The sequence below is a fragment of the Pelobates fuscus genome, chromosome 9 (genome assembly GCF_036172605.1).
Source record: "Pelobates fuscus isolate aPelFus1 chromosome 9, aPelFus1.pri, whole genome shotgun sequence".
Taxonomy (NCBI): domain Eukaryota; kingdom Metazoa; phylum Chordata; class Amphibia; order Anura; family Pelobatidae; genus Pelobates; species Pelobates fuscus.
The window spans coordinates 34,588,388-34,660,476 of record NC_086325.1 but is presented as its reverse complement, the minus strand read 5'-3'; positions in this window follow the sequence as shown (position 1 = coordinate 34,660,476).

Genomic DNA, 72,089 nt, shown 5'->3' with positions numbered 1-72,089 from the left:
AATTCACTAATTCCATCAGAAGAATTTTCCCTCCAATATACTACCATAGATAATGCTGTCACTGCCATCCTCTCGGCCGGGGTAGGGGCATGGCTGAGTAAAACGGATATTGTAAACACGTTCAAGTTACTCCCTATCCATCCATCCCTTTGGCATTTACATGGTGTTAAGTGGCATGATTCATATTATTTTTTCACACGTCTCACGTTGGGTTCTAAAAGCAGCCCCAGGATTTTTGATATATTTGCTGAGACGTTGTGCTGGATGCTGCTTAACATCTGTAAATGCCCCACCGTTATCCATTAACTGGACGATTTCCTGACCATAGAAATGAACCCGGTACTTCCTAGTAGTCTCCTGTCAATAACGTGACTGTTTACACAATTAAGAGTACCTATTTCACCGACAAAGACTGAAGGTCCAGATACGATCATCAACTTCTTGGGGGTGGTTCTGGACTCTGTGCATATGCAGGCTAGCCTCCCCGGGGAGAAGATTGAACGTATCCTGGCGGCCATCGACCTTTACCTAGTAGGTGGCTCATGTAATAGGAAAGAGTTACAATCCCTGTTGGGTTCGCTAAATTTCACCATGAAAGTTATTCCACAGGGGGGAGCATTCATTTCCCAATTGCTTAGCCTTTTTCCACTGTTGCAAACTGATACGTCCCGCATTACGTTAGATGTACATGCCACAGCTGACTTACGTATGTGGAGGGAATTTTTGCTCAATTGGAATGGGAGAAGCATTTTTATCCTGGTATGGTCAGAGAAATCGGTGTCAGTCTGGATGGACGCCGCTGCCACTTGAGGTTTTGCCGCTATTTGTGGCAATGAATGGATGTGGGTAAATGGCCGGGGGAAATTACTGAGATCCCCAAGTTCAAGTACACATCAGCCTTGTTTGAGTTCTATCCAATTGTAGCAGCAGCAGTTAGGTGGGGATCTTGCTGGTCTGGGAATACGGTGCATGGCTTCTCGGACAACATGGCAACATGCCATATTGTAAACAAGGGACGTTCCTCTTCCCTGGCCATCATGCGGTTTATGAGGACTCTCACATGGTTAGCTGCAAAACACAGTTTTCTTTTAACTTGCATTCATGTGCCAGGGGTTCTCAATATTGCGGCTGACCACTTATCACGGTTTCGGTTTCAGGAGTTCCGGGCAGCACTACCAACAGCTACCCTGATACCAACTCCGGTACCGCAGTGGCAGGAGATGGTTTGGGACTAAAAGAACTGCTCTATCATGGGAGACAACTCTCGCAACTTGGTCTTTCCGATAACACCAGGAATATGGCAGGGCTTTTCATGTTTTCAATAAATTCTTGCTGGACTTTCATATCACTGACCAGTTTTCCATGGAAACTATTGTTGCGTTCATTTCTTTTTGCCACCTTCATCAAACACTATCATTCAATACCATTAAGTTGTATGTCACGGGTATTCAACATCACATCCTCACCACTTGGCCTAACAGACAACGCTTTCTGTCATCCTACCAAGTCAAAGCCATACTTAAAGGTATTAAAGACTCCACTCCTATACCCTCACCATCCAGACTACCCATCCACGATCTTTTGTTTCAGTCACTGTCAAATCTACTAGACACCTCACCTTTCGAAGCCCATACTAATTGTATAATAAAAAACAGCCATCTATTTAGCCTTTTACGGTTTTCTTCAGCCCAAAGAGTTCACCACTACTAACTATAACTCACCCAACTTCATCGCTAGGTCGAATCTGGTGAAGGTACAAGATCACTATCTGCTATCCCTACACCACACCAAAACTAACGCCAAAGGACAGACGGTCACTATCACCTATTACCCCACTTGTAATAAATGGTGTCCGGTGGAAGTTTTCGACAATTTTCTTGCCTTCTGTACATCCTAACATACACAACCACTCCTGTCCTTACACGGTAATAAGCTCACTACGAGTAAGTTCATGGTGTATGTTAGGATGTTGTTTGTCCGGTTGAACCCGGCCAACTACTCTGGTCACTCATTCAGAATAGGAGCCGCCACTACCGCTTCTAAAAAGAATATCCCCGCTCACATCATTAAAATATACAGCCGATGGAAATCCAGGGCATACACGAGATACATACCTCAGCCAATACAAGAAGTGTGCCTAGCATTCAAGGCTATGAATATGTAATATGCTATGTTGGGTTTTGTAGGATGAATAAACTGGTTTATATATTTTTGCCCTCTTTTATTTCAGGCCTACTTCCTCGTCAGTTCCGGCACACCACAACTGACTTTTCCATTCCCTGTTTGTCTTATGTTACTAATACTACGGCTTTATGCCGTGACCACAAATATATATATAGATATACTTCCGTGACCACAAATATACATATAGATATACTGATCTCCCTTCTCCTTCTTCTTACCTTTTTATATATATATATATATATATATATATATATATATATATATATATATAAAAAAAGATCCAACCTCTGGCACTCAACCTCCAATGTAGTAATCCACAGACACATACCCGGGTGCATCCCAGCAGACATATAAAAGAATTGAAGACAGGAGCACTCTCTGGGATTTTTCAAATTTGTATTAATAAGAAATCACCACCTCTACATCAACGTTTCGACCCTTCTGGGCCTTTATCAAGACAATGACAGTGTCAAAAAAATGCCTATATATACAGTGAAACTAAATGTATAACTTACCCCATCTGTGCGAAAAGTTTTCTATCCACTTCCGTGTTTTGTGATTGTGCGCATGCGTATGAACGTGTATCCGTGCGTACTGACGTGATCAAAGTGCGACCCGGTGCGTCTGCGTGTGAACGTGCAATCGTGCGTGCTGACGTCATAATAACGTGCACCGGACACCTTCTGTGTCTAAACAACCGTTCCCATGGATACACCTCCGTGACATGTATGTTGCAAGGAGGAAAAAACTACTATGTCCAGAATAGACCAGCCAAGGATTATGTAAAACATTACATCAAGGACTATATACCATGCAATAAGTTACTCATGCTCAGATCATGACTAAACAACTAACCTCGGTCCTAAAATTAAACCTAGATAGTGTGACATACGTACCACCATACTATAGATCAAAATGTATAATGGCAAAAAAATGTGTGTATATATAACCATGCTAAATCCTGAATGTAAGCCAGTGTCCATGTAAATCAGTGTACAGTGTATATACAAAAACCAATAATGTATATACGAAGTGTTGCAAAAGTGTGTGTATATGTAACTAAACCCACATTAAATCCTAAATATGAGCCTGTGTGTCCCATGTGAATGTATGTACAGTGTATGTACAAAAACTAATAGTGTTTGTAAAAATGTGGTACACCCAATAAAGTCAGTGACAATCAAAATAAGTGCCCCACACCCCCAGTGACCATCCAGTGTGCCCCTCTAGAACCCATCCCCATCCAACCCTGGTGAGTGGCGGTGTCCAGGTCTAATAGAATAACAAAAGCTAGATGTAACAGTCATACAGCCAATCATAAATGTATAAGCACTCACCCTACAAAATCCAACATATACAGACTAAGTCTATCCTGCATCCTACTGACTGATGTTAAATCACTAACAGAAGGTAATATATTAAATCATACGCTGTCCTACATCTAGGACAGCGCTACATAAGAATGCAGTAACTGTGCATATTGATGAGTGTCTGCCATTAAACAACCACTTTATCAACGAGTATCCAAAAATGAACTAAACGATATATACTCATTGAGCCCTCTGGGCTGAACAGTGTCCAATTGTCTGATCCAAAATGTCTCTCTCTGTAATAACAATCTGGAACGATCTCCACCTCTGGGTAAAACCGGTATTCTGTCTATTGCCATAAATTTGAGTGTAGGCAACCTATGATTATATTGCAGGAAATGTTTCGCCACCGGTTTTTCGGTCTTTCCATCTCGAAATGCCGTTGTAATGGCCGATCTATGCCCTCTGATCCTATCCCTTAGAGTCAAATCCGTTTTGCCAACGTAAAACAAACCACAAGGACACGAAATTAAATATACCACATGATCTGTCAAACATGTTATATAATGCGATATTTTGTAGCGCCTGCCAGAATGCGGATGACCAAAGGACGAGCCAGTAAGCATGTGTCCACATGTAACACAGCCTGGACAGCGAAAACATCCCTTTCTCTCTGATATGGTAGGAACCAATTTGTCTCGTGGTAGATCCGTTCTCATCAACAAATCCTTAAGGTTCCTATTTCTGACGTGCGATACTCTGGGGGTATTGGAAAAAATCGTGCTAAGGGTTGTGTCCGTGGACAGAACATTCCAATGTTTTCTAATGCTTCTAGTGATGTCATCACTGGCCGAGTGGAATCTCATAGGTATAGTGATCTGGGTCTTTACCGTGCGAGAAGTGCCTTGTCCAAAAATTTCATAGGCACGATCCAAAGCCTTCCTCAAAACCTGCTTCCGATACCCTCTCTCCAAGAAGGCTTGGTGCATGTTCTCAATTTGTAGATCTCGCGTAGAGTCGTCCGAGTTGTTTCTCATCACCCTGAGAAATTGAGAAATTGGTAAGGACTTTTTTAATGCCGGAGGATGACAACTAGTGAAATGCAGCAAGGTATTCCGGTCAGCCGGTTTTTTGTATAGGCGATGGCCAATCTGTTTGTTGACCGTATATACCTCCACATCCAAAAATTGTATTTTGTCTGCGTCAAAGTTTAGGGTCAGATTAATTGGAGATTCCTCATGATTCAATGCATTAATCATAGATATAAGTTCACCCTCTGAGCCAGACCATATCATGAAGATGTCATCCACAAACCTGTAATAAGCCACAATTTGTGAACCAAATGTATGTAGAATGTTACTTCTTTCATATATGTGCATGAAACAATTGGCGTACGATGGTGCGATGGCTGATCCCATCGCCGTTCCCCTGAGTTGCATATAGAAGGTTTTTTCAAACCTAAAATAATTGTGATGTAACAGAAATTCTAAACACTCCACCAAAAATTCAATTGGTGGACCCTGATATTTATTGCCTTCGCTTAGCCATATTCGTATGGCCTCAATTCCCATTTGGTGAGGTATAACTGTGAACAGACTCTTCACATCAATCGTTGCAAAGATCACAGGGGTGTCTGGTAACGTCAATCTGCAAACTCTGGAAATAAAATCCTGCGTGTCCCTCAGGCAGGTCGGAATATCCTCAATACTGGGCTTCAGGTGATGGTCCACATACTTAGCAAGGGGTTCTAATACCCCTCCGCGGGCCGAGACGATAGGCCTCCCAGGTGGTTTTCCTGGATCCTTGTGCACCTTCGGTAGGGTGTATACCACCGGTATTTTAGGATGGTCATTCACCAAAAAGGCTCCTGTGTATTCATCCAACCAACCTGCCATCATACCCCGCTCCACCAGCGCTCGTAGTTTGTTGAGTATGAGCGTGGTTGGATCATAGGTAAGTGATTTGTATGTGTTATCATCACTCAACTGGTTCAACACCTCTGCCCTATAATCTGTATAATCCTGTATAACAATAGCACCACCTTTGTCCGCTGGTCTAATAGTGATATTGGTGTCATCTCTCAAGTCCTTCAACGCAATTCTTTCTTCTTTAGTCAAATTGTCTCCATTCCTCTTATGGTGTTTAAGAGTTTGTTCCACATCATGCCGGAGTAATTGCCCAAATGTTTTAATCGAAGATTGTACGGTTTTGGGTTCCCAGGTGTTCTTGAGTTTAAACGGGTGTTTCTCTTTCTGTCCCCATAAATCCCTAGAGACATTGAGATTCAGTGTCCTGTTCATCTTAAATAGTTCTACCTCCAACTCAAATTTGTCCGGTTTAGAAGATGGTACAAAGGTAAGCCCCTTGGATAAAATCCTAATATGGTCAGCAGTTAGTTGTTTAGTGGACAAATTGAAAACTGGATTCATTTCTTCTTCATTGGGGGTTTGGATCGTAGCTTTATGGATCTTCCCTCTCTGTCCCCGTCTGATAGGTCCGGGTCTGTGTTTCCTCTTGTGTACATAGTTATTGGTATTCTGGGAGGGTCGTTGGGGTGTTGATCGCCACCTAAAAAAGTCTGCGCCGACTCCTGTCTCGCATTAACTCTAGCTAGTCTTCCCTTCTCCATGCCTTCCGTTTCAGACTGGGACTCAGCGGAACTGGTGTCGATTGACATAAACTGCGGTTTTCTAATTTTTGATTTCTGTCGCATAAAGTGTGGTCTACGTCTCTCACCACTCAACCAGTGATACACTTGATGATGTGTGTAGTCATGATTCACCCTTTCCAACTTCTGTTTTTTAAACTTGATTAAATCGTTTCTGTACCTCATGATCTCGTCCTGTAATTTAATCAATTGCTGTGCGGATGATGCCGCTGTGAGCAAAGGAGTATTAGATGACTCGACCTTGTTAATAGATTCCTTCACCACCGCCAGTTCACTCTTCACTTCTTCCACTGTGATGATCATCCAATCCAGGGCACATTTGTTGGCTATACTAGCCCACTTCCTACAGAACTCAGGATTGGACCTCCCAATCGTTGGAGCATTGCGCACCCTGAAACCTCTAGGGATCCTCTTGGATCTGTAATAGTCTGAGATGAATGTCCCATGAAGATCTAGATCCATTTCCCTCCTTTTAAGCTTGATGAGTTCATTGTAAATATCTCTAATTGAATCCACATGTTTCAGTTCGTCAGTTGATTTCGGCCACAGAATATGCTCAGCTTCTGCCTCAGAAATCTGTAGTGTCTCAGCCGTATCTAAAAGGGCTCCCGCCCTTGACAAAAAATCCTCCATGAAACAGCACCAGAACACTTGATAAAGTTCCAAGAACTAATCACAAAAATAGGTAAAATATAACCACAAATGTAATCAAAAACCTTGGCGGTGCGCAGAGAGTGTGTTGCTAGCACACTGTAATATATAAAAAAAGATCCAACCTCTGGCACTCAACCTCCAATGTAGTAATCCACAGACACATACCCGGGTGCATCCCAGCAGACATATAAAAGAATTGAAGACAGGAGCACTCTCTGGGATTTTTCAAATTTGTATTAATAAGAAATCACCACCTCTACATCAACGTTTCGACCCTTCTGGGCCTTTATCAAGACAATGACAGTGTCAAAAAAATGCCTATATATACAGTGAAACTAAATGTATAACTTACCCCATCTGTGCGAAAAGTTTTCTATCCACTTCCGTGTTTCGTGATTGTGCGCATGCGTATGAACGTGTATCCGTGCGTACTGACGTGATCAAAGTGCGACCCGGTGCGTCTGCGTGTGAACGTGCAATCGTGCGTGCTGACGTCATAATAACGTGCACCGGACACCTTCTGTGTCTAAACAACCGTTCCCATGGATACACCTCCGTGACATGTATGTTGCAAGGAGGAAAAAACTACTATGTCCAGAATAGACCAGCCAAGGATTATGTAAAACATTACATCAAGGACTATATACCATGCAATAAGTTACTCATGCTCAGATCATGACTAAACAACTAACCTCGGTCCTAAAATTAAACCTAGATAGTGTGACATACGTACCACCATACTATAGATCAAAATGTATAATGGCAAAAAAATGTGTGTATATATAACCATGCTAAATCCTGAATGTAAGCCAGTGTCCATGTAAATCAGTGTACAGTGTATATACAAAAACCAATAATGTATATACGAAGTGTTGCAAAAGTGTGTGTATATGTAACTAAACCCACATTAAATCCTAAATATGAGCCTGTGTGTCCCATGTGAATGTATGTACAGTGTATGTACAAAAACTAATAGTGTTTGTAAAAATGTGGTACACCCAATAAAGTCAGTGACAATCAAAATAAGTGCCCCACACCCCCAGTGACCATCCAGTGTGCCCCTCTAGAACCCATCCCCATCCAACCCTGGTGAGTGGCGGTGTCCAGGTCTAATAGAATAACAAAAGCTAGATGTAACAGTCATACAGCCAATCATAAATGTATAAGCACTCACCCTACAAAATCCAACATATACAGACTAAGTCTATCCTGCATCCTACTGACTGATGTTAAATCACTAACAGAAGGTAATATATTAAATCATACGCTGTCCTACATCTAGGACAGCGCTACATAAGAATGCAGTAACTGTGCATATTGATGAGTGTCTGCCATTAAACAACCACTTTATCAACGAGTATCCAAAAATGAACTAAACGATATATACTCATTGAGCCCTCTGGGCTGAACAGTGTCCAATTGTCTGATCCAAAATGTCTCTCTCTGTAATAACAATCTGGAACGATCTCCACCTCTGGGTAAAACCGGTATTCTGTCTATTGCCATAAATTTGAGTGTAGGCAACCTATGATTATATTGCAGGAAATGTTTCGCCACCGGTTTTTCGGTCTTTCCATCTCGAAATGCCGTTGTAATGGCCGATCTATGCCCTCTGATCCTATCCCTTAGAGTCAAATCCGTTTTGCCAACGTAAAACAAACCACAAGGACACGAAATTAAATATACCACATGATCTGTCAAACATGTTATATAATGCGATATTTTGTAGCGCCTGCCAGAATGCGGATGACCAAAGGACGAGCCAGTAAGCATGTGTCCACATGTAACACAGCCTGGACAGCGAAAACATCCCTTTCTCTCTGATATGGTAGGAACCAATTTGTCTCGTGGTAGATCCGTTCTCATCAACAAATCCTTAAGGTTCCTATTTCTGACGTGCGATACTCTGGGGGTATTGGAAAAAATCGTGCTAAGGGTTGTGTCCGTGGACAGAACATTCCAATGTTTTCTAATGCTTCTAGTGATGTCATCACTGGCCGAGTGGAATCTCATAGGTATAGTGATCTGGGTCTTTACCGTGCGAGAAGTGCCTTGTCCAAAAATTTCATAGGCACGATCCAAAGCCTTCCTCAAAACCTGCTTCCGATACCCTCTCTCCAAGAAGGCTTGGTGCATGTTCTCAATTTGTAGATCTCGCGTAGAGTCGTCCGAGTTGTTTCTCATCACCCTGAGAAATTGAGAAATTGGTAAGGACTTTTTTAATGCCGGAGGATGACAACTAGTGAAATGCAGCAAGGTATTCCGGTCAGCCGGTTTTTTGTATAGGCGATGGCCAATCTGTTTGTTGACCGTATATACCTCCACATCCAAAAATTGTATTTTGTCTGCGTCAAAGTTTAGGGTCAGATTAATTGGAGATTCCTCATGATTCAATGCATTAATCATAGATATAAGTTCACCCTCTGAGCCAGACCATATCATGAAGATGTCATCCACAAACCTGTAATAAGCCACAATTTGTGAACCAAATGTATGTAGAATGTTACTTCTTTCATATATGTGCATGAAACAATTGGCGTACGATGGTGCGATGGCTGATCCCATCGCCGTTCCCCTGAGTTGCATATAGAAGGTTTTTTCAAACCTAAAATAATTGTGATGTAACAGAAATTCTAAACACTCCACCAAAAATTCAATTGGTGGACCCTGATATTTATTGCCTTCGCTTAGCCATATTCGTATGGCCTCAATTCCCATTTGGTGAGGTATAACTGTGAACAGACTCTTCACATCAATCGTTGCAAAGATCACAGGGGTGTCTGGTAACGTCAATCTGCAAACTCTGGAAATAAAATCCTGCGTGTCCCTCAGGCAGGTCGGAATATCCTCAATACTGGGCTTCAGGTGATGGTCCACATACTTAGCAAGGGGTTCTAATACCCCTCCGCGGGCCGAGACGATAGGCCTCCCAGGTGGTTTTCCTGGATCCTTGTGCACCTTCGGTAGGGTGTATACCACCGGTATTTTAGGATGGTCATTCACCAAAAAGGCTCCTGTGTATTCATCCAACCAACCTGCCATCATACCCCGCTCCACCAGCGCTCGTAGTTTGTTGAGTATGAGCGTGGTTGGATCATAGGTAAGTGATTTGTATGTGTTATCATCACTCAACTGGTTCAACACCTCTGCCCTATAATCTGTATAATCCTGTATAACAATAGCACCACCTTTGTCCGCTGGTCTAATAGTGATATTGGTGTCATCTCTCAAGTCCTTCAACGCAATTCTTTCTTCTTTAGTCAAATTGTCTCCATTCCTCTTATGGTGTTTAAGAGTTTGTTCCACATCATGCCGGAGTAATTGCCCAAATGTTTTAATCGAAGATTGTACGGTTTTGGGTTCCCAGGTGTTCTTGAGTTTAAACGGGTGTTTCTCTTTCTGTCCCCATAAATCCCTAGAGACATTGAGATTCAGTGTCCTGTTCATCTTAAATAGTTCTACCTCCAACTCAAATTTGTCCGGTTTAGAAGATGGTACAAAGGTAAGCCCCTTGGATAAAATCCTAATATGGTCAGCAGTTAGTTGTTTAGTGGACAAATTGAAAACTGGATTCATTTCTTCTTCATTGGGGGTTTGGATCGTAGCTTTATGGATCTTCCCTCTCTGTCCCCGTCTGATAGGTCCGGGTCTGTGTTTCCTCTTGTGTACATAGTTATTGGTATTCTGGGAGGGTCGTTGGGGTGTTGATCGCCACCTAAAAAAGTCTGCGCCGACTCCTGTCTCGCATTAACTCTAGCTAGTCTTCCCTTCTCCATGCCTTCCGTTTCAGACTGGGACTCAGCGGAACTGGTGTCGATTGACATAAACTGCGGTTTTCTAATTTTTGATTTCTGTCGCATAAAGTGTGGTCTACGTCTCTCACCACTCAACCAGTGATACACTTGATGATGTGTGTAGTCATGATTCACCCTTTCCAACTTCTGTTTTTTAAACTTGATTAAATCGTTTCTGTACCTCATGATCTCGTCCTGTAATTTAATCAATTGCTGTGCGGATGATGCCGCTGTGAGCAAAGGAGTATTAGATGACTCGACCTTGTTAATAGATTCCTTCACCACCGCCAGTTCACTCTTCACTTCTTCCACTGTGATGATCATCCAATCCAGGGCACATTTGTTGGCTATACTAGCCCACTTCCTACAGAACTCAGGATTGGACCTCCCAATCGTTGGAGCATTGCGCACCCTGAAACCTCTAGGGATCCTCTTGGATCTGTAATAGTCTGAGATGAATGTCCCATGAAGATCTAGATCCATTTCCCTCCTTTTAAGCTTGATGAGTTCATTGTAAATATCTCTAATTGAATCCACATGTTTCAGTTCGTCAGTTGATTTCGGCCACAGAATATGCTCAGCTTCTGCCTCAGAAATCTGTAGTGTCTCAGCCGTATCTAAAAGGGCTCCCGCCCTTGACAAAAAATCCTCCATGAAACAGCACCAGAACACTTGATAAAGTTCCAAGAACTAATCACAAAAATAGGTAAAATATAACCACAAATGTAATCAAAAACCTTGGCGGTGCGCAGAGAGTGTGTTGCTAGCACACTGTAATATATAAAAAAAGATCCAACCTCTGGCACTCAACCTCCAATGTAGTAATCCACAGACACATACCCGGGTGCATCCCAGCAGACATATAAAAGAATTGAAGACAGGAGCACTCTCTGGGATTTTTCAAATTTGTATTAATAAGAAATCACCACCTCTACATCAACGTTTCGACCCTTCTGGGCCTTTATCAAGACAATGACAGTGTCAAAAAAATGCCTATATATACAGTGAAACTAAATGTATAACTTACCCCATCTGTGCGAAAAGTTTTCTATCCACTTCCGTGTTTCGTGATTGTGCGCATGCGTATGAACGTGTATCCGTGCGTACTGACGTGATCAAAGTGCGACCCGGTGCGTCTGCGTGTGAACGTGCAATCGTGCGTGCTGACGTCATAATAACGTGCACCGGACACCTTCTGTGTCTAAACAACCGTTCCCATGGATACACCTCCGTGACATGTATGTTGCAAGGAGGAAAAAACTACTATGTCCAGAATAGACCAGCCAAGGATTATGTAAAACATTACATCAAGGACTATATACCATGCAATAAGTTACTCATGCTCAGATCATGACTAAACAACTAACCTCGGTCCTAAAATTAAACCTAGATAGTGTGACATACGTACCACCATACTATAGATCAAAATGTATAATGGCAAAAAAATGTGTGTATATATAACCATGCTAAATCCTGAATGTAAGCCAGTGTCCATGTAAATCAGTGTACAGTGTATATACAAAAACCAATAATGTATATACGAAGTGTTGCAAAAGTGTGTGTATATGTAACTAAACCCACATTAAATCCTAAATATGAGCCTGTGTGTCCCATGTGAATGTATGTACAGTGTATGTACAAAAACTAATAGTGTTTGTAAAAATGTGGTACACCCAATAAAGTCAGTGACAATCAAAATAAGTGCCCCACACCCCCAGTGACCATCCAGTGTGCCCCTCTAGAACCCATCCCCATCCAACCCTGGTGAGTGGCGGTGTCCAGGTCTAATAGAATAACAAAAGCTAGATGTAACAGTCATACAGCCAATCATAAATGTATAAGCACTCACCCTACAAAATCCAACATATACAGACTAAGTCTATCCTGCATCCTACTGACTGATGTTAAATCACTAACAGAAGGTAATATATTAAATCATACGCTGTCCTACATCTAGGACAGCGCTACATAAGAATGCAGTAACTGTGCATATTGATGAGTGTCTGCCATTAAACAACCACTTTATCAACGAGTATCCAAAAATGAACTAAACGATATATACTCATTGAGCCCTCTGGGCTGAACAGTGTCCAATTGTCTGATCCAAAATGTCTCTCTCTGTAATAACAATCTGGAACGATCTCCACCTCTGGGTAAAACCGATATTCTGTCTATTGCCATAAATTTGAGTGTAGGCAACCTATGATTATATTGCAGGAAATGTTTCGCCACCGGTTTTTCGGTCTTTCCCTCTCGAAATGCCGTTGTAATGGCCGATCTATGCCCTCTGATCCTATCCCTTAGAGTCAAATCCATTTTGCCAACGTAAAACAAACCACAAGGACACGAAATTAAATATACCACATGATCTGTCAAACATGTTATATAATGCGATATTTTGTAGCGCCTGCCAGAATGCGGATGACCAAAGGACGAGCCAGTAAGCATGTGTCCACATGTAACACAGCCTGGACAGCGAAAACATCCCTTTCTCTCTGATATGGTAGGAACCAATTTGTCTCGTGGTAGATCCGTTCTCATCAACAAATCCTTAAGGTTCCTATTTCTGACGTGCGATACTCTGGGGGTATTGGAAAAAATCGTGCTAAGGGTTGTGTCCGTGGACAGAACATTCCAATGTTTTCTAATGCTTCTAGTGATGTCATCACTGGCCGAGTGGAATCTCATAGGTATAGTGATCTGGGTCTTTACCGTGCGAGAAGTGCCTTGTCCAAAAATTTCATAGGCACGATCCAAAGCCTTCCTCAAAACCTGCTTCCGATACCCTCTCTCCAAGAAGGCTTGGTGCATGTTCTCAATTTGTAGATCTCGCGTAGAGTCGTCCGAGTTGTTTCTCATCACCCTGAGAAATTGAGAAATTGGTAAGGACTTTTTTAATGCCGGAGGATGACAACTAGTGAAATGCAGCAAGGTATTCCGGTCAGCCGGTTTTTTGTATAGGCGATGGCCAATCTGTTTGTTGACCGTATATACCTCCACATCCAAAAATTGTATTTTGTCTGCGTCAAAGTTTAGGGTCAGATTAATTGGAGATTCCTCATGATTCAATGCATTAATCATAGATATAAGTTCACCCTCTGAGCCAGACCATATCATGAAGATGTCATCCACAAACCTGTAATAAGCCACAATTTGTGAACCAAATGTATGTAGAATGTTACTTCTTTCATATATGTGCATGAAACAATTGGCGTACGATGGTGCGATGGCTGATCCCATCGCCGTTCCCCTGAGTTGCATATAGAAGGTTTTTTCAAACCTAAAATAATTGTGATGTAACAGAAATTCTAAACACTCCACCAAAAATTCAATTGGTGGACCCTGATATTTATTGCCTTCGCTTAGCCATATTCGTATGGCCTCAATTCCCATTTGGTGAGGTATAACTGTGAACAGACTCTTCACATCAATCGTTGCAAAGATCACAGGGGTGTCTGGTAACGTCAATCTGCAAACTCTGGAAATAAAATCCTGCGTGTCCCTCAGGCAGGTCGGAATATCCTCAATACTGGGCTTCAGGTGATGGTCCACATACTTAGCAAGGGGTTCTAATACCCCTCCGCGGGCCGAGACGATAGGCCTCCCAGGTGGTTTTCCTGGATCCTTGTGCACCTTCGGTAGGGTGTATACCACCGGTATTTTAGGATGGTCATTCACCAAAAAGGCTCCTGTGTATTCATCCAACCAACCTGCCATCATACCCCGCTCCACCAGCGCTCGTAGTTTGTTGAGTATGAGCGTGGTTGGATCATAGGTAAGTGATTTGTATGTGTTATCATCACTCAACTGGTTCAACACCTCTGCCCTATAATCTGTATAATCCTGTATAACAATAGCACCACCTTTGTCCGCTGGTCTAATAGTGATATTGGTGTCATCTCTCAAGTCCTTCAACGCAATTCTTTCTTCTTTAGTCAAATTGTCTCCATTCCTCTTATGGTGTTTAAGAGTTTGTTCCACATCATGCCGGAGTAATTGCCCAAATGTTTTAATCGAAGATTGTACGGTTTTGGGTTCCCAGGTGTTCTTGAGTTTAAACGGGTGTTTCTCTTTCTGTCCCCATAAATCCCTAGAGACATTGAGATTCAGTGTCCTGTTCATCTTAAATAGTTCTACCTCCAACTCAAATTTGTCCGGTTTAGAAGATGGTACAAAGGTAAGCCCCTTGGATAAAATCCTAATATGGTCAGCAGTTAGTTGTTTAGTGGACAAATTGAAAACTGGATTCATTTCTTCTTCATTGGGGGTTTGGATCGTAGCTTTATGGATCTTCCCTCTCTGTCCCCGTCTGATAGGTCCGGGTCTGTGTTTCCTCTTGTGTACATAGTTATTGGTATTCTGGGAGGGTCGTTGGGGTGTTGATCGCCACCTAAAAAAGTCTGCGCCGACTCCTGTCTCGCATTAACTCTAGCTAGTCTTCCCTTCTCCATGCCTTCCGTTTCAGACTGGGACTCAGCGGAACTGGTGTCGATTGACATAAACTGCGGTTTTCTAATTTTTGATTTCTGTCGCATAAAGTGTGGTCTACGGCCCTCACCACTCAACCAGTGATACACTTGATGATGTGTGTAGTCATGATTCACCCTTTCCAACTTCTGTTTTTTAAACTTGATTAAATCGTTTCTGTACCTCATGATCTCGTCCTGTAATTTAATCAATTGCTGTGCGGATGATGCCGCTGTGAGCAAAGGAGTATTAGATGACTCGACCTTGTTAATAGATTCCTTCACCACCGCCAGTTCACTCTTCACTTCTTCCACTGTGATGATCATCCAATCCAGGGCACATTTGTTGGCTATACTAGCCCACTTCCTACAGAACTCAGGATTGGACCTCCCAATCGTTGGAGCATTGCGCACCCTGAAACCTCTAGGGATCCTCTTGGATCTGTAATAGTCTGAGATGAATGTCCCATGAAGATCTAGATCCATTTCCCTCCTTTTAAGCTTGATGAGTTCATTGTAAATATCTCTAATTGAATCCACATGTTTCAGTTCGTCAGTTGATTTCGGCCACAGAATATGCTCAGCTTCTGCCTCAGAAATCTGTAGTGTCTCAGCCGTATCTAAAAGGGCTCCCGCCCTTGACAAAAAATCCTCCATGAAACAGCACCAGAACACTTGATAAAGTTCCAAGAACTAATCACAAAAATAGGTAAAATATAACCACAAATGTAATCAAAAACCTTGGCGGTGCGCAGAGAGTGTGTTGCTAGCACACTGTAATATATAAAAAAAGATCCAACCTCTGGCACTCAACCTCCAATGTAGTAATCCACAGACACATACCCGGGTGCATCCCAGCAGACATATAAAAGAATTGAAGACAGGAGCACTCTCTGGGATTTTTCAAATTTGTATTAATAAGAAATCACCACCTCTACATCAACGTTTCGACCCTTCTGGGCCTTTATCAAGACAATGACAGTGTCAAAAAAATGCCTATATATATAGTGAAACTAAATGTATAACTTACCCCATCTGTGCGAAAAGTTTTCTATCCACTTCCGTGTTTCGTGATTGTGCGCATGCGTATGAACGTGTATCCGTGCGTACTGACGTGATCAAAGTGCGACCCGGTGCGTCTGCGTGTGAACGTGCAATCGTGCGTGCTGACGTCATAATAACGTGCACCGGACACCTTCTGTGTCTAAACAACCGTTCCCATGGATACACCTCCGTGACATGTATGTTGCAAGGAGGAAAAAACTACTATGTCCAGAATAGACCAGCCAAGGATTATGTAAAACATTACATCAAGGACTATATACCATGCAATAAGTTACTCATGCTCAGATCATGACTAAACAACTAACCTCGGTCCTAAAATTAAACCTAGATAGTGTGACATACGTACCACCATACTATAGATCAAAATGTATAATGGCAAAAAAATGTGTGTATATATAACCATGCTAAATCCTGAATGTAAGCCAGTGTCCATGTAAATCAGTGTACAGTGTATATACAAAAACCAATAATGTATATACGAAGTGTTGCAAAAGTGTGTGTATATGTAACTAAACCCACATTAAATCCTAAATATGAGCCTGTGTGTCCCATGTGAATGTATGTACAGTGTATGTACAAAAACTAATAGTGTTTGTAAAAATGTGGTACACCCAATAAAGTCAGTGACAATCAAAATAAGTGCCCCACACCCCCAGTGACCATCCAGTGTGCCCCTCTAGAACCCATCCCCATCCAACCCTGGTGAGTGGCGGTGTCCAGGTCTAATAGAATAACAAAAGCTAGATGTAACAGTCATACAGCCAATCATAAATGTATAAGCACTCACCCTACAAAATCCAACATATACAGACTAAGTCTATCCTGCATCCTACTGACTGATGTTAAATCACTAACAGAAGGTAATATATTAAATCATACGCTGTCCTACATCTAGGACAGCGCTACATAAGAATGCAGTAACTGTGCATATTGATGAGTGTCTCCCATTAAACAACCACTTTATCAACGAGTATCCAAAAATGAACTAAACGATATATACTCATTGAGCCCTCTGGGCTGAACAGTGTCCAATTGTCTGATCCAAAATGTCTCTCTCTGTAATAACAATCTGGAACGATCTCCACCTCTGGGTAAAACCGATATTCTGTCTATTGCCATAAATTTGAGTGTAGGCAACCTATGATTATATTGCAGGAAATGTTTCGCCACCGGTTTTTCGGTCTTTCCCTCTCGAAATGCCGTTGTAATGGCCGATCTATGCCCTCTGATCCTATCCCTTAGAGTCAAATCCGTTTTGCCAACGTAAAACAAACCACAAGGACACGAAATTAAATATACCACATGATCTGTCAAACATGTTATATAATGCGATATTTTGTAGCGCCTGCCAGAATGCGGATGACCAAAGGACGAGCCAGTAAGCATGTGTCCACATGTAACACAGCCTGGACAGCGAAAACATCCCTTTCTCTCTGATATGGTAGGAACCAATTTGTCTCGTGGTAGATCCGTTCTCATCAACAAATCCTTAAGGTTCCTATTTCTGACGTGCGATACTCTGGGGGTATTGGAAAAAATCGTGCTAAGGGTTGTGTCCGTGGACAGAACATTCCAATGTTTTCTAATGCTTCTAGTGATGTCATCACTGGCCGAGTGGAATCTCATAGGTATAGTGATCTGGGTCTTTACCGTGCGAGAAGTGCCTTGTCCAAAAATTTCATAGGCACGATCCAAAGCCTTCCTCAAAACCTGCTTCCGATACCCTCTCCCCAAGAAGGCTTGGTGCATGTTCTCAATTTGTAGATCTCGTGTAGAGTCGTCCGAGTTGTTTCTCATCACCCTGAGAAATTGAGAACTTGGTAAGGACTTTTTTAATGCCGGAGGATGACAACTAGTGAAATGCAGCAAGGTATTCCGGTCAGCCGGTTTTTTGTATAGGCGATGGCCAATCTGTTTGTTGACCGTATATACCTCCACATCCAAAAATTGTATTTTGTCTGCGTCAAAGTTTAGGGTCAGATTAATTGGAGATTCCTCATGATTCAATGCATTAATCATAGATATAAGTTCACCCTCTGAGCCAGACCATATCATGAAGATGTCATCCACAAACCTGTAATAAGCCACAATTTGTGAACCAAATGTATGTAGAATGTTACTTCTTTCATATATGTGCATGAAACAATTGGCGTACGATGGTGCGATGGCTGATCCCATCGCCGTTCCCCTGAGTTGCATATAGAAGGTTTTTTCAAACCTAAAATAATTGTGATGTAACAGAAATTCTAAACACTCCACCAAAAATTCAATTGGTGGACCCTGATATTTATTGCCTTCGCTTAGCCATATTCGTATGGCCTCAATTCCCATTTGGTGAGGTATAACTGTGAACAGACTCTTCACATCAATCGTTGCAAAGATCACAGGGGTGTCTGGTAACGTCAATCTGCAAACTCTGGAAATAAAATCCTGCGTGTCCCTCAGGCAGGTCGGAATATCCTCAATACTGGGCTTCAGGTGATGGTCCACATACTTAGCAAGGGGTTCTAATACCCCTCCGCGGGCCGAGACGATAGGCCTCCCAGGTGGTTTTCCTGGATCCTTGTGCACCTTCGGTAGGGTGTATACCACCGGTATTTTAGGATGGTCATTCACCAAAAAGGCTCCTGTGTATTCATCCAACCAACCTGCCATCATACCCCGCTCCACCAGCGCTCGTAGTTTGTTGAGTATGAGCGTGGTTGGATCATAGGTAAGTGATTTGTATGTGTTATCATCACTCAACTGGTTCAACACCTCTGCCCTATAATCTGTATAATCCTGTATAACAATAGCACCACCTTTGTCCGCTGGTCTAATAGTGATATTGGTGTCATCTCTCAAGTCCTTCAACGCAATTCTTTCTTCTTTAGTCAAATTGTCTCCATTCCTCTTATGGTGTTTAAGAGTTTGTTCCACATCATGCCGGAGTAATTGCCCAAATGTTTTAATCGAAGATTGTACGGTTTTGGGTTCCCAGGTGTTCTTGAGTTTAAACGGGTGTTTCTCTTTCTGTCCCCATAAATCCCTAGAGACATTGAGATTCAGTGTCCTGTTCATCTTAAATAGTTCTACCTCCAACTCAAATTTGTCCGGTTTAGAAGATGGTACAAAGGTAAGCCCCTTGGATAAAATCCTAATATGGTCAGCAGTTAGTTGTTTAGTGGACAAATTGAAAACTGGATTCATTTCTTCTTCATTGGGGGTTTGGATCGTAGCTTTATGGATCTTCCCTCTCTGTCCCCGTCTGATAGGTCCGGGTCTGTGTTTCCTCTTGTGTACATAGTTATTGGTATTCTGGGAGGGTCGTTGGGGTGTTGATCGCCACCTAAAAAAGTCTGCGCCGACTCCTGTCTCGCATTAACTCTAGCTAGTCTTCCCTTCTCCATGCTTTCCGTTTCAGACTGGGACTCAGCGGAACTGGTGTCGATTGACATAAACTGCGGTTTTCTAATTTTTGATTTCTGTCGCATAAAGTGTGGTCTACGTCTCTCACCACTCAACCAGTGATACACTTGATGATGTGTGTAGTCATGATTCACCCTTTCCAACTTCTGTTTTTTAAACTTGATTAAATCGTTTCTGTACCTCATGATCTCGTCCTGTAATTTAATCAATTGCTGTGCGGATGATGCCGCTGTGAGCAAAGGAGTATTAGATGACTCGACCTTGTTAATAGATTCCTTCACCACCGCCAGTTCACTCTTCACTTCTTCCACTGTGATGATCATCCAATCCAGGGCACATTTGTTGGCTATACTAGCCCACTTCCTACAGAACTCAGGATTGGACCTCCCAATCGTTGGAGCATTGCGCACCCTGAAACCTCTAGGGATCCTCTTGGATCTGTAATAGTCTGAGATGAATGTCCCATGAAGATCTAGATCCATTTCCCTCCTTTTAAGCTTGATGAGTTCATTGTAAATATCTCTAATTGAATCCACATGTTTCAGTTCGTCAGTTGATTTCGGCCACAGAATATGCTCAGCTTCTGCCTCAGAAATCTGTAGTGTCTCAGCCGTATCTAAAAGGGCTCCCGCCCTTGACAAAAAATCCTCCATGAAACAGCACCAGAACACTTGATAAAGTTCCAAGAACTAATCACAAAAATAGGTAAAATATAACCACAAATGTAATCAAAAACCTTGGCGGTGCGCAGAGAGTGTGTTGCTAGCACACTGTAATATATAAAAAAAGATCCAACCTCTGGCACTCAACCTCCAATGTAGTAATCCACAGACACATACCCGGGTGCATCCCAGCAGACATATAAAAGAATTGAAGACAGGAGCACTCTCTGGGATTTTTCAAATTTGTATTAATAAGAAATCACCACCTCTACATCAACGTTTCGACCCTTCTGGGCCTTTATCAAGACAATGACAGTGTCAAAAAAATGCCTATATATACAGTGAAACTAAATGTATAACTTACCCCATCTGTGCGAAAAGTTTTCTATCCACTTCCGTGTTTCGTGATTGTGCGCATGCGTATGAACGTGTATCCGTGCGTACTGACGTGATCAAAGTGCGACCCGGTGCGTCTGCGTGTGAACGTGCAATCGTGCGTGCTGACGTCATAATAACGTGCACCGGACACCTTCTGTGTCTAAACAACCGTTCCCATGGATACACCTCCGTGACATGTATGTTGCAAGGAGGAAAAAACTACTATGTCCAGAATAGACCAGCCAAGGATTATGTAAAACATTACATCAAGGACTATATACCATGCAATAAGTTACTCATGCTCAGATCATGACTAAACAACTAACCTCGGTCCTAAAATTAAACCTAGATAGTGTGACATACGTACCACCATACTATAGATCAAAATGTATAATGGCAAAAAAATGTGTGTATATATAACCATGCTAAATCCTGAATGTAAGCCAGTGTCCATGTAAATCAGTGTACAGTGTATATACAAAAACCAATAATGTATATACGAAGTGTTGCAAAAGTGTGTGTATATGTAACTAAACCCACATTAAATCCTAAATATGAGCCTGTGTGTCCCATGTGAATGTATGTACAGTGTATGTACAAAAACTAATAGTGTTTGTAAAAATGTGGTACACCCAATAAAGTCAGTGACAATCAAAATAAGTGCCCCACACCCCCAGTGACCATCCAGTGTGCCCCTCTAGAACCCATCCCCATCCAACCCTGGTGAGTGGCGGTGTCCAGGTCTAATAGAATAACAAAAGCTAGATGTAACAGTCATACAGCCAATCATAAATGTATAAGCACTCACCCTACAAAATCCAACATATACAGACTAAGTCTATCCTGCATCCTACTGACTGATGTTAAATCACTAACAGAAGGTAATATATTAAATCATACGCTGTCCTACATCTAGGACAGCGCTACATAAGAATGCAGTAACTGTGCATATTGATGAGTGTCTGCCATTAAACAACCACTTTATCAACGAGTATCCAAAAATGAACTAAACGATATATACTCATTGAGCCCTCTGGGCTGAACAGTGTCCAATTATCTGATCCAAAATGTCTCTCTCTGTAATAACAATCTGGAACGATCTCCACCTCTGGGTAAAACCGGTATTCTGTCTATTGCCATAAATTTGAGTGTAGGCAACCTATGATTATATTGCAGGAAATGTTTCGCCACCGGTTTTTCGGTCTTTCCATCTCGAAATGCCGTTGTAATGGCCGATCTATGCCCTCTGATCCTATCCCTTAGAGTCAAATCCGTTTTGCCAACGTAAAACAAACCACAAGGACACGAAATTAAATATACCACATGATCTGTCAAACATGTTATATAATGCGATATTTTGTAGCGCCTGCCAGAATGCGGATGACCAAAGGACGAGCCAGTAAGCATGTGTCCACATGTAACACAGCCTGGACAGCGAAAACATCCCTTTCTCTCTGATATGGTAGGAACCAATTTGTCTCGTGGTAGATCCGTTCTCATCAACAAATCCTTAAGGTTCCTATTTCTGACGTGCGATACTCTGGGGGTATTGAAAAAAATCGTGCTAAGGGTTGTGTCCGTGGACAGAACATTCCAATGTTTTCTAATGCTTCTAGTGATGTCATCACTGGCCGAGTGGAATCTCATAGGTATAGTGATCTGGGTCTTTACCGTGCGAGAAGTGCCTTGTCCAAAAATTTCATAGGCACGATCCAAAGCCTTCCTCAAAACCTGCTTCCGATACCCTCTCCCCAAGAAGGCTTGGTGCATGTTCTCAATTTGTAGATCTCGTGTAGAGTCGTCCGAGTTGTTTCTCATCACCCTGAGAAATTGAGAACTTGGTAAGGACTTTTTTAATGCCGGAGGATGACAACTAGTGAAATGCAGCAAGGTATTCCGGTCAGCCGGTTTTTTGTATAGGCGATGGCCAATCTGTTTGTTGACCGTATATACCTCCACATCCAAAAATTGTATTTTGTCTGCGTCAAAGTTTAGGGTCAGATTAATTGGAGATTCCTCATGATTCAATGCATTAATCATAGATATAAGTTCACCCTCTGAGCCAGACCATATCATGAAGATGTCATCCACAAACCTGTAATAAGCCACAATTTGTGAACCAAATGTATGTAGAATGTTACTTCTTTCATATATGTGCATGAAACAATTGGCGTACGATGGTGCGATGGCTGATCCCATCGCCGTTCCCCTGAGTTGCATATAGAAGGTTTTTTCAAACCTAAAATAATTGTGATGTAACAGAAATTCTAAACACTCCACCAAAAATTCAATTGGTGGACCCTGATATTTATTGCCTTCGCTTAGCCATATTCGTATGGCCTCAATTCCCATTTGGTGAGGTATAACTGTGAACAGACTCTTCACATCAATCGTTGCAAAGATCACAGGGGTGTCTGGTAACGTCAATCTGCAAACTCTGGAAATAAAATCCTGCGTGTCCCTCAGGCAGGTCGGAATATCCTCAATACTGGGCTTCAGGTGATGGTCCACATACTTAGCAAGGGGTTCTAATACCCCTCCGCGGGCCGAGACGATAGGCCTCCCAGGTGGTTTTCCTGGATCCTTGTGCACCTTCGGTAGGGTGTATACCACCGGTATTTTAGGATGGTCATTCACCAAAAAGGCTCCTGTGTATTCATCCAACCTTGCAACATACATGTCACGGAGGTGTATCCATGGGAACGGTTGTTTAGACACAGAAGGTGTCCGGTGCACGTTATTATGACGTCAGCACGCACGATTGCACGTTCACACGCAGACGCACCGGGTCGCACTTTGATCACGTCAGTACGCACGGATACACGTTCATACGCATGCGCACAATCACGAAACACGGAAGTGGATAGAAAACTTTTCGCACAGATGGGGTAAGTTATACATTTAGTTTCACTGTATATATAGGCATTTTTTTGACACTGTCATTGTCTTGATAAAGGCCCAGAAGGGTCGAAACGTTGATGTAGAGGTGGTGATTTCTTATTAATACAAATTTGAAAAATCCCAGAGAGTGCTCCTGTCTTCAATTCTTTTATATGTCTGCTGGGATGCACCCGGGTATGTGTCTGTGGATTACTACATTGGAGGTTGAGTGCCAGAGGTTGGATCTTTTTTTATATATTACAGTGTGCTAGCAACACACTCTCTGCGCACCGCCAAGGTTTTTGATTACATTTGTGGTTATATTTTACCTATTTTTGTGATTAGTTCTTGGAACTTTATCAAGTGTTCTGGTGCTGTTTCATGGAGGATTTTTTGTCAAGGGCGGGAGCCCTTTTAGATACGGCTGAGACACTACAGATTTCTGAGGCAGAAGCTGAGCATATTCTGTGGCCGAAATCAACTGACGAACTGAAACATGTGGATTCAATTAGAGATATTTACAATGAACTCATCAAGCTTAAAAGGAGGGAAATGGATCTAGATCTTCATGGGACATTCATCTCAGACTATTACAGATCCAAGAGGATCCCTAGAGGTTTCAGGGTGCGCAATGCTCCAACGATTGGGAGGTCCAATCCTGAGTTCTGTAGGAAGTGGGCTAGTATAGCCAACAAATGTGCCCTGGATTGGATGATCATCACAGTGGAAGAAGTGAAGAGTGAACTGGCGGTGGTGAAGGAATCTATTAACAAGGTCGAGTCATCTAATACTCCTTTGCTCACAGCGGCATCATCCGCACAGCAATTGATTAAATTACAGGACGAGATCATGAGGTACAGAAACGATTTAATCAAGTTTAAAAAACAGAAGTTGGAAAGGGTGAATCATGACTACACACATCATCAAGTGTATCACTGGTTGAGTGGTGAGAGACGTAGACCACACTTTATGCGACAGAAATCAAAAATTAGAAAACCGCAGTTTATGTCAATCGACACCAGTTCCGCTGAGTCCCAGTCTGAAACGGAAGGCATGGAGAAGGGAAGACTAGCTAGAGTTAATGCGAGACAGGAGTCGGCGCAGACTTTTTTAGGTGGCGATCAACACCCCAACGACCCTCCCAGAATACCAATAACTATGTACACAAGAGGAAACACAGACCCGGACCTATCAGACGGGGACAGAGAGGGAAGATCCATAAAGCTACGATCCAAACCCCCAATGAAGAAGAAATGAATCCAGTTTTCAATTTGTCCACTAAACAACTAACTGCTGACCATATTAGGATTTTATCCAAGGGGCTTACCTTTGTACCATCTTCTAAACCGGACAAATTTGAGTTGGAGGTAGAACTATTTAAGATGAACAGGACACTGAATCTCAATGTCTCTAGGGATTTATGGGGACAGAAAGAGAAACACCCGTTTAAACTCAAGAACACCTGGGAACCCAAAACCGTACAATCTTCGATTAAAACATTTGGGCAATTACTCCGGCATGATGTGGAACAAACTCTTAAACACCATAAGAGGAATGGAGACAATTTGACTAAAGAAGAAAGAATTGCGTTGAAGGACTTGAGAGATGACACCAATATCACTATTAGACCAGCGGACAAAGGTGGTGCTATTGTTATACAGGATTATACAGATTATAGGGCAGAGGTGTTGAACCAGTTGAGTGATGATAACACATACAAATCACTTACCTATGATCCAACCACGCTCATACTCAACAAACTACGAGCGCTGGTGGAGCGGGGTATGATGGCAGGTTGGTTGGATGAATACACAGGAGCCTTTTTGGTGAATGACCATCCTAAAATACCGGTGGTATACACCCTACCGAAGGTGCACAAGGATCCAGGAAAACCACCTGGGAGGCCTATCGTCTCGGCCCGCGGAGGGGTATTAGAACCCCTTGCTAAGTATGTGGACCATCACCTGAAGCCCAGTATTGAGGATATTCCGACCTGCCTGAGGGACACGCAGGATTTTATTTCCAGAGTTTGCAGATTGACGTTACCAGACACCCCTGTGATCTTTGCAACGATTGATGTGAAGAGTCTGTTCACAGTTATACCTCACCAAATGGGAATTGAGGCCATACGAATATGGCTAAGCGAAGGCAATAAATATCAGGGTCCACCAATTGAATTTTTGGTGGAGTGTTTAGAATTTCTGTTACATCACAATTATTTTAGGTTTGAAAAAACCTTCTATATGCAACTCAGGGGAACGGCGATGGGATCAGCCATCGCACCATCGTACGCCAATTGTTTCATGCACATATATGAAAGAAGTAACATTCTACATACATTTGGTTCACAAATTGTGGCTTATTACAGGTTTGTGGATGACATCTTCATGATATGGTCTGGCTCAGAGGGTGAACTTATATCTATGATTAATGCATTGAATCATGAGGAATCTCCAATTAATCTGACCCTAAACTTTGACGCAGACAAAATACAATTTTTGGATGTGGAGGTATATACGGTCAACAAACAGATTGGCCATCGCCTATACAAAAAACCGGCTGACCGGAATACCTTGCTGCATTTCACTAGTTGTCATCCTCCGGCATTAAAAAAGTCCTTACCAAGTTCTCAATTTCTCAGGGTGATGAGAAACAACTCGGACGACTCTACACGAGATCTACAAATTGAGAACATGCACCAAGCCTTCTTGGGGAGAGGGTATCGGAAGCAGGTTTTGAGGAAGGCTTTGGATCGTGCCTATGAAATTTTTGGACAAGGCACTTCTCGCACGGTAAAGACCCAGATCACTATACCTATGAGATTCCACTCGGCCAGTGATGACATCACTAGAAGCATTAGAAAACATTGGAATGTTCTGTCCACGGACACAACCCTTAGCACGATTTTTTCCAATACCCCCAGAGTATCGCACGTCAGAAATAGGAACCTTAAGGATTTGTTGATGAGAACGGATCTACCACGAGACAAATTGGTTCCTACCATATCAGAGAGAAAGGGATGTTTTCGCTGTCCAGGCTGTGTTACATGTGGACACATGCTTACTGGCTCGTCCTTTGGTCATCCGCATTCTGGCAGGCGCTACAAAATATCGCATTATATAACATGTTTGACAGATCATGTGGTATATTTAATTTCGTGTCCTTGTGGTTTGTTTTACGTTGGCAAAACGGATTTGACTCTAAGGGATAGGATCAGAGGGCATAGATCGGCCATTACAACGGCATTTCGAGATGGAAAGACCGAAAAACCGGTGGCGAAACATTTCCTGCAATATAATCATAGGTTGCCTACACTCAAATTTATGGCAATAGACAGAATACCGGTTTTACCCAGAGGTGGAGATCGTTCCAGATTGTTATTACAGAGAGAGACATTTTGGATCAGACAATTGGACACTGTTCAGCCCAGAGGGCTCAATGAGTATATATCGTTTAGTTCATTTTTGGATACTCGTTGATAAAGTGGTTGTTTAATGGCAGACACTCATCAATATGCACAGTTACTGCATTCTTATGTAGCGCTGTCCTAGATGTAGGACAGCGTATGATTTAATATATTACCTTCTGTTAGTGATTTAACATCAGTCAGTAGGATGCAGGATAGACTTAGTCTGTATATGTTGGATTTTGTAGGGTGAGTGCTTATACATTTATGATTGGCTGTATGACTGTTACATCTAGCTTTTGTTATTCTATTAGACCTGGACACCGCCACTCACCAGGGTTGGATGGGGATGGGTTCTAGAGGGGCACACTGGATGGTCACTGGGGGTGTGGGGCACTTATTTTGATTGTCACTGACTTTATTGGGTGTACCACATTTTTACAAACACTATTAGTTTTTGTACATACACTGTACATACATTCACATGGGACACACAGGCTCATATTTAGGATTTAATGTGGGTTTAGTTACATATACACACACTTTTGCAACACTTCGTATATACATTATTGGTTTTTGTATATACACTGTACACTGATTTACATGGACACTGGCTTACATTCAGGATTTAGCATGGTTATATATACACACATTTTTTTGCCATTATACATTTTGATCTATAGTATGGTGGTACGTATGTCACACTATCTAGGTTTAATTTTAGGACCGAGGTTAGTTGTTTAGTCATGATCTGAGCATGAGTAACTTATTGCATGGTATATAGTCCTTGATGTAATGTTTTACATAATCCTTGGCTGGTCTATTCTGGACATAGTAGTTTTTTCCTCCTTGCAACATACATGTCACGGAGGTGTATCCATGGGAACGGTTGTTTAGACACAGAAGGTGTCCGGTGCACGTTATTATGACGTCAGCACGCACGATTGCACGTTCACACGCAGACGCACCGGGTCGCACTTTGATCACGTCAGTACGCACGGATACACGTTCATACGCATGCGCACAATCACGAAACACGGAAGTGGATAGAAAACTTTTCGCACAGATGGGGTAAGTTATACATTTAGTTTCACTGTATATATAGGCATTTTTTTGACACTGTCATTGTCTTGATAAAGGCCCAGAAGGGTCGAAACGTTGATGTAGAGGTGGTGATTTCTTATTAATACAAATTTGAAAAATCCCAGAGAGTGCTCCTGTCTTCAATTCTTTTATATGTCTGCTGGGATGCACCCGGGTATGTGTCTGTGGATTACTACATTGGAGGTTGAGTGCCAGAGGTTGGATCTTTTTTTATATATTACAGTGTGCTAGCAACACACTCTCTGCGCACCGCCAAGGTTTTTGATTACATTTGTGGTTATATTTTACCTATTTTTGTGATTAGTTCTTGGAACTTTATCAAGTGTTCTGGTGCTGTTTCATGGAGGATTTTTTGTCAAGGGCGGGAGCCCTTTTAGATACGGCTGAGACACTACAGATTTCTGAGGCAGAAGCTGAGCATATTCTGTGGCCGAAATCAACTGACGAACTGAAACATGTGGATTCAATTAGAGATATTTACAATGAACTCATCAAGCTTAAAAGGAGGGAAATGGATCTAGATCTTCATGGGACATTCATCTCAGACTATTACAGATCCAAGAGGATCCCTAGAGGTTTCAGGGTGCGCAATGCTCCAACGATTGGGAGGTCCAATCCTGAGTTCTGTAGGAAGTGGGCTAGTATAGCCAACAAATGTGCCCTGGATTGGATGATCATCACAGTGGAAGAAGTGAAGAGTGAACTGGCGGTGGTGAAGGAATCTATTAACAAGGTCGAGTCATCTAATACTCCTTTGCTCACAGCGGCATCATCCGCACAGCAATTGATTAAATTACAGGACGAGATCATGAGGTACAGAAACGATTTAATCAAGTTTAAAAAACAGAAGTTGGAAAGGGTGAATCATGACTACACACATCATCAAGTGTATCACTGGTTGAGTGGTGAGAGACGTAGACCACACTTTATGCGACAGAAATCAAAAATTAGAAAACCGCAGTTTATGTCAATCGACACCAGTTCCGCTGAGTCCCAGTCTGAAACGGAAGGCATGGAGAAGGGAAGACTAGCTAGAGTTAATGCGAGACAGGAGTCGGCGCAGACTTTTTTAGGTGGCGATCAACACCCCAACGACCCTCCCAGAATACCAATAACTATGTACACAAGAGGAAACACAGACCCGGACCTATCAGACGGGGACAGAGAGGGAAGATCCATAAAGCTACGATCCAAACCCCCAATGAAGAAGAAATGAATCCAGTTTTCAATTTGTCCACTAAACAACTAACTGCTGACCATATTAGGATTTTATCCAAGGGGCTTACCTTTGTACCATCTTCTAAACCGGACAAATTTGAGTTGGAGGTAGAACTATTTAAGATGAACAGGACACTGAATCTCAATGTCTCTAGGGATTTATGGGGACAGAAAGAGAAACACCCGTTTAAACTCAAGAACACCTGGGAACCCAAAACCGTACAATCTTCGATTAAAACATTTGGGCAATTACTCCGGCATGATGTGGAACAAACTCTTAAACACCATAAGAGGAATGGAGACAATTTGACTAAAGAAGAAAGAATTGCGTTGAAGGACTTGAGAGATGACACCAATATCACTATTAGACCAGCGGACAAAGGTGGTGCTATTGTTATACAGGATTATACAGATTATAGGGCAGAGGTGTTGAACCAGTTGAGTGATGATAACACATACAAATCACTTACCTATGATCCAACCACGCTCATACTCAACAAACTACGAGCGCTGGTGGAGCGGGGTATGATGGCAGGTTGGTTGGATGAATACACAGGAGCCTTTTTGGTGAATGACCATCCTAAAATACCGGTGGTATACACCCTACCGAAGGTGCACAAGGATCCAGGAAAACCACCTGGGAGGCCTATCGTCTCGGCCCGCGGAGGGGTATTAGAACCCCTTGCTAAGTATGTGGACCATCACCTGAAGCCCAGTATTGAGGATATTCCGACCTGCCTGAGGGACACGCAGGATTTTATTTCCAGAGTTTGCAGATTGACGTTACCAGACACCCCTGTGATCTTTGCAACGATTGATGTGAAGAGTCTGTTCACAGTTATACCTCACCAAATGGGAATTGAGGCCATACGAATATGGCTAAGCGAAGGCAATAAATATCAGGGTCCACCAATTGAATTTTTGGTGGAGTGTTTAGAATTTCTGTTACATCACAATTATTTTAGGTTTGAAAAAACCTTCTATATGCAACTCAGGGGAACGGCGATGGGATCAGCCATCGCACCATCGTACGCCAATTGTTTCATGCACATATATGAAAGAAGTAACATTCTACATACATTTGGTTCACAAATTGTGGCTTATTACAGGTTTGTGGATGACATCTTCATGATATGGTCTGGCTCAGAGGGTGAACTTATATCTATGATTAATGCATTGAATCATGAGGAATCTCCAATTAATCTGACCCTAAACTTTGACGCAGACAAAATACAATTTTTGGATGTGGAGGTATATACGGTCAACAAACAGATTGGCCATCGCCTATACAAAAAACCGGCTGACCGGAATACCTTGCTGCATTTCACTAGTTGTCATCCTCCGGCATTAAAAAAGTCCTTACCAAGTTCTCAATTTCTCAGGGTGATGAGAAACAACTCGGACGACTCTACACGAGATCTACAAATTGAGAACATGCACCAAGCCTTCTTGGGGAGAGGGTATCGGAAGCAGGTTTTGAGGAAGGCTTTGGATCGTGCCTATGAAATTTTTGGACAAGGCACTTCTCGCACGGTAAAGACCCAGATCACTATACCTATGAGATTCCACTCGGCCAGTGATGACATCACTAGAAGCATTAGAAAACATTGGAATGTTCTGTCCACGGACACAACCCTTAGCACGATTTTTGCCAATACCCCCAGAGTATCGCACGTCAGAAATAGGAACCTTAAGGATTTGTTGATGAGAACGGATCTACCACGAGACAAATTGGTTCCTACCATATCAGAGAGAAAGGGATGTTTTCGCTGTCCAGGCTGTGTTACATGTGGACACATGCTTACTGGCTCGTCCTTTGGTCATCCGCATTCTGGCAGGCGCTACAAAATATCGCATTATATAACATGTTTGACAGATCATGTGGTATATTTAATTTCGTGTCCTTGTGGTTTGTTTTACGTTGGCAAAACGGATTTGACTCTAAGGGATAGGATCAGAGGGCATAGATCGGCCATTACAACGGCATTTCGAGATGGAAAGACCGAAAAACCGGTGGCGAAACATTTCCTGCAATATAATCATAGGTTGCCTACACTCAAATTTATGGCAATAGACAGAATACCGGTTTTACCCAGAGGTGGAGATCGTTCCAGATTGTTATTACAGAGAGAGACATTTTGGATCAGACAATTGGACACTGTTCAGCCCAGAGGGCTCAATGAGTATATATTGTTTAGTTCATTTTTGGATACTCGTTGATAAAGTGGTTGTTTAATGGCAGACACTCATCAATATGCACAGTTACTGCATTCTTATGTAGCGCTGTCCTAGATGTAGGACAGCGTATGATTTAATATATTACCTTCTGTTAGTGATTTAACATCAGTCAGTAGGATGCAGGATAGACTTAGTCTGTATATGTTGGATTTTGTAGGGTGAGTGCTTATACATTTATGATTGGCTGTATGACTGTTACATCTAGCTTTTGTTATTCTATTAGACCTGGACACCGCCACTCACCAGGGTTGGATGGAGATGGGTTCTAGAGGGGCACACTGGATGGTCACTGGGGGTGTGGGGCACTTATTTTGATTGTCACTGACTTTATTGGGTGTACCACATTTTTACAAACACTATTAGTTTTTGTACATACACTGTACATACATTCACATGGGACACACAGGCTCATATTTAGGATTTAATGTGGGTTTAGTTACATATACACACACTTTTGCAACACTTCGTATATACATTATTGGTTTTTGTATATACACTGTACACTGATTTACATGGACACTGGCTTACATTCAGGATTTAGCATGGTTATATATACACACATTTTTTTGCCATTATACATTTTGATCTATAGTATGGTGGTACGTATGTCACACTATCTAGGTTTAATTTTAGGACCGAGGTTAGTTGTTTAGTCATGATCTGAGCATGAGTAACTTATTGCATGGTATATAGTCCTTGATGTAATGTTTTACATAATCCTTGGCTGGTCTATTCTGGACATAGTAGTTTTTTCCTCCTTGCAACATACATGTCACGGAGGTGTATCCATGGGAACGGTTGTTTAGACACAGAAGGTGTCCGGTGCACGTTATTATGACGTCAGCACGCACGATTGCACGTTCACACGCAGACGCACCGGGTCGCACTTTGATCACGTCAGTACGCACGGATACACGTTCATACGCATGCGCACAATCACGAAACACGGAAGTGGATAGAAAACTTTTCGCACAGATGGGGTAAGTTATACATTTAGTTTCACTGTATATATAGGCATTTTTTTGACACTGTCATTGTCTTGATAAAGGCCCAGAAGGGTCGAAACGTTGATGTAGAGGTGGTGATTTCTTATTAATACAAATTTGAAAAATCCCAGAGAGTGCTCCTGTCTTCAATTCTTTTATATGTCTGCTGGGATGCACCCGGGTATGTGTCTGTGGATTACTACATTGGAGGTTGAGTGCCAGAGGTTGGATCTTTTTTTATATATTACAGTGTGCTAGCAACACACTCTCTGCGCACCGCCAAGGTTTTTGATTACATTTGTGGTTATATTTTACCTATTTTTGTGATTAGTTCTTGGAACTTTATCAAGTGTTCTGGTGCTGTTTCATGGAGGATTTTTTGTCAAGGGCGGGAGCCCTTTTAGATACGGCTGAGACACTACAGATTTCTGAGGCAGAAGCTGAGCATATTCTGTGGCCGAAATCAACTGACGAACTGAAACATGTGGATTCAATTAGAGATATTTACAATGAACTCATCAAGCTTAAAAGGAGGGAAATGGATCTAGATCTTCATGGGACATTCATCTCAGACTATTACAGATCCAAGAGGATCCCTAGAGGTTTCAGGGTGCGCAATGCTCCAACGATTGGGAGGTCCAATCCTGAGTTCTGTAGGAAGTGGGCTAGTATAGCCAACAAATGTGCCCTGGATTGGATGATCATCACAGTGGAAGAAGTGAAGAGTGAACTGGCGGTGGTGAAGGAATCTATTAACAAGGTCGAGTCATCTAATACTCCTTTGCTCACAGCGGCATCATCCGCACAGCAATTGATTAAATTACAGGACGAGATCATGAGGTACAGAAACGATTTAATCAAGTTTAAAAAACAGAAGTTGGAAAGGGTGAATCATGACTACACACATCATCAAGTGTATCACTGGTTGAGTGGTGAGAGACGTAGACCACACTTTATGCGACAGAAATCAAAAATTAGAAAACCGCAGTTTATGTCAATCGACACCAGTTCCGCTGAGTCCCAGTCTGAAACGGAAGGCATGGAGAAGGGAAGACTAGCTAGAGTTAATGCGAGACAGGAGTCGGCGCAGACTTTTTTAGGTGGCGATCAACACCCCAACGACCCTCCCAGAATACCAATAACTATGTACACAAGAGGAAACACAGACCCGGACCTATCAGACGGGGACAGAGAGGGAAGATCCATAAAGCTACGATCCAAACCCCCAATGAAGAAGAAATGAATCCAGTTTTCAATTTGTCCACTAAACAACTAACTGCTGACCATATTAGGATTTTATCCAAGGGGCTTACCTTTGTACCATCTTCTAAACCGGACAAATTTGAGTTGGAGGTAGAACTATTTAAGATGAACAGGACACTGAATCTCAATGTCTCTAGGGATTTATGGGGACAGAAAGAGAAACACCCGTTTAAACTCAAGAACACCTGGGAACCCAAAACCGTACAATCTTCGATTAAAACATTTGGGCAATTACTCCGGCATGATGTGGAACAAACTCTTAAACACCATAAGAGGAATGGAGACAATTTGACTAAAGAAGAAAGAATTGCGTTGAAGGACTTGAGAGATGACACCAATATCACTATTAGACCAGCGGACAAAGGTGGTGCTATTGTTATACAGGATTATACAGATTATAGGGCAGAGGTGTTGAACCAGTTGAGTGATGATAACACATACAAATCACTTACCTATGATCCAACCACGCTCATACTCAACAAACTACGAGCGCTGGTGGAGCGGGGTATGATGGCAGGTTGGTTGGATGAATACACAGGAGCCTTTTTGGTGAATGACCATCCTAAAATACCGGTGGTATACACCCTACCGAAGGTGCACAAGGATCCAGGAAAACCACCTGGGAGGCCTATCGTCTCGGCCCGCGGAGGGGTATTAGAACCCCTTGCTAAGTATGTGGACCATCACCTGAAGCCCAGTATTGAGGATATTCCGACCTGCCTGAGGGACACGCAGGATTTTATTTCCAGAGTTTGCAGATTGACGTTACCAGACACCCCTGTGATCTTTGCAACGATTGATGTGAAGAGTCTGTTCACAGTTATACCTCACCAAATGGGAATTGAGGCCATACGAATATGGCTAAGCGAAGGCAATAAATATCAGGGTCCACCAATTGAATTTTTGGTGGAGTGTTTAGAATTTCTGTTACATCACAATTATTTTAGGTTTGAAAAAACCTTCTATATGCAACTCAGGGGAACGGCGATGGGATCAGCCATCGCACCATCGTACGCCAATTGTTTCATGCACATATATGAAAGAAGTAACATTCTACATACATTTGGTTCACAAATTGTGGCTTATTACAGGTTTGTGGATGACATCTTCATGATATGGTCTGGCTCAGAGGGTGAACTTATATCTATGATTAATGCATTGAATCATGAGGAATCTCCAATTAATCTGACCCTAAACTTTGACGCAGACAAAATACAATTTTTGGATGTGGAGGTATATACGGTCAACAAACAGATTGGCCATCGCCTATACAAAAAACCGGCTGACCGGAATACCTTGCTGCATTTCACTAGTTGTCATCCTCCGGCATTAAAAAAGTCCTTACCAAGTTCTCAATTTCTCAGGGTGATGAGAAACAACTCGGACGACTCTACACGAGATCTACAAATTGAGAACATGCACCAAGCCTTCTTGGGGAGAGGGTATCGGAAGCAGGTTTTGAGGAAGGCTTTGGATCGTGCCTATGAAATTTTTGGACAAGGCACTTCTCGCACGGTAAAGACCCAGATCACTATACCTATGAGATTCCACTCGGCCAGTGATGACATCACTAGAAGCATTAGAAAACATTGGAATGTTCTGTCCACGGACACAACCCTTAGCACGATTTTTTCCAATACCCCCAGAGTATCGCACGTCAGAAATAGGAACCTTAAGGATTTGTTGATGAGAACGGATCTACCACGAGACAAATTGGTTCCTACCATATCAGAGAGAAAGGGATGTTTTCGCTGTCCAGGCTGTGTTACATGTGGACACATGCTTACTGGCTCGTCCTTTGGTCATCCGCATTCTGGCAGGCGCTACAAAATATCGCATTATATAACATGTTTGACAGATCATGTGGTATATTTAATTTCGTGTCCTTGTGGTTTGTTTTACGTTGGCAAAACGGATTTGACTCTAAGGGATAGGATCAGAGGGCATAGATCGGCCATTACAACGGCATTTCGAGATGGAAAGACCGAAAAACCGGTGGCGAAACATTTCCTGCAATATAATCATAGGTTGCCTACACTCAAATTTATGGCAATAGACAGAATACCGGTTTTACCCAGAGGTGGAGATCGTTCCAGATTGTTATTACAGAGAGAGACATTTTGGATCAGACAATTGGACACTGTTCAGCCCAGAGGGCTCAATGAGTATATATCGTTTAGTTCATTTTTGGATACTCGTTGATAAAGTGGTTGTTTAATGGCAGACACTCATCAATATGCACAGTTACTGCATTCTTATGTAGCGCTGTCCTAGATGTAGGACAGCGTATGATTTAATATATTACCTTCTGTTAGTGATTTAACATCAGTCAGTAGGATGCAGGATAGACTTAGTCTGTATATGTTGGATTTTGTAGGGTGAGTGCTTATACATTTATGATTGGCTGTATGACTGTTACATCTAGCTTTTGTTATTCTATTAGACCTGGACACCGCCACTCACCAGGGTTGGATGGGGATGGGTTCTAGAGGGGCACACTGGATGGTCACTGGGGGTGTGGGGCACTTATTTTGATTGTCACTGACTTTATTGGGTGTACCACATTTTTACAAACACTCTTAGTTTTTGTACATACACTGTACATACATTCACATGGGACACACAGGCTCATATTTAGGATTTAATGTGGGTTTAGTTACATATACACACACTTTTGCAACACTTCGTATATACATTATTGGTTTTTGTATGTACACTGTACACTGATTTACATGGACACTGGCTTACATTCAGGATTTAGCATGGTTATATATACACACATTTTTTTGCCATTATACATTTTGATCTATAGTATGGTGGTACGTATGTCACACTATCTAGGTTTAATTTTAGGACCGAGGTTAGTTGTTTAGTCATGATCTGAGCATGAGTAACTTATTGCATGGTATATAGTCCTTGATGTAATGTTTTACATAATCCTTGGCTGGTCTATTCTGGACATAGTAGTTTTTTCCTCCTTGCAACATACATGTCACGGAGGTGTATCCATGGGAACGGTTGTTTAGACACAGAAGGTGTCCGGTGCACGTTATTATGACGTCAGCACGCACGATTGCACGTTCACACGCAGACGCACCGGGTCGCACTTTGATCACGTCAGTACGCACGGATACACGTTCATACGCATGCGCACAATCACGAAACACGGAAGTGGATAGAAAACTTTTCGCACAGATGGGGTAAGTTATACATTTAGTTTCACTGTATATATAGGCATTTTTTTGACACTGTCATTTTCTTGATAAAGGCCCAGAAGGGTCGAAACGTTGATGTAGAGGTGGTGATTTCTTATTAATACAAATTTGAAAAATCCCAGAGAGTGCTCCTGTCTTCAATTCTTTTATATGTCTGCTGGGATGCACCCGGGTATGTGTCTGTGGATTACTACATTGGAGGTTGAGTGCCAGAGGTTGGATCTTTTTTTATATATTACAGTGTGCTAGCAACACACTCTCTGCGCACCGCCAAGGTTTTTGATTACATTTGTGGTTATATTTTACCTATTTTTGTGATTAGTTCTTGGAACTTTATCAAGTGTTCTGGTGCTGTTTCATGGAGGATTTTTTGTCAAGGGCGGGAGCCCTTTTAGATACGGCTGAGACACTACAGATTTCTGAGGCAGAAGCTGAGCATATTCTGTGGCCGAAATCAACTGACGAACTGAAACATGTGGATTCAATTAGAGATATTTACAATGAACTCATCAAGCTTAAAAGGAGGGAAATGGATCTAGATCTTCATGGGACATTCATCTCAGACTATTACAGATCCAAGAGGATCCCTAGAGGTTTCAGGGTGCGCAATGCTCCAACGATTGGGAGGTCCAATCCTGAGTTCTGTAGGAAGTGGGCTAGTATAGCCAACAAATGTGCCCTGGATTGGATGATCATCACAGTGGAAGAAGTGAAGAGTGAACTGGCGGTGGTGAAGGAATCTATTAACAAGGTCGAGTCATCTAATACTCCTTTGCTCACAGCGGCATCATCCGCACAGCAATTGATTAAATTACAGGACGAGATCATGAGGTACAGAAACGATTTAATCAAGTTTAAAAAACAGAAGTTGGAAAGGGTGAATCATGACTACACACATCATCAAGTGTATCACTGGTTGAGTGGTGAGAGACGTAGACCACACTTTATGCGACAGAAATCAAAAATTAGAAAACCGCAGTTTATGTCAATCGACACCAGTTCCGCTGAGTCCCAGTCTGAAACGGAAGGCATGGAGAAGGGAAGACTAGCTAGAGTTAATGCGAGACAGGAGTCGGCGCAGACTTTTTTAGGTGGCGATCAACACCCCAACGACCCTCCCAGAATACCAATAACTATGTACACAAGAGGAAACACAGACCCGGACCTATCAGACGGGGACAGAGAGGGAAGATCCATAAAGCTACGATCCAAACCCCCAATGAAGAAGAAATGAATCCAGTTTTCAATTTGTCCACTAAACAACTAACTGCTGACCATATTAGGATTTTATCCAAGGGGCTTACCTTTGTACCATCTTCTAAACCGGACAAATTTGAGTTGGAGGTAGAACTATTTAAGATGAACAGGACACTGAATCTCAATGTCTCTAGGGATTTATGGGGACAGAAAGAGAAACACCCGTTTAAACTCAAGAACACCTGGGAACCCAAAACCGTACAATCTTCGATTAAAACATTTGGGCAATTACTCCGGCATGATGTGGAACAAACTCTTAAACACCATAAGAGGAATGGAGACAATTTGACTAAAGAAGAAAGAATTGCGTTGAAGGACTTGAGAGATGACACCAATATCACTATTAGACCAGCGGACAAAGGTGGTGCTATTGTTATACAGGATTATACAGATTATAGGGCAGAGGTGTTGAACCAGTTGAGTGATGATAACACATACAAATCACTTACCTATGATCCAACCACGCTCATACTCAACAAACTACGAGCGCTGGTGGAGCGGGGTATGATGGCAGGTTGGTTGGATGAATACACAGGAGCCTTTTTGGTGAATGACCATCCTAAAATACCGGTGGTATACACCCTACCGAAGGTGCACAAGGATCCAGGAAAACCACCTGGGAGGCCTATCGTCTCGGCCCGCGGAGGGGTATTAGAACCCCTTGCTAAGTATGTGGACCATCACCTGAAGCCCAGTATTGAGGATATTCCGACCTGCCTGAGGGACACGCAGGATTTTATTTCCAGAGTTTGCAGATTGACGTTACCAGACACCCCTGTGATCTTTGCAACGATTGATGTGAAGAGTCTGTTCACAGTTATACCTCACCAAATGGGAATTGAGGCCATACGAATATGGCTAAGCGAAGGCAATAAATATCAGGGTCCACCAATTGAATTTTTGGTGGAGTGTTTAGAATTTCTGTTACATCACAATTATTTTAGGTTTGAAAAAACCTTCTATATGCAACTCAGGGGAACGGCGATGGGATCAGCCATCGCACCATCGTACGCCAATTGTTTCATGCACATATATGAAAGAAGTAACATTCTACATACATTTGGTTCACAAATTGTGGCTTATTACAGGTTTGTGGATGACATCTTCATGATATGGTCTGGCTCAGAGGGTGAACTTATATCTATGATTAATGCATTGAATCATGAGGAATCTCCAATTAATCTGACCCTAAACTTTGACGCAGACAAAATACAATTTTTGGATGTGGAGGTATATACGGTCAACAAACAGATTGGCCATCGCCTATACAAAAAACCGGCTGACCGGAATACCTTGCTGCATTTCACTAGTTGTCATCCTCCGGCATTAAAAAAGTCCTTACCAAGTTCTCAATTTCTCAGGGTGATGAGAAACAACTCGGACGACTCTACACGAGATCTACAAATTGAGAACATGCACCAAGCCTTCTTGGGGAGAGGGTATCGGAAGCAGGTTTTGAGGAAGGCTTTGGATCGTGCCTATGAAATTTTTGGACAAGGCACTTCTCGCACGGTAAAGACCCAGATCACTATACCTATGAGATTCCACTCGGCCAGTGATGACATCACTAGAAGCATTAGAAAACATTGGAATGTTCTGTCCACGGACACAACCCTTAGCACGATTTTTTCCAATACCCCCAGAGTATCGCACGTCAGAAATAGGAACCTTAAGGATTTGTTGATGAGAACGGATCTACCACGAGACAAATTGGTTCCTACCATATCAGAGAGAAAGGGATGTTTTCGCTGTCCAGGCTGTGTTACATGTGGACACATGCTTACTGGCTCGTCCTTTGGTCATCCGCATTCTGGCAGGCGCTACAAAATATCGCATTATATAACATGTTTGACAGATCATGTGGTATATTTAATTTCGTGTCCTTGTGGTTTGTTTTACGTTGGCAAAACGGATTTGACTCTAAGGGATAGGATCAGAGGGCATAGATCGGCCATTACAACGGCATTTCGAGATGGAAAGACCGAAAAACCGGTGGCGAAACATTTCCTGCAATATAATCATAGGTTGCCTACACTCAAATTTATGGCAATAGACAGAATACCGGTTTTACCCAGAGGTGGAGATCGTTCCAGATTGTTATTACAGAGAGAGACATTTTGGATCAGACAATTGGACACTGTTCAGCCCAGAGGGCTCAATGAGTATATATTGTTTAGTTCATTTTTGGATACTCGTTGATAAAGTGGTTGTTTAATGGCAGACACTCATCAATATGCACAGTTACTGCATTCTTATGTAGCGCTGTCCTAGATGTAGGACAGCGTATGATTTAATATATTACCTTCTGTTAGTGATTTAACATCAGTCAGTAGGATGCAGGATAGACTTAGTCTGTATATGTTGGATTTTGTAGGGTGAGTGCTTATACATTTATGATTGGCTGTATGACTGTTACATCTAGCTTTTGTTATTCTATTAGACCTGGACACCGCCACTCACCAGGGTTGGATGGAGATGGGTTCTAGAGGGGCACACTGGATGGTCACTGGGGGTGTGGGGCACTTATTTTGATTGTCACTGACTTTATTGGGTGTACCACATTTTTACAAACACTATTAGTTTTTGTACATACACTGTACATACATTCACATGGGACACACAGGCTCATATTTAGGATTTAATGTGGGTTTAGTTACATATACACACACTTTTGCAACACTTCGTATATACATTATTGGTTTTTGTATATACACTGTACACTGATTTACATGGACACTGGCTTACATTCAGGATTTAGCATGGTTATATATACACACATTTTTTTGCCATTATACATTTTGATCTATAGTATGGTGGTACGTATGTCACACTATCTAGGTTTAATTTTAGGACCGAGGTTAGTTGTTTAGTCATGATCTGAGCATGAGTAACTTATTGCATGGTATATAGTCCTTGATGTAATGTTTTACATAATCCTTGGCTGGTCTATTCTGGACATAGTAGTTTTTTCCTCCTTGCAACATACATGTCACGGAGGTGTATCCATGGGAACGGTTGTTTAGACACAGAAGGTGTCCGGTGCACGTTATTATGACGTCAGCACGCACGATTGCACGTTCACACGCAGACGCACCGGGTCGCACTTTGATCACGTCAGTACGCACGGATACACGTTCATACGCATGCGCACAATCACGAAACACGGAAGTGGATAGAAAACTTTTCGCACAGATGGGGTAAGTTATACATTTAGTTTCACTGTATATATAGGCATTTTTTTGACACTGTCATTGTCTTGATAAAGGCCCAGAAGGGTCGAAACGTTGATGTAGAGGTGGTGATTTCTTATTAATACAAATTTGAAAAATCCCAGAGAGTGCTCCTGTCTTCAATTCTTTTATATGTCTGCTGGGATGCACCCGGGTATGTGTCTGTGGATTACTACATTGGAGGTTGAGTGCCAGAGGTTGGATCTTTTTTTATATATTACAGTGTGCTAGCAACACACTCTCTGCGCACCGCCAAGGTTTTTGATTACATTTGTGGTTATATTTTACCTATTTTTGTGATTAGTTCTTGGAACTTTATCAAGTGTTCTGGTGCTGTTTCATGGAGGATTTTTTGTCAAGGGCGGGAGCCCTTTTAGATACGGCTGAGACACTACAGATTTCTGAGGCAGAAGCTGAGCATATTCTGTGGCCGAAATCAACTGACGAACTGAAACATGTGGATTCAATTAGAGATATTTACAATGAACTCATCAAGCTTAAAAGGAGGGAAATGGATCTAGATCTTCATGGGACATTCATCTCAGACTATTACAGATCCAAGAGGATCCCTAGAGGTTTCAGGGTGCGCAATGCTCCAACGATTGGGAGGTCCAATCCTGAGTTCTGTAGGAAGTGGGCTAGTATAGCCAACAAATGTGCCCTGGATTGGATGATCATCACAGTGGAAGAAGTGAAGAGTGAACTGGCGGTGGTGAAGGAATCTATTAACAAGGTCGAGTCATCTAATACTCCTTTGCTCACAGCGGCATCATCCGCACAGCAATTGATTAAATTACAGGACGAGATCATGAGGTACAGAAACGATTTAATCAAGTTTAAAAAACAGAAGTTGGAAAGGGTGAATCATGACTACACACATCATCAAGTGTATCACTGGTTGAGTGGTGAGAGACGTAGACCACACTTTATGCGACAGAAATCAAAAATTAGAAAACCGCAGTTTATGTCAATCGACACCAGTTCCGCTGAGTCCCAGTCTGAAACGGAAGGCATGGAGAAGGGAAGACTAGCTAGAGTTAATGCGAGACAGGAGTCGGCGCAGACTTTTTTAGGTGGCGATCAACACCCCAACGACCCTCCCAGAATACCAATAACTATGTACACAAGATGAAACACAGACCCGGACCTATCAGACGGGGACAGAGAGGGAAGATCCATAAAGCTACGATCCAAACCCCCAATGAAGAAGAAATGAATCCAGTTTTCAATTTGTCCACTAAACAACTAACTGCTGACCATATTAGGATTTTATCCAAGGGGCTTACCTTTGTACCATCTTCTAAACCGGACAAATTTGAGTTGGAGGTAGAACTATTTAAGATGAACAGGACACTGAATCTCAATGTCTCTAGGGATTTATGGGGACAGAAAGAGAAACACCCGTTTAAACTCAAGAACACCTGGGAACCCAAAACCGTACAATCTTCGATTAAAACATTTGGGCAATTACTCCGGCATGATGTGGAACAAACTCTTAAACACCATAAGAGGAATGGAGACAATTTGACTAAAGAAGAAAGAATTGCGTTGAAGGACTTGAGAGATGACACCAATATCACTATTAGACCAGCGGACAAAGGTGGTGCTATTGTTATACAGGATTATACAGATTATAGGGCAGAGGTGTTGAACCAGTTGAGTGATGATAACACATACAAATCACTTACCTATGATCCAACCACGCTCATACTCAACAAACTACGAGCGCTGGTGGAGCGGGGTATGATGGCAGGTTGGTTGGATGAATACACAGGAGCCTTTTTGGTGAATGACCATCCTAAAATACCGGTGGTATACACCCTACCGAAGGTGCACAAGGATCCAGGAAAACCACCTGGGAGGCCTATCGTCTCGGCCCGCGGAGGGGTATTAGAACCCCTTGCTAAGTATGTGGACCATCACCTGAAGCCCAGTATTGAGGATATTCCGACCTGCCTGAGGGACACGCAGGATTTTATTTCCAGAGTTTGCAGATTGACGTTACCAGACACCCCTGTGATCTTTGCAACGATTGATGTGAAGAGTCTGTTCACAGTTATACCTCACCAAATGGGAATTGAGGCCATACGAATATGGCTAAGCGAAGGCAATAAATATCAGGGTCCACCAATTGAATTTTTGGTGGAGTGTTTAGAATTTCTGTTACATCACAATTATTTTAGGTTTGAAAAAACCTTCTATATGCAACTCAGGGGAACGGCGATGGGATCAGCCATCGCACCATCGTACGCCAATTGTTTCATGCACATATATGAAAGAAGTAACATTCTACATACATTTGGTTCACAAATTGTGGCTTATTACAGGTTTGTGGATGACATCTTCATGATATGGTCTGGCTCAGAGGGTGAACTTATATCTATGATTAATGCATTGAATCATGAGGAATCTCCAATTAATCTGACCCTAAACTTTGACGCAGACAAAATACAATTTTTGGATGTGGAGGTATATACGGTCAACAAACAGATTGGCCATCGCCTATACAAAAAACCGGCTGACCGGAATACCTTGCTGCATTTCACTAGTTGTCATCCTCCGGCATTAAAAAAGTCCTTACCAAGTTCTCAATTTCTCAGGGTGATGAGAAACAACTCGGACGACTCTACGCGAGATCTACAAATTGAGAACATGCACCAAGCCTTCTTGGGGAGAGGGTATCGGAAGCAGGTTTTGAGGAAGGCTTTGGATCGTGCCTATGAAATTTTTGGACAAGGCACTTCTCGCACGGTAAAGACCCAGATCACTATACCTATGAGATTCCACTCGGCCAGTGATGACATCACTAGAAGCATTAGAAAACATTGGAATGTTCTGTCCACGGACACAACCCTTAGCACGATTTTTTCCAATACCCCCAGAGTATCGCACGTCAGAAATAGGAACCTTAAGGATTTGTTGATGAGAACGGATCTACCACGAGACAAATTGGTTCCTACCATATCAGAGAGAAAGGGATGTTTTCGCTGTCCAGGCTGTGTTACATGTGGACACATGCTTACTGGCTCGTCCTTTGGTCATCCGCATTCTGGCAGGCGCTACAAAATATCGCATTATATAACATGTTTGACAGATCATGTGGTATATTTAATTTCGTGTCCTTGTGGTTTGTTTTACGTTGGCAAAACGGATTTGACTCTAAGGGATAGGATCAGAGGGCATAGATCGGCCATTACAACGGCATTTCGAGATGGAAAGACCGAAAAACCGGTGGCGAAACATTTCCTGCAATATAATCATAGGTTGCCTACACTCAAATTTATGGCAATAGACAGAATACCGGTTTTACCCAGAGGTGGAGATCGTTCCAGATTGTTATTACAGAGAGAGACATTTTGGATCAGACAATTGGACACTGTTCAGCCCAGAGGGCTCAATGAGTATATATCGTTTAGTTCATTTTTGGATACTCGTTGATAAAGTGGTTGTTTAATGGCAGACACTCATCAATATGCACAGTTACTGCATTCTTATGTAGCGCTGTCCTAGATGTAGGACAGCGTATGATTTAATATATTACCTTCTGTTAGTGATTTAACATCAGTCAGTAGGATGCAGGATAGACTTAGTCTGTATATGTTGGATTTTGTAGGGTGAGTGCTTATACATTTATGATTGGCTGTATGACTGTTACATCTAGCTTTTGTTATTCTATTAGACCTGGACACCGCCACTCACCAGGGTTGGATGGGGATGGGTTCTAGAGGGGCACACTGGATGGTCACTGGGGGTGTGGGGCACTTATTTTGATTGTCACTGACTTTATTGGGTGTACCACATTTTTACAAACACTCTTAGTTTTTGTACATACACTGTACATACATTCACATGGGACACACAGGCTCATATTTAGGATTTAATGTGGGTTTAGTTACATATACACACACTTTTGCAACACTTCGTATATACATTATTGGTTTTTGTATGTACACTGTACACTGATTTACATGGACACTGGCTTACATTCAGGATTTAGCATGGTTATATATACACACATTTTTTTGCCATTATACATTTTGATCTATAGTATGGTGGTACGTATGTCACACTATCTAGGTTTAATTTTAGGACCGAGGTTAGTTGTTTAGTCATGATCTGAGCATGAGTAACTTATTGCATGGTATATAGTCCTTGATGTAATGTTTTACATAATCCTTGGCTGGTCTATTCTGGACATAGTAGTTTTTTCCTCCTTGCAACATACATGTCACGGAGGTGTATCCATGGGAACGGTTGTTTAGACACAGAAGGTGTCCGGTGCACGTTATTATGACGTCAGCACGCACGATTGCACGTTCACACGCAGACGCACCGGGTCGCACTTTGATCACGTCAGTACGCACGGATACACGTTCATACGCATGCGCACAATCACGAAACACGGAAGTGGATAGAAAACTTTTCGCACAGATGGGGTAAGTTATACATTTAGTTTCACTGTATATATAGGCATTTTTTTGACACTGTCATTGTCTTGATAAAGGCCCAGAAGGGTCGAAACGTTGATGTAGAGGTGGTGATTTCTTATTAATACAAATTTGAAAAATCCCAGAGAGTGCTCCTGTCTTCAATTCTTTTATATGTCTGCTGGGATGCACCCGGGTATGTGTCTGTGGATTACTACATTGGAGGTTGAGTGCCAGAGGTTGGATCTTTTTTTATATATTACAGTGTGCTAGCAACACACTCTCTGCGCACCGCCAAGGTTTTTGATTACATTTGTGGTTATATTTTACCTATTTTTGTGATTAGTTCTTGGAACTTTATCAAGTGTTCTGGTGCTGTTTCATGGAGGATTTTTTGTCAAGGGCGGGAGCCCTTTTAGATACGGCTGAGACACTACAGATTTCTGAGGCAGAAGCTGAGCATATTCTGTGGCCGAAATCAACTGACGAACTGAAACATGTGGATTCAATTAGAGATATTTACAATGAACTCATCAAGCTTAAAAGGAGGGAAATGGATCTAGATCTTCATGGGACATTCATCTCAGACTATTACAGATCCAAGAGGATCCCTAGAGGTTTCAGGGTGCGCAATGCTCCAACGATTGGGAGGTCCAATCCTGAGTTCTGTAGGAAGTGGGCTAGTATAGCCAACAAATGTGCCCTGGATTGGATGATCATCACAGTGGAAGAAGTGAAGAGTGAACTGGCGGTGGTGAAGGAATCTATTAACAAGGTCGAGTCATCTAATACTCCTTTGCTCACAGCGGCATCATCCGCACAGCAATTGATTAAATTACAGGACGAGATCATGAGGTACAGAAACGATTTAATCAAGTTTAAAAAACAGAAGTTGGAAAGGGTGAATCATGACTACACACATCATCAAGTGTATCACTGGTTGAGTGGTGAGAGACGTAGACCACACTTTATGCGACAGAAATCAAAAATTAGAAAACCGCAGTTTATGTCAATCGACACCAGTTCCGCTGAGTCCCAGTCTGAAACGGAAGGCATGGAGAAGGGAAGACTAGCTAGAGTTAATGCGAGACAGGAGTCGGCGCAGACTTTTTTAGGTGGCGATCAACACCCCAACGACCCTCCCAGAATACCAATAACTATGTACACAAGAGGAAACACAGACCCGGACCTATCAGACGGGGACAGAGAGGGAAGATCCATAAAGCTACGATCCAAACCCCCAATGAAGAAGAAATGAATCCAGTTTTCAATTTGTCCACTAAACAACTAACTGCTGACCATATTAGGATTTTATCCAAGGGGCTTACCTTTGTACCATCTTCTAAACCGGACAAATTTGAGTTGGAGGTAGAACTATTTAAGATGAACAGGACACTGAATCTCAATGTCTCTAGGGATTTATGGGGACAGAAAGAGAAACACCCGTTTAAACTCAAGAACACCTGGGAACCCAAAACCGTACAATCTTCGATTAAAACATTTGGGCAATTACTCCGGCATGATGTGGAACAAACTCTTAAACACCATAAGAGGAATGGAGACAATTTGACTAAAGAAGAAAGAATTGCGTTGAAGGACTTGAGAGATGACACCAATATCACTATTAGACCAGCGGACAAAGGTGGTGCTATTGTTATACAGGATTATACAGATTATAGGGCAGAGGTGTTGAACCAGTTGAGTGATGATAACACATACAAATCACTTACCTATGATCCAACCACGCTCATACTCAACAAACTACGAGCGCTGGTGGAGCGGGGTATGATGGCAGGTTGGTTGGATGAATACACAGGAGCCTTTTTGGTGAATGACCATCCTAAAATACCGGTGGTATACACCCTACCGAAGGTGCACAAGGATCCAGGAAAACCACCTGGGAGGCCTATCGTCTCGGCCCGCGGAGGGGTATTAGAACCCCTTGCTAAGTATGTGGACCATCACCTGAAGCCCAGTATTGAGGATATTCCGACCTGCCTGAGGGACACGCAGGATTTTATTTCCAGAGTTTGCAGATTGACGTTACCAGACACCCCTGTGATCTTTGCAACGATTGATGTGAAGAGTCTGTTCACAGTTATACCTCACCAAATGGGAATTGAGGCCATACGAATATGGCTAAGCGAAGGCAATAAATATCAGGGTCCACCAATTGAATTTTTGGTGGAGTGTTTAGAATTTCTGTTACATCACAATTATTTTAGGTTTGAAAAAACCTTCTATATGCAACTCAGGGGAACGGCGATGGGATCAGCCATCGCACCATCGTACGCCAATTGTTTCATGCACATATATGAAAGAAGTAACATTCTACATACATTTGGTTCACAAATTGTGGCTTATTACAGGTTTGTGGATGACATCTTCATGATATGGTCTGGCTCAGAGGGTGAACTTATATCTATGATTAATGCATTGAATCATGAGGAATCTCCAATTAATCTGACCCTAAACTTTGACGCAGACAAAATACAATTTTTGGATGTGGAGGTATATACGGTCAACAAACAGATTGGCCATCGCCTATACAAAAAACCGGCTGACCGGAATACCTTGCTGCATTTCACTAGTTGTCATCCTCCGGCATTAAAAAAGTCCTTACCAAGTTCTCAATTTCTCAGGGTGATGAGAAACAACTCGGACGACTCTACACGAGATCTACAAATTGAGAACATGCACCAAGCCTTCTTGGGGAGAGGGTATCGGAAGCAGGTTTTGAGGAAGGCTTTGGATCGTGCCTATGAAATTTTTGGACAAGGCACTTCTCGCACGGTAAAGACCCAGATCACTATACCTATGAGATTCCACTCGGCCAGTGATGACATCACTAGAAGCATTAGAAAACATTGGAATGTTCTGTCCACGGACACAACCCTTAGCACGATTTTTGCCAATACCCCCAGAGTATCGCACGTCAGAAATAGGAACCTTAAGGATTTGTTGATGAGAACGGATCTACCACGAGACAAATTGGTTCCTACCATATCAGAGAGAAAGGGATGTTTTCGCTGTCCAGGCTGTGTTACATGTGGACACATGCTTACTGGCTCGTCCTTTGGTCATCCGCATTCTGGCAGGCGCTACAAAATATCGCATTATATAACATGTTTGACAGATCATGTGGTATATTTAATTTCGTGTCCTTGTGGTTTGTTTTACGTTGGCAAAACGGATTTGACTCTAAGGGATAGGATCAGAGGGCATAGATCGGCCATTACAACGGCATTTCGAGATGGAAAGACCGAAAAACCGGTGGCGAAACATTTCCTGCAATATAATCATAGGTTGCCTACACTCAAATTTATGGCAATAGACAGAATACCGGTTTTACCCAGAGGTGGAGATCGTTCCAGATTGTTATTACAGAGAGAGACATTTTGGATCAGACAATTGGACACTGTTCAGCCCAGAGGGCTCAATGAGTATATATTGTTTAGTTCATTTTTGGATACTCGTTGATAAAGTGGTTGTTTAATGGCAGACACTCATCAATATGCACAGTTACTGCATTCTTATGTAGCGCTGTCCTAGATGTAGGACAGCGTATGATTTAATATATTACCTTCTGTTAGTGATTTAACATCAGTCAGTAGGATGCAGGATAGACTTAGTCTGTATATGTTGGATTTTGTAGGGTGAGTGCTTATACATTTATGATTGGCTGTATGACTGTTACATCTAGCTTTTGTTATTCTATTAGACCTGGACACCGCCACTCACCAGGGTTGGATGGGGATGGGTTCTAGAGGGGCACACTGGATGGTCACTGGGGGTGTGGGGCACTTATTTTGATTGTCACTGACTTTATTGGGTGTACCACATTTTTACAAACACTATTAGTTTTTGTACATACACTGTACATACATTCACATGGGACACACAGGCTCATATTTAGGATTTAATGTGGGTTTAGTTACATATACACACACTTTTGCAACACTTCGTATATACATTATTGGTTTTTGTATATACACTGTACACTGATTTACATGGACACTGGCTTACATTCAGGATTTAGCATGGTTATATATACACACATTTTTTTGCCATTATACATTTTGATCTATAGTATGGTGGTACGTATGTCACACTATCTAGGTTTAATTTTAGGACCGAGGTTAGTTGTTTAGTCATGATCTGAGCATGAGTAACTTATTGCATGGTATATAGTCCTTGATGTAATGTTTTACATAATCCTTGGCTGGTCTATTCTGGACATAGTAGTTTTTTCCTCCTTGCAACATACATGTCACGGAGGTGTATCCATGGGAACGGTTGTTTAGACACAGAAGGTGTCCGGTGCACGTTATTATGACGTCAGCACGCACGATTGCACGTTCACACGCAGACGCACCGGGTCGCACTTTGATCACGTCAGTACGCACGGATACACGTTCATACGCATGCGCACAATCACGAAACACGGAAGTGGATAGAAAACTTTTCGCACAGATGGGGTAAGTTATACATTTAGTTTCACTGTATATATAGGCATTTTTTTGACACTGTCATTGTCTTGATAAAGGCCCAGAAGGGTCGAAACGTTGATGTAGAGGTGGTGATTTCTTATTAATACAAATTTGAAAAATCCCAGAGAGTGCTCCTGTCTTCAATTCTTTTATATGTCTGCTGGGATGCACCCGGGTATGTGTCTGTGGATTACTACATTGGAGGTTGAGTGCCAGAGGTTGGATCTTTTTTTATATATTACAGTGTGCTAGCAACACACTCTCTGCGCACCGCCAAGGTTTTTGATTACATTTGTGGTTATATTTTACCTATTTTTGTGATTAGTTCTTGGAACTTTATCAAGTGTTCTGGTGCTGTTTCATGGAGGATTTTTTGTCAAGGGCGGGAGCCCTTTTAGATACGGCTGAGACACTACAGATTTCTGAGGCAGAAGCTGAGCATATTCTGTGGCCGAAATCAACTGACGAACTGAAACATGTGGATTCAATTAGAGATATTTACAATGAACTCATCAAGCTTAAAAGGAGGGAAATGGATCTAGATCTTCATGGGACATTCATCTCAGACTATTACAGATCCAAGAGGATCCCTAGAGGTTTCAGGGTGCGCAATGCTCCAACGATTGGGAGGTCCAATCCTGAGTTCTGTAGGAAGTGGGCTAGTATAGCCAACAAATGTGCCCTGGATTGGATGATCATCACAGTGGAAGAAGTGAAGAGTGAACTGGCGGTGGTGAAGGAATCTATTAACAAGGTCGAGTCATCTAATACTCCTTTGCTCACAGCGGCATCATCCGCACAGCAATTGATTAAATTACAGGACGAGATCATGAGGTACAGAAACGATTTAATCAAGTTTAAAAAACAGAAGTTGGAAAGGGTGAATCATGACTACACACATCATCAAGTGTATCACTGGTTGAGTGGTGAGAGACGTAGACCACACTTTATGCGACAGAAATCAAAAATTAGAAAACCGCAGTTTATGTCAATCGACACCAGTTCCGCTGAGTCCCAGTCTGAAACGGAAGGCATGGAGAAGGGAAGACTAGCTAGAGTTAATGCGAGACAGGAGTCGGCGCAGACTTTTTTAGGTGGCGATCAACACCCCAACGACCCTCCCAGAATACCAATAACTATGTACACAAGAGGAAACACAGACCCGGACCTATCAGACGGGGACAGAGAGGGAAGATCCATAAAGCTACGATCCAAACCCCCAATGAAGAAGAAATGAATCCAGTTTTCAATTTGTCCACTAAACAACTAACTGCTGACCATATTAGGATTTTATCCAAGGGGCTTACCTTTGTACCATCTTCTAAACCGGACAAATTTGAGTTGGAGGTAGAACTATTTAAGATGAACAGGACACTGAATCTCAATGTCTCTAGGGATTTATGGGGACAGAAAGAGAAACACCCGTTTAAACTCAAGAACACCTGGGAACCCAAAACCGTACAATCTTCGATTAAAACATTTGGGCAATTACTCCGGCATGATGTGGAACAAACTCTTAAACACCATAAGAGGAATGGAGACAATTTGACTAAAGAAGAAAGAATTGCGTTGAAGGACTTGAGAGATGACACCAATATCACTATTAGACCAGCGGACAAAGGTGGTGCTATTGTTATACAGGATTATACAGATTATAGGGCAGAGGTGTTGAACCAGTTGAGTGATGATAACACATACAAATCACTTACCTATGATCCAACCACGCTCATACTCAACAAACTACGAGCGCTGGTGGAGCGGGGTATGATGGCAGGTTGGTTGGATGAATACACAGGAGCCTTTTTGGTGAATGACCATCCTAAAATACCGGTGGTATACACCCTACCGAAGGTGCACAAGGATCCAGGAAAACCACCTGGGAGGCCTATCGTCTCGGCCCGCGGAGGGGTATTAGAACCCCTTGCTAAGTATGTGGACCATCACCTGAAGCCCAGTATTGAGGATATTCCGACCTGCCTGAGGGACACGCAGGATTTTATTTCCAGAGTTTGCAGATTGACGTTACCAGACACCCCTGTGATCTTTGCAACGATTGATGTGAAGAGTCTGTTCACAGTTATACCTCACCAAATGGGAATTGAGGCCATACGAATATGGCTAAGCGAAGGCAATAAATATCAGGGTCCACCAATTGAATTTTTGGTGGAGTGTTTAGAATTTCTGTTACATCACAATTATTTTAGGTTTGAAAAAACCTTCTATATGCAACTCAGGGGAACGGCGATGGGATCAGCCATCGCACCATCGTACGCCAATTGTTTCATGCACATATATGAAAGAAGTAACATTCTACATACATTTGGTTCACAAATTGTGGCTTATTACAGGTTTGTGGATGACATCTTCATGATATGGTCTGGCTCAGAGGGTGAACTTATATCTATGATTAATGCATTGAATCATGAGGAATCTCCAATTAATCTGACCCTAAACTTTGACGCAGACAAAATACAATTTTTGGATGTGGAGGTATATACGGTCAACAAACAGATTGGCCATCGCCTATACAAAAAACCGGCTGACCGGAATACCTTGCTGCATTTCACTAGTTGTCATCCTCCGGCATTAAAAAAGTCCTTACCAAGTTCTCAATTTCTCAGGGTGATGAGAAACAACTCGGACGACTCTACACGAGATCTACAAATTGAGAACATGCACCAAGCCTTCTTGGGGAGAGGGTATCGGAAGCAGGTTTTGAGGAAGGCTTTGGATCGTGCCTATGAAATTTTTGGACAAGGCACTTCTCGCACGGTAAAGACCCAGATCACTATACCTATGAGATTCCACTCGGCCAGTGATGACATCACTAGAAGCATTAGAAAACATTGGAATGTTCTGTCCACGGACACAACCCTTAGCACGATTTTTTCCAATACCCCCAGAGTATCGCACGTCAGAAATAGGAACCTTAAGGATTTGTTGATGAGAACGGATCTACCACGAGACAAATTGGTTCCTACCATATCAGAGAGAAAGGGATGTTTTCGCTGTCCAGGCTGTGTTACATGTGGACACATGCTTACTGGCTCGTCCTTTGGTCATCCGCATTCTGGCAGGCGCTACAAAATATCGCATTATATAACATGTTTGACAGATCATGTGGTATATTTAATTTCGTGTCCTTGTGGTTTGTTTTACGTTGGCAAAACGGATTTGACTCTAAGGGATAGGATCAGAGGGCATAGATCGGCCATTACAACGGCATTTCGAGATGGAAAGACCGAAAAACCGGTGGCGAAACATTTCCTGCAATATAATCATAGGTTGCCTACACTCAAATTTATGGCAATAGACAGAATACCGGTTTTACCCAGAGGTGGAGATCGTTCCAGATTGTTATTACAGAGAGAGACATTTTGGATCAGACAATTGGACACTGTTCAGCCCAGAGGGCTCAATGAGTATATATCGTTTAGTTCATTTTTGGATACTCGTTGATAAAGTGGTTGTTTAATGGCAGACACTCATCAATATGCACAGTTACTGCATTCTTATGTAGCGCTGTCCTAGATGTAGGACAGCGTATGATTTAATATATTACCTTCTGTTAGTGATTTAACATCAGTCAGTAGGATGCAGGATAGACTTAGTCTGTATATGTTGGATTTTGTAGGGTGAGTGCTTATACATTTATGATTGGCTGTATGACTGTTACATCTAGCTTTTGTTATTCTATTAGACCTGGACACCGCCACTCACCAGGGTTGGATGGGGATGGGTTCTAGAGGGGCACACTGGATGGTCACTGGGGGTGTGGGGCACTTATTTTGATTGTCACTGACTTTATTGGGTGTACCACATTTTTACAAACACTCTTAGTTTTTGTACATACACTGTACATACATTCACATGGGACACACAGGCTCATATTTAGGATTTAATGTGGGTTTAGTTACATATACACACACTTTTGCAACACTTCGTATATACATTATTGGTTTTTGTATATACACTGTACACTGATTTACATGGACACTGGCTTACATTCAGGATTTAGCATGGTTATATATACACACATTTTTTTGCCATTATACATTTTGATCTATAGTATGGTGGTACGTATGTCACACTATCTAGGTTTAATTTTAGGACCGAGGTTAGTTGTTTAGTCATGATCTGAGCATGAGTAACTTATTGCATGGTATATAGTCCTTGATGTAATGTTTTACATAATCCTTGGCTGGTCTATTCTGGACATAGTAGTTTTTTCCTCCTTGCAACATACATGTCACGGAGGTGTATCCATGGGAACGGTTGTTTAGACACAGAAGGTGTCCGGTGCACGTTATTATGACGTCAGCACGCACGATTGCACGTTCACACGCAGACGCACCGGGTCGCACTTTGATCACGTCAGTACGCACGGATACACGTTCATACGCATGCGCACAATCACGAAACACGGAAGTGGATAGAAAACTTTTCGCACAGATGGGGTAAGTTATACATTTAGTTTCACTGTATATATAGGCATTTTTTTGACACTGTCATTGTCTTGATAAAGGCCCAGAAGGGTCGAAACGTTGATGTAGAGGTGGTGATTTCTTATTAATACAAATTTGAAAAATCCCAGAGAGTGCTCCTGTCTTCAATTCTTTTATATGTCTGCTGGGATGCACCCGGGTATGTGTCTGTGGATTACTACATTGGAGGTTGAGTGCCAGAGGTTGGATCTTTTTTTATATATTACAGTGTGCTAGCAACACACTCTCTGCGCACCGCCAAGGTTTTTGATTACATTTGTGGTTATATTTTACCTATTTTTGTGATTAGTTCTTGGAACTTTATCAAGTGTTCTGGTGCTGTTTCATGGAGGATTTTTTGTCAAGGGCGGGAGCCCTTTTAGATACGGCTGAGACACTACAGATTTCTGAGGCAGAAGCTGAGCATATTCTGTGGCCGAAATCAACTGACGAACTGAAACATGTGGATTCAATTAGAGATATTTACAATGAACTCATCAAGCTTAAAAGGAGGGAAATGGATCTAGATCTTCATGGGACATTCATCTCAGACTATTACAGATCCAAGAGGATCCCTAGAGGTTTCAGGGTGCGCAATGCTCCAACGATTGGGAGGTCCAATCCTGAGTTCTGTAGGAAGTGGGCTAGTATAGCCAACAAATGTGCCCTGGATTGGATGATCATCACAGTGGAAGAAGTGAAGAGTGAACTGGCGGTGGTGAAGGAATCTATTAACAAGGTCGAGTCATCTAATACTCCTTTGCTCACAGCGGCATCATCCGCACAGCAATTGATTAAATTACAGGACGAGATCATGAGGTACAGAAACGATTTAATCAAGTTTAAAAAACAGAAGTTGGAAAGGGTGAATCATGACTACACACATCATCAAGTGTATCACTGGTTGAGTGGTGAGAGACGTAGACCACACTTTATGCGACAGAAATCAAAAATTAGAAAACCGCAGTTTATGTCAATCGACACCAGTTCCGCTGAGTCCCAGTCTGAAACGGAAGGCATGGAGAAGGGAAGACTAGCTAGAGTTAATGCGAGACAGGAGTCGGCGCAGACTTTTTTAGGTGGCGATCAACACCCCAACGACCCTCCCAGAATACCAATAACTATGTACACAAGAGGAAACACAGACCCGGACCTATCAGACGGGGACAGAGAGGGAAGATCCATAAAGCTACGATCCAAACCCCCAATGAAGAAGAAATGAATCCAGTTTTCAATTTGTCCACTAAACAACTAACTGCTGACCATATTAGGATTTTATCCAAGGGGCTTACCTTTGTACCATCTTCTAAACCGGACAAATTTGAGTTGGAGGTAGAACTATTTAAGATGAACAGGACACTGAATCTCAATGTCTCTAGGGATTTATGGGGACAGAAAGAGAAACACCCGTTTAAACTCAAGAACACCTGGGAACCCAAAACCGTACAATCTTCGATTAAAACATTTGGGCAATTACTCCGGCATGATGTGGAACAAACTCTTAAACACCATAAGAGGAATGGAGACAATTTGACTAAAGAAGAAAGAATTGCGTTGAAGGACTTGAGAGATGACACCAATATCACTATTAGACCAGCGGACAAAGGTGGTGCTATTGTTATACAGGATTATACAGATTATAGGGCAGAGGTGTTGAACCAGTTGAGTGATGATAACACATACAAATCACTTACCTATGATCCAACCACGCTCATACTCAACAAACTACGAGCGCTGGTGGAGCGGGGTATGATGGCAGGTTGGTTGGATGAATACACAGGAGCCTTTTTGGTGAATGACCATCCTAAAATACCGGTGGTATACACCCTACCGAAGGTGCACAAGGATCCAGGAAAACCACCTGGGAGGCCTATCGTCTCGGCCCGCGGAGGGGTATTAGAACCCCTTGCTAAGTATGTGGACCATCACCTGAAGCCCAGTATTGAGGATATTCCGACCTGCCTGAGGGACACGCAGGATTTTATTTCCAGAGTTTGCAGATTGACGTTACCAGACACCCCTGTGATCTTTGCAACGATTGATGTGAAGAGTCTGTTCACAGTTATACCTCACCAAATGGGAATTGAGGCCATACGAATATGGCTAAGCGAAGGCAATAAATATCAGGGTCCACCAATTGAATTTTTGGTGGAGTGTTTAGAATTTCTGTTACATCACAATTATTTTAGGTTTGAAAAAACCTTCTATATGCAACTCAGGGGAACGGCGATGGGATCAGCCATCGCACCATCGTACGCCAATTGTTTCATGCACATATATGAAAGAAGTAACATTCTACATACATTTGGTTCACAAATTGTGGCTTATTACAGGTTTGTGGATGACATCTTCATGATATGGTCTGGCTCAGAGGGTGAACTTATATCTATGATTAATGCATTGAATCATGAGGAATCTCCAATTAATCTGACCCTAAACTTTGACGCAGACAAAATACAATTTTTGGATGTGGAGGTATATACGGTCAACAAACAGATTGGCCATCGCCTATACAAAAAACCGGCTGACCGGAATACCTTGCTGCATTTCACTAGTTGTCATCCTCCGGCATTAAAAAAGTCCTTACCAAGTTCTCAATTTCTCAGGGTGATGAGAAACAACTCGGACGACTCTACACGAGATCTACAAATTGAGAACATGCACCAAGCCTTCTTGGGGAGAGGGTATCGGAAGCAGGTTTTGAGGAAGGCTTTGGATCGTGCCTATGAAATTTTTGGACAAGGCACTTCTCGCACGGTAAAGACCCAGATCACTATACCTATGAGATTCCACTCGGCCAGTGATGACATCACTAGAAGCATTAGAAAACATTGGAATGTTCTGTCCACGGACACAACCCTTAGCACGATTTTTTCCAATACCCCCAGAGTATCGCACGTCAGAAATAGGAACCTTAAGGATTTGTTGATGAGAACGGATCTACCACGAGACAAATTGGTTCCTACCATATCAGAGAGAAAGGGATGTTTTCGCTGTCCAGGCTGTGTTACATGTGGACACATGCTTACTGGCTCGTCCTTTGGTCATCCGCATTCTGGCAGGCGCTACAAAATATCGCATTATATAACATGTTTGACAGATCATGTGGTATATTTAATTTCGTGTCCTTGTGGTTTGTTTTACGTTGGCAAAACGGATTTGACTCTAAGGGATAGGATCAGAGGGCATAGATCGGCCATTACAACGGCATTTCGAGATGGAAAGACCGAAAAACCGGTGGCGAAACATTTCCTGCAATATAATCATAGGTTGCCTACACTCAAATTTATGGCAATAGACAGAATACCGGTTTTACCCAGAGGTGGAGATCGTTCCAGATTGTTATTACAGAGAGAGACATTTTGGATCAGACAATTGGACACTGTTCAGCCCAGAGGGCTCAATGAGTATATATCGTTTAGTTCATTTTTGGATACTCGTTGATAAAGTGGTTGTTTAATGGCAGACACTCATCAATATGCACAGTTACTGCATTCTTATGTAGCGCTGTCCTAGATGTAGGACAGCGTATGATTTAATATATTACCTTCTGTTAGTGATTTAACATCAGTCAGTAGGATGCAGGATAGACTTAGTCTGTATATGTTGGATTTTGTAGGGTGAGTGCTTATACATTTATGATTGGCTGTATGACTGTTACATCTAGCTTTTGTTATTCTATTAGACCTGGACACCGCCACTCACCAGGGTTGGATGGGGATGGGTTCTAGAGGGGCACACTGGATGGTCACTGGGGGTGTGGGGCACTTATTTTGATTGTCACTGACTTTATTGGGTGTACCACATTTTTACAAACACTATTAGTTTTTGTACATACACTGTACATACATTCACATGGGACACACAGGCTCATATTTAGGATTTAATGTGGGTTTAGTTACATATACACACACTTTTGCAACACTTCGTATATACATTATTGGTTTTTGTATATACACTGTACACTGATTTACATGGACACTGGCTTACATTCAGGATTTAGCATGGTTATATATACACACATTTTTTTGCCATTATACATTTTGATCTATAGTATGGTGGTACGTATGTCACACTATCTAGGTTTAATTTTAGGACCGAGGTTAGTTGTTTAGTCATGATCTGAGCATGAGTAACTTATTGCATGGTATATAGTCCTTGATGTAATGTTTTACATAATCCTTGGCTGGTCTATTCTGGACATAGTAGTTTTTTCCTCCTTGCAACATACATGTCACGGAGGTGTATCCATGGGAACGGTTGTTTAGACACAGAAGGTGTCCGGTGCACGTTATTATGACGTCAGCACGCACGATTGCACGTTCACACGCAGACGCACCGGGTCGCACTTTGATCACGTCAGTACGCACGGATACACGTTCATACGCATGCGCACAATCACGAAACACGGAAGTGGATAGAAAACTTTTCGCACAGATGGGGTAAGTTATACATTTAGTTTCACTGTATATATAGGCATTTTTTTGACACTGTCATTGTCTTGATAAAGGCCCAGAAGGGTCAAAACGTTGATGTAGAGGTGGTGATTTCTTATTAATACAAATTTGAAAAATCCCAGAGAGTGCTCCTGTCTTCAATTCTTTTATATGTCTGCTGGGATGCACCCGGGTATGTGTCTGTGGATTACTACATTGGAGGTTGAGTGCCAGAGGTTGGATCTTTTTTTATATATTACAGTGTGCTAGCAACACACTCTCTGCGCACCGCCAAGGTTTTTGATTACATTTGTGGTTATATTTTACCTATTTTTGTGATTAGTTCTTGGAACTTTATCAAGTGTTCTGGTGCTGTTTCATGGAGGATTTTTTGTCAAGGGCGGGAGCCCTTTTAGATACGGCTGAGACACTACAGATTTCTGAGGCAGAAGCTGAGCATATTCTGTGGCCGAAATCAACTGACGAACTGAAACATGTGGATTCAATTAGAGATATTTACAATGAACTCATCAAGCTTAAAAGGAGGGAAATGGATCTAGATCTTCATGGGACATTCATCTCAGACTATTACAGATCCAAGAGGATCCCTAGAGGTTTCAGGGTGCGCAATGCTCCAACGATTGGGAGGTCCAATCCTGAGTTCTGTAGGAAGTGGGCTAGTATAGCCAACAAATGTGCCCTGGATTGGATGATCATCACAGTGGAAGAAGTGAAGAGTGAACTGGCGGTGGTGAAGGAATCTATTAACAAGGTCGAGTCATCTAATACTCCTTTGCTCACAGCGGCATCATCCGCACAGCAATTGATTAAATTACAGGACGAGATCATGAGGTACAGAAACGATTTAATCAAGTTTAAAAAACAGAAGTTGGAAAGGGTGAATCATGACTACACACATCATCAAGTGTATCACTGGTTGAGTGGTGAGAGACGTAGACCACACTTTATGCGACAGAAATCAAAAATTAGAAAACCGCAGTTTATGTCAATCGACACCAGTTCCGCTGAGTCCCAGTCTGAAACGGAAGGCATGGAGAAGGGAAGACTAGCTAGAGTTAATGCGAGACAGGAGTCGGCGCAGACTTTTTTAGGTGGCGATCAACACCCCAACGACCCTCCCAGAATACCAATAACTATGTACACAAGAGGAAACACAGACCCGGACCTATCAGACGGGGACAGAGAGGGAAGATCCATAAAGCTACGATCCAAACCCCCAATGAAGAAGAAATGAATCCAGTTTTCAATTTGTCCACTAAACAACTAACTGCTGACCATATTAGGATTTTATCCAAGGGGCTTACCTTTGTACCATCTTCTAAACCGGACAAATTTGAGTTGGAGGTAGAACTATTTAAGATGAACAGGACACTGAATCTCAATGTCTCTAGGGATTTATGGGGACAGAAAGAGAAACACCCGTTTAAACTCAAGAACACCTGGGAACCCAAAACCGTACAATCTTCGATTAAAACATTTGGGCAATTACTCCGGCATGATGTGGAACAAACTCTTAAACACCATAAGAGGAATGGAGACAATTTGACTAAAGAAGAAAGAATTGCGTTGAAGGACTTGAGAGATGACACCAATATCACTATTAGACCAGCGGACAAAGGTGGTGCTATTGTTATACAGGATTATACAGATTATAGGGCAGAGGTGTTGAACCAGTTGAGTGATGATAACACATACAAATCACTTACCTATGATCCAACCACGCTCATACTCAACAAACTACGAGCGCTGGTGGAGCGGGGTATGATGGCAGGTTGGTTGGATGAATACACAGGAGCCTTTTTGGTGAATGACCATCCTAAAATACCGGTGGTATACACCCTACCGAAGGTGCACAAGGATCCAGGAAAACCACCTGGGAGGCCTATCGTCTCGGCCCGCGGAGGGGTATTAGAACCCCTTGCTAAGTATGTGGACCATCACCTGAAGCCCAGTATTGAGGATATTCCGACCTGCCTGAGGGACACGCAGGATTTTATTTCCAGAGTTTGCAGATTGACGTTACCAGACACCCCTGTGATCTTTGCAACGATTGATGTGAAGAGTCTGTTCACAGTTATACCTCACCAAATGGGAATTGAGGCCATACGAATATGGCTAAGCGAAGGCAATAAATATCAGGGTCCACCAATTGAATTTTTGGTGGAGTGTTTAGAATTTCTGTTACATCACAATTATTTTAGGTTTGAAAAAACCTTCTATATGCAACTCAGGGGAACGGCGATGGGATCAGCCATCGCACCATCGTACGCCAATTGTTTCATGCACATATATGAAAGAAGTAACATTCTACATACATTTGGTTCACAAATTGTGGCTTATTACAGGTTTGTGGATGACATCTTCATGATATGGTCTGGCTCAGAGGGTGAACTTATATCTATGATTAATGCATTGAATCATGAGGAATCTCCAATTAATCTGACCCTAAACTTTGACGCAGACAAAATACAATTTTTGGATGTGGAGGTATATACGGTCAACAAACAGATTGGCCATCGCCTATACAAAAAACCGGCTGACCGGAATACCTTGCTGCATTTCACTAGTTGTCATCCTCCGGCATTAAAAAAGTCCTTACCAAGTTCTCAATTTCTCAGGGTGATGAGAAACAACTCGGACGACTCTACGCGAGATCTACAAATTGAGAACATGCACCAAGCCTTCTTGGGGAGAGGGTATCGGAAGCAGGTTTTGAGGAAGGCTTTGGATCGTGCCTATGAAATTTTTGGACAAGGCACTTCTCGCACGGTAAAGACCCAGATCACTATACCTATGAGATTCCACTCGGCCAGTGATGACATCACTAGAAGCATTAGAAAACATTGGAATGTTCTGTCCACGGACACAACCCTTAGCACGATTTTTTCCAATACCCCCAGAGTATCGCACGTCAGAAATAGGAACCTTAAGGATTTGTTGATGAGAACGGATCTACCACGAGACAAATTGGTTCCTACCATATCAGAGAGAAAGGGATGTTTTCGCTGTCCAGGCTGTGTTACATGTGGACACATGCTTACTGGCTCGTCCTTTGGTCATCCGCATTCTGGCAGGCGCTACAAAATATCGCATTATATAACATGTTTGACAGATCATGTGGTATATTTAATTTCGTGTCCTTGTGGTTTGTTTTACGTTGGCAAAACGGATTTGACTCTAAGGGATAGGATCAGAGGGCATAGATCGGCCATTACAACGGCATTTCGAGATGGAAAGACCGAAAAACCGGTGGCGAAACATTTCCTGCAATATAATCATAGGTTGCCTACACTCAAATTTATGGCAATAGACAGAATACCGGTTTTACCCAGAGGTGGAGATCGTTCCAGATTGTTATTACAGAGAGAGACATTTTGGATCAGACAATTGGACACTGTTCAGCCCAGAGGGCTCAATGAGTATATATCGTTTAGTTCATTTTTGGATACTCGTTGATAAAGTGGTTGTTTAATGGCAGACACTCATCAATATGCACAGTTACTGCATTCTTATGTAGCGCTGTCCTAGATGTAGGACAGCGTATGATTTAATATATTACCTTCTGTTAGTGATTTAACATCAGTCAGTAGGATGCAGGATAGACTTAGTCTGTATATGTTGGATTTTGTAGGGTGAGTGCTTATACATTTATGATTGGCTGTATGACTGTTACATCTAGCTTTTGTTATTCTATTAGACCTGGACACCGCCACTCACCAGGGTTGGATGGGGATGGGTTCTAGAGGGGCACACTGGATGGTCACTGGGGGTGTGGGGCACTTATTTTGATTGTCACTGACTTTATTGGGTGTACCACATTTTTACAAACACTATTAGTTTTTGTACATACACTGTACATACATTCACATGGGACACACAGGCTCATATTTAGGATTTAATGTGGGTTTAGTTACATATACACACACTTTTGCAACACTTCGTATATACATTATTGGTTTTTGTATATACACTGTACACTGATTTACATGGACACTGGCTTACATTCAGGATTTAGCATGGTTATATATACACACATTTTTTTGCCATTATACATTTTGATCTATAGTATGGTGGTACGTATGTCACACTATCTAGGTTTAATTTTAGGACCGAGGTTAGTTGTTTAGTCATGATCTGAGCATGAGTAACTTATTGCATGGTATATAGTCCTTGATGTAATGTTTTACATAATCCTTGGCTGGTCTATTCTGGACATAGTAGTTTTTTCCTCCTTGCAACATACATGTCACGGAGGTGTATCCATGGGAACGGTTGTTTAGACACAGAAGGTGTCCGGTGCACGTTATTATGACGTCAGCACGCACGATTGCACGTTCACACGCAGACGCACCGGGTCGCACTTTGATCACGTCAGTACGCACGGATACACGTTCATACGCATGCGCACAATCACGAAACACGGAAGTGGATAGAAAACTTTTCGCACAGATGGGGTAAGTTATACATTTAGTTTCACTGTATATATAGGCATTTTTTTGACACTGTCATTGTCTTGATAAAGGCCCAGAAGGGTCAAAACGTTGATGTAGAGGTGGTGATTTCTTATTAATACAAATTTGAAAAATCCCAGAGAGTGCTCCTGTCTTCAATTCTTTTATATGTCTGCTGGGATGCACCCGGGTATGTGTCTGTGGATTACTACATTGGAGGTTGAGTGCCAGAGGTTGGATCTTTTTTTATATATTACAGTGTGCTAGCAACACACTCTCTGCGCACCGCCAAGGTTTTTGATTACATTTGTGGTTATATTTTACCTATTTTTGTGATTAGTTCTTGGAACTTTATCAAGTGTTCTGGTGCTGTTTCATGGAGGATTTTTTGTCAAGGGCGGGAGCCCTTTTAGATACGGCTGAGACACTACAGATTTCTGAGGCAGAAGCTGAGCATATTCTGTGGCCGAAATCAACTGACGAACTGAAACATGTGGATTCAATTAGAGATATTTACAATGAACTCATCAAGCTTAAAAGGAGGGAAATGGATCTAGATCTTCATGGGACATTCATCTCAGACTATTACAGATCCAAGAGGATCCCTAGAGGTTTCAGGGTGCGCAATGCTCCAACGATTGGGAGGTCCAATCCTGAGTTCTGTAGGAAGTGGGCTAGTATAGCCAACAAATGTGCCCTGGATTGGATGATCATCACAGTGGAAGAAGTGAAGAGTGAACTGGCGGTGGTGAAGGAATCTATTAACAAGGTCGAGTCATCTAATACTCCTTTGCTCACAGCGGCATCATCCGCACAGCAATTGATTAAATTACAGGACGAGATCATGAGGTACAGAAACGATTTAATCAAGTTTAAAAAACAGAAGTTGGAAAGGGTGAATCATGACTACACACATCATCAAGTGTATCACTGGTTGAGTGGTGAGAGACGTAGACCACACTTTATGCGACAGAAATCAAAAATTAGAAAACCGCAGTTTATGTCAATCGACACCAGTTCCGCTGAGTCCCAGTCTGAAACGGAAGGCATGGAGAAGGGAAGACTAGCTAGAGTTAATGCGAGACAGGAGTCGGCGCAGACTTTTTTAGGTGGCGATCAACACCCCAACGACCCTCCCAGAATACCAATAACTATGTACACAAGAGGAAACACAGACCCGGACCTATCAGACGGGGACAGAGAGGGAAGATCCATAAAGCTACGATCCAAACCCCCAATGAAGAAGAAATGAATCCAGTTTTCAATTTGTCCACTAAACAACTAACTGCTGACCATATTAGGATTTTATCCAAGGGGCTTACCTTTGTACCATCTTCTAAACCGGACAAATTTGAGTTGGAGGTAGAACTATTTAAGATGAACAGGACACTGAATCTCAATGTCTCTAGGGATTTATGGGGACAGAAAGAGAAACACCCGTTTAAACTCAAGAACACCTGGGAACCCAAAACCGTACAATCTTCGATTAAAACATTTGGGCAATTACTCCGGCATGATGTGGAACAAACTCTTAAACACCATAAGAGGAATGGAGACAATTTGACTAAAGAAGAAAGAATTGCGTTGAAGGACTTGAGAGATGACACCAATATCACTATTAGACCAGCGGACAAAGGTGGTGCTATTGTTATACAGGATTATACAGATTATAGGGCAGAGGTGTTGAACCAGTTGAGTGATGATAACACATACAAATCACTTACCTATGATCCAACCACGCTCATACTCAACAAACTACGAGCGCTGGTGGAGCGGGGTATGATGGCAGGTTGGTTGGATGAATACACAGGAGCCTTTTTGGTGAATGACCATCCTAAAATACCGGTGGTATACACCCTACCGAAGGTGCACAAGGATCCAGGAAAACCACCTGGGAGGCCTATCGTCTCGGCCCGCGGAGGGGTATTAGAACCCCTTGCTAAGTATGTGGACCATCACCTGAAGCCCAGTATTGAGGATATTCCGACCTGCCTGAGGGACACGCAGGATTTTATTTCCAGAGTTTGCAGATTGACGTTACCAGACACCCCTGTGATCTTTGCAACGATTGATGTGAAGAGTCTGTTCACAGTTATACCTCACCAAATGGGAATTGAGGCCATACGAATATGGCTAAGCGAAGGCAATAAATATCAGGGTCCACCAATTGAATTTTTGGTGGAGTGTTTAGAATTTCTGTTACATCACAATTATTTTAGGTTTGAAAAAACCTTCTATATGCAACTCAGGGGAACGGCGATGGGATCAGCCATCGCACCATCGTACGCCAATTGTTTCATGCACATATATGAAAGAAGTAACATTCTACATACATTTGGTTCACAAATTGTGGCTTATTACAGGTTTGTGGATGACATCTTCATGATATGGTCTGGCTCAGAGGGTGAACTTATATCTATGATTAATGCATTGAATCATGAGGAATCTCCAATTAATCTGACCCTAAACTTTGACGCAGACAAAATACAATTTTTGGATGTGGAGGTATATACGGTCAACAAACAGATTGGCCATCGCCTATACAAAAAACCGGCTGACCGGAATACCTTGCTGCATTTCACTAGTTGTCATCCTCCGGCATTAAAAAAGTCCTTACCAAGTTCTCAATTTCTCAGGGTGATGAGAAACAACTCGGACGACTCTACACGAGATCTACAAATTGAGAACATGCACCAAGCCTTCTTGGGGAGAGGGTATCGGAAGCAGGTTTTGAGGAAGGCTTTGGATCGTGCCTATGAAATTTTTGGACAAGGCACTTCTCGCACGGTAAAGACCCAGATCACTATACCTATGAGATTCCACTCGGCCAGTGATGACATCACTAGAAGCATTAGAAAACATTGGAATGTTCTGTCCACGGACACAACCCTTAGCACGATTTTTTCCAATACCCCCAGAGTATCGCACGTCAGAAATAGGAACCTTAAGGATTTGTTGTTGAGAACGGATCTACCACGAGACAAATTGGTTCCTACCATATCAGAGAGAAAGGGATGTTTTCGCTGTCCAGGCTGTGTTACATGTGGACACATGCTTACTGGCTCGTCCTTTGGTCATCCGCATTCTGGCAGGCGCTACAAAATATCGCATTATATAACATGTTTGACAGATCATGTGGTATATTTAATTTCGTGTCCTTGTGGTTTGTTTTACGTTGGCAAAACGGATTTGACTCTAAGGGATAGGATCAGAGGGCATAGATCGGCCATTACAACGGCATTTCGAGATGGAAAGACCGAAAAACCGGTGGCGAAACATTTCCTGCAATATAATCATAGGTTGCCTACACTCAAATTTATGGCAATAGACAGAATACCGGTTTTACCCAGAGGTGGAGATCGTTCCAGATTGTTATTACAGAGAGAGACATTTTGGATCAGACAATTGGACACTGTTCAGCCCAGAGGGCTCAATGAGTATATATTGTTTAGTTCATTTTTGGATACTCGTTGATAAAGTGGTTGTTTAATGGCAGACACTCATCAATATGCACAGTTACTGCATTCTTATGTAGCGCTGTCCTAGATGTAGGACAGCGTATGATTTAATATATTACCTTCTGTTAGTGATTTAACATCAGTCAGTAGGATGCAGGATAGACTTAGTCTGTATATGTTGGATTTTGTAGGGTGAGTGCTTATACATTTATGATTGGCTGTATGACTGTTACATCTAGCTTTTGTTATTCTATTAGACCTGGACACCGCCACTCACCAGGGTTGGATGGAGATGGGTTCTAGAGGGGCACACTGGATGGTCACTGGGGGTGTGGGGCACTTATTTTGATTGTCACTGACTTTATTGGGTGTACCACATTTTTACAAACACTATTAGTTTTTGTACATACACTGTACATACATTCACATGGGACACACAGGCTCATATTTAGGATTTAATGTGGGTTTAGTTACATATACACACACTTTTGCAACACTTCGTATATACATTATTGGTTTTTGTATATACACTGTACACTGATTTACATGGACACTGGCTTACATTCAGGATTTAGCATGGTTATATATACACACATTTTTTTGCCATTATACATTTTGATCTATAGTATGGTGGTACGTATGTCACACTATCTAGGTTTAATTTTAGGACCGAGGTTAGTTGTTTAGTCATGATCTGAGCATGAGTAACTTATTGCATGGTATATAGTCCTTGATGTAATGTTTTACATAATCCTTGGCTGGTCTATTCTGGACATAGTAGTTTTTTCCTCCTTGCAACATACATGTCACGGAGGTGTATCCATGGGAACGGTTGTTTAGACACAGAAGGTGTCCGGTGCACGTTATTATGACGTCAGCACGCACGATTGCACGTTCACACGCAGACGCACCGGGTCGCACTTTGATCACGTCAGTACGCACGGATACACGTTCATACGCATGCGCACAATCACGAAACACGGAAGTGGATAGAAAACTTTTCGCACAGATGGGGTAAGTTATACATTTAGTTTCACTGTATATATAGGCATTTTTTTGACACTGTCATTGTCTTGATAAAGGCCCAGAAGGGTCGAAACGTTGATGTAGAGGTGGTGATTTCTTATTAATACAAATTTGAAAAATCCCAGAGAGTGCTCCTGTCTTCAATTCTTTTATATATATATATATATATATACTCTAATATATATATATATATATATATATATATATAAATATATATATATATATATATATATATATATATATATATATTAGAGTATATATATATATATATATATATATATATATATAAAGGTAAGAAGAAGGAGAAGGGAGATCAGTAGCTATGGGTATTGAGGCTATGGAGTGGTGATAGTCTGATTAGGATACACACAGAATTATGCCAATCGAGTACCAACTACAAATAGAGGTATAAAGAGTAATACAAACCTACCTCCACTCAAACTATAGGCCTATCCGTGCCTTCAAAGGCACCTAGAGAAATGCCCAATACTAATGCTGTTACTGAGGTTCCTATAGCACTATAATGCCGGTCCTATCTGTGCCTTCAAGGGGACCTAGAAAATTATATACTAACTCTAGAGCTAGTGTCTCCTTTCCTCCTAAAAAATCACTAAAGTACCAAATAAGAATAGTATATACTCTAATATATATATATATATATGTATATATATATATATATATTTGTGGTCACGGCATAAAGCCGTAGTATTAGTAACATAAGACAAACATGGAAACTATTGTTGCGTTCATTTATTTTTGCCACCTTCATCTAACACTATCATTCAATACCATTAAGTTGTATGTCACGGGTATTCAACATCACATCCTCACCACTTGGCCTAACAGACAACGCTTTCTGTCATCCTACCAAGTCAAAGCCATACTTAAAGGTATTAAATACTCCACTCCTATACCCTCACCATCCAGACTACCCATCCACGATCTTTTGTTTCAGTCAATGTCAAATCTACTAGACACCTCACCTTTCGAAGCCCATACTAATCGTATAATAAAAAACAGCCATCTATTTAGCCTTTTATGGTTTTCTTCAGCACAAATAATAAAAACGTGAAGTAATAATAAAAGTGAAAAAGTGGACAAATGATCCCATCAAAGAAAATAATCTAATAGTTCTGTTTGTTATTACAGTCTGATCTCGTTAGTAGATGGGTATCATAAGAACCTGTAATGCCTTAACTATGGTATCCTCTTACTTCCTGGTTCCACGGAGCCTAGCCACACCCCTGTATGACACGGTCTGCCTATTTAATCTGACTGCACCAGCTGATCAAGGCTGGATTATTGAACTACGTTCCTTACTCACAACCCGGCTACAACTTCGTTGTGAAAGCCTCTGCTACCAGACCGGACTGAAAGACTCTGCAAAGTTCCCTTCACCTCTCCTCATCCACGACTAAAGATTAAACACTCTTCATACGCCTCTGAGGAGATCTCGGGAACCAGTGTTCTATATGCCGGAAGCTAAGTAAAACCAATGTGATAAGAGTTGCATCTAAAAGCTGTTATTACCTGTCTCCAAAAGTCCTTCGGTAAAAACAATCCCGTTACAGCTAACTTCAACTCATACTTCAAATCAGTTATCTGCATCTGTCTTGCTTCAGTTAAAGTATGGAACAGCTATTGTAATTACTTATCACCTAAACCGTTAACTCTACTAAGAGACTCTTTATTGATTCAGTGTCTGCAATTTACTATCGTTTACTCCTTAAAGCTACAGTGCCTGTAATTGTGGACTTCAGTTATCGTTTACTACTTAAAGCTACAGTGCCTGTAACTGTGGACTTCAGTTATCATTTACTACTTAAAGCTACAGTGCCTGTAATTGTGGACTTCAGTTATCGTTTACTACTTAAAGCCACAGTGCCTGTAACTGTGGACTTCAGTTATCATTTACTACTTAAAGCTACAGTGCCTGTAATTGTGGACTTCAGTTATCGTTTACTACTTAAAGCTACAGTACCTATAAATTGGAATTAAAGTCTTTACCTTTTACTTTCTTTAATAAATATTCAAACTATACGAAATCTGCAGTTGTGTTCCTTCATAACAAATGTTTAGACGTGACAGAATAATCCAGCCATTGTAATGGATCCAGCAGATTTCGATTCTACTATAGCTACGCTGAATCAAAGAGTTAATGCACTAGCCCAAAGTGTGCAAGACCTGCAAGTTACTAATGAAAAACTTCTCACTTATATCAGAGATTTACAAACTCATACTCCTCATACTACTCTGCACTCGGCTAGTGATCCTGCTGTGTGTAACCCTGAAAAGTTCTATGGAGATCGTTCCAGATACAGGGAGTTCCTCAACTCTTGAAAACTTTTAATTGCTTTGAAACCTAGATCCTATCCTACAGAAAGAACTAAAGTTTGTTCGGTTATTTCCTTTCTAAGAGGTGAACCTATGTCATGGGCTCATTCCTTTCTGGAAAACGATGACCCCATTTTAGATTCACTAGATTAATTTTTTGAAGCCATGTCTCTTCTCTATGAAGATCCTAACAAACAAGCTACAGCTGATTTAACAATCAGAACACTACAGCAAAGAAATAGACCCGTTGAAGATTACATTGCTGAATTCAAAAGATGGGCTATAGAAACGCAATGGAATGACATCACATTGCGCAACCAGTTTCGAATTGGTTTATCGGAAGCTGTAAAAGATGAATTATCTAGAACAGAACTCCCTACTAATTTGAACGCTCTAATTCGCCTATCAATCAGCATTGACAGAAGATTAAGAGAAAGAAAGGCCGAAAAAGCCCTTTCACATTCAAAAGACCGCAAACCTTTCACTCCCTCAAAAGCTCCAGATAAGACTTCCATACCAAGTGAACCTATGGAAATAGGGGCTCCAAAGCCTCCTGACAACCCATCTGAACCAATCGAACCTATGGAAATAGGGATAATAAGAAGTCCCCTCACTCCTGAAGAGAAAAATCGAAGACGTCAATTAAACCTATGCATGTATTGTGCCTCTCAAGTTCATTTAGTCTCTGATTGTCCTTCATTGAAACGGATAAAAGGCAGAAGGCAGTCTCATGCCTCTTCCATCCTAAGTGTACTTCCCTCTACAGCAAATACTCAAATGTCCCCTATCGTTCTTGTATTACAGTGGGACAATAAAAGAATTATAACCAAGGCTGTTATCGATTCCGGTGCAAATGGAGTATTCATCGACTCAGCCTTTGTAACAAAGAATAAAATTCCTTGTGTTCGTAAAAGAACTTCTGTACCTGTTAAAGTGATTGACGGGTCCCTCATCTCATCGGGACCAATACTTCATGAATCCATCCCTCTAAAAGTAACCATCAATCATACTCATACGGAAAGTCTTATATTTGATGTCATCTCATCACCATTTTTTCCTATTATATTGGGGATCAACTGGTTAAGGAACCACAACCCTCAAATCTCATGGTTTCCCTTCTCTCTTGCATTTGATTCTGATTATTGCAAGAAAACATGCTTGCAACGTATTCCAATTCTCCAGTCTACGAAAGAACCAGCTAAAACCTCATGTTGTTCTGACACCGAACTGGAGTCTCCTCCTCCTACAGTCATTGGAATCCTATCTTCTCTTATCGACGACGTTAAAGGTCTCAGTGAAGACGCTCTTGAACTTCCAAAACCAAGTAAATTATCCAAGAAAAACGGTCTCTACTATTTTAAAGACCGGATTTATGTACCTCCCTCTTTCAGAATTAAAGTACTTGAAATTATTCATGATTCTCCTCTGGCGGGTCATCCAGGTATGAAAAAGACCCTTGAATTGTCTAAAAGATACTATTGGTGGCCTCGTCAAGACCAAACTATTGAATCTTATGTCAATTCCTGTTCTGTATGCCAAAGATCCAAACATGTGTCCTTGCTGAGGCCTTATCATC